Below are 71,611 nucleotides of genomic sequence, written 5' to 3'. Positions count from 1 at the left end.
AATGCCACGTTGGGAGATAGAACGACGTCGTGTGGAGATAGCAGATCCACGTTGGTAAGAATCAGGTCATTTTCATCTAAGGAACAACGTCGTACGGTTTAGGGTTCTTCTTAAACCAGAAAGCAGGGGATTGAATCGAAGATTGAACGTATGAATTTGGGGGAAATTGATTTACGGTATAATGGTTGTGGGTTTATGTTGTATGCTTTAGGGTTCTTCTTAGTTGATCTGAGATGAATTTATCTTCTGGAAGGGGGAGCTCAAGTAGTTCATTTGGGTCCAAAAGTGAAAGAAGGAGAGCTGCTCCATTGTGTAAATGTGGGAGGCACAATGTTGTTTACACCTCCAAGACCAATAGAAACCTTAATAGATCATTTTTTGGGTGCCCCAATATCAAGGTGAGGTTTATTTTTCATGCGTTCTTTTTCTAATTTCAATGTTATTAACTGTTTGGTTTAATTTGGTTTAGGAAAAGAAGCCACACTGTAACTTTTTTAAATGGGTGGATGATGCTACATCTGACACCATGGAGCTAGAAGATTAGAGAATTAACAAGCTGGAGTTGAATGTAGCTGAAATGGAATTCAAGTTGAGCTTTTTGGAGGTGAAGCTCAATGATGAACTGCAGCTGGAGGTGATTGACCATAAAAAGAAGATTAATGAGCACTGTATAACGATTGAAGACATATCAATGAAGATGCAAACACAGTTTGAAAGGGTTGAGAAGGAAATTATGCATGTGTGTAGGTGTGCTAGGGTGTTTGCTGGATCCATTATTGTTGTCTTTGTAATATGTATATATGTTGGTAGTAGGATGGAGTGAAATGTTCATTTTTAATCTGTAATATGCATGCTTCTTTGTAATGAAAGACTAGTGTTGGGATATAATGAGATGTTGTTCATGCATTGTATATAATTTGGCTAATGAACTTGAACTTTAGTTTATTGGGACAAAATGTTGGATTAAGAGCCCTTGAAATGGCAACAAAAAATGCAAACGACTGTATGAACACTAAGAAGAAGGATTGAGGGAATTATACAGAAGGAGGAATGAGCAGTGGGGCTGGTGATAGCTTTTTGTGGCATTGGTGTCACTGTCATGTTTAACAGGGACTAAAAAGGACCCCGATAATTTTGTGAAGGTCCAAAATGGCAAAATGTGGAAAAAAAACAGGGACTGAAAAGTGTCTCGATAAAAATTGTTAAGGACCTGTAAGGGGTATAAAGTAATGATGCGTGCTAAGTTCAGGTATGTTTACATATGACCCCAAAATGACACAGCATTCAAAATTGCTGTAGCAGTATTGACAGAAACAACACAATGTTAGAGGATGAGTACCAAAATGACACAGCAGCCAAAAAATAAGTACCAGTATACACCCAAAATGTGTATCAGTATAAGTTATAATGAGAAGCAATGACAACAATGACTACAAAGAGCTTGTTAGAAGACCAACACAATGTTGTTCCAAAAAATCAACTGAGAAGAAGGATGTATCAGTACAAGTACTAATGACAGAAATGACAAATAGTAATGACAACAAACATATAGTAACAAGACATATTATTTCATCAGATCGTACTTACAATTCCAAAAAAACCAAGTAACATAATACACCATTAAGACCAACACAATAGTCTTCCAAAAAAACAAAGTGTTCCTACTTAATATGGCCATAACCAGAGGCATACCAAAAAAAGCCAACTGACACATTTGAACAGGGCCAAAACCAAAATAACTGGCCTAATTACAATTCCAATGAATTCCTATATCAGAGCCAAGCAAAAAAGGCCTAATGTCAGTGATTACAGAGTATTTCAATCATTTATGTGGGGCTGGCCTAGGTGCCCTGAACCCTGGTGTAGACATGAAGCTCATGAATCTGGCCCTGGTGTCACTGCTAGCTGCAGTTGCTGTCTCACTAGTCACTGCCTCAGCAGGATTGCTGGGAGGGGGGATGCTGGCTCTTGATGCTATTGAACTTAGTTCAGCTGCAATAGTTGCATGCCGGCTGCTTGTCTCTGGTGCAGGGCACCCCTGACTCATGATGATTTCTTCAACTGTCCTTGACTGAACTTCAACATTAACCGGTTTAGTCTTTGACTTTTAACCACCAGCAGGTCCCTTACATGTCTTGGGGTAATGACCAGTCTTACCACACTTAGAGCATTGAACTGTGTAAGTCTTTCTAAGCTTCTTGTTGGTCTTCATAAGCTCTTCAGTGGGATCCTTCTTGCGATGCTTTTTTGGACGTCCAATAGGCCTTTTCAAGCGTGGAGGAAGTGGTTTTGGGGCATCACAAGCAAGCCAATATTGTTGTGAATTGACTGGGTTGAGTGTGTGTTCATAAGTGGCATGCAAAGCATTCACTGTCAGCCATTGGTGCACATGATTTTCCACAGGTTCATTCTTGTGTGCAATGGCAGCAATAGCATGTTCATATGGCAATCCAGTCAGCTGCCAAACATTACAACTACAAGATTGTTGAGTTAAATTTACCCCTACGCGTTGACCCTTTCCAGAAACTTCATACACATCTTGGACCAAGTTTCCAGTCCATGTTGGTGTCCAAGAATTGCTTGCCTCCTTCAACTGGTCCAGCCTCTTTTGTTGTGCAGGTTCAATCTTGCGCCTAAATGTTTGTAGAATCCTCTTGTGTGCTGCCATCCTTCGCATTATGTAGCACCTTAATTCCTCACATAATGTGATTATAGGTTTGGACCTGTAATTCACAATCTTTGCATTCCACACCTCAACCATGTTATTTGTAATATTGTCACATTTAGGCCAGTGACTGTAATATGCTTTAACCCAACATGAAGGATATATATTGTCAAGATACATCCAAGCTGGTTCGTTTAGAGTCTTCAGCCTTTGCATTACCTTCTCAAATTGGGGAACAATGGTGCATCTAACACATTCCCACACAATTCCTCTTGTTTCTTTATCCTTCCATTGCTTGATGAAGTTCTTCCATACATGTTGGACACAAAACCTATGATGTGAACTTGGCATAATTTCCTTCAAAGTTGGGACAAGTCCCTGTATGTGGATATCAAACAGAAAGTTAAAATACAATCCGGACACAACCTAAAGTGAAATAAATAATTGGAAGCATAAGCCATAAATTGATACCTTTTGTTGATCTGATATAAAGTTCCAACCATAAACTCCATGATCCCCTAAGTCTTCCTGTAATAAGGTCAAAAACCACTTCAATTATCCTTTGTCTCACTATCAACCACGGCATAGGCAATCACATAAAATTTCTTGTTTGCATCCTCACTCACAGCACTCAATAATTGACCTCCATAGTAGCCCTTCAAAAAGCAACCATACAACCCAATTAAGGGCCTGCAACTAGCTTTGAAGCCCTTCTTACAAGCATCAAGGCAGATGTACATTCGGTCAAATATTGGAAGTGCTTGTGGAATAGGTTGGTGGGTGACTTGCAATTTGCAAGTGGATCCAGGGTTGCTCCTCAACAGCTCAGCAAGATATTCCCTTAGTCTTCCATATTGTTCCTTTTCACAGCCTTCAATGGTTTCCTTTGCTTTTCTCAAACCCTTGCTTACTTTCTTCATATTCAAATGGACATTGTATTCCTCCTTCATATGCTCAAATGCCTCTGACTTGGAAATCTTGGGCTGTGTTAGTATCCTCTTCTCTAATTTCTTGGCCACCCAATCTCGGGTAGCCCTTTTATTCTGGAAGACTTTGCAGCATGTATGAGTCTCATTAAAAAATTTTATTTAGAATGTTCTTAGCTTGGTGTTCCAAGCACAATAGACCATCCATTCATAGTCTTCTACACTGCATTTGGCCCTTATTCTGACCTTATCATTCTTAACTTAGATGAAGTTCCTCCCAAGTTGATATTATAGTCTTTCACTACACATTTAAATTGGTCCAAATTTAGAAACTCCATACCAAGTTCTAAATAGACATGCCCAAAAGAAGCTTGTTCATTAAACTTTGGCAAGACAGGTCTAACATTCTCATCATCATCACTTGAAGGAGGAGTCCTCAACTCCTCAGACAGATAGGTATATCCTTCTTCTTCAAATGACATTATGTCTTCCTCTTCATCAGCTTCTTCAGATTCAGAGTCTTCAATTGTGGCATCCTTCTTGACTGCCTTCCTCCTTGGGGTCTATTTTGCATGCTTTTTTTTCTGTTCCAATGGTACAGTGAGTTCATCCTCATATTTTGAATGATCCTCTACACCAGGTGGGGGAGGCTTGTATGCCTCATCCTCTGCACTCTCATATGAATCCAAATGTGAGGAAGCAACCTCATCATCTGCATTATCATCTTCGGACCCATTACCACCATCCTCTGCACTTTCTTCTTCATGGTCCGAATTAACCCCATCATCATGTGAATTCAAGCCATCACCACCCTCTGCTTGGTCTTCATTTGAATTGACCCCATCATCACCCTGTGCATTGTCTTCATGTGAATTGACCCCATCATCACACTGTGCATGGTCCTCATTATATGTGGAATTAATCACATTATCCTATGCACTGTCATGTTGAGGTGAACCAAATCGGGTACACCAGGCTTTAGCCATATCATTTTTTTGCATTTTTCATACCCAAATTGCTTAAACAGGGTGTCAAGGTCACATATATTGCAGTAGTCAATGTCCATCTCTGGAAATGAGTCCACCCTCCCATTTATATAGGTCATCACTCCATCTTCATCTCTTTACTAAAATACCACTATGATGATAAACAATCACTATGTATTCTGACATCTGTAAAAACCAAAAAACTGAACCTTTCATTAATCCAACGGCCAGACATGTGGACCTCTTAAACAATGCAAAACAATAAACAAACAGTACAACAACAAAGGTGGATGCTGACTTTTTTTCCCAACAGTATTCCATGGGGTTTTTAATTGTTACTGGATCAACCATGGACCACTTTCTAAAACAGGGACCACACCACCGGGTACCGGAGTTTCTTTAACCTAAACCCTAAAGCGAAACATGGACCACAATGTCCACTTCGCATGCAGAAAATAACATGCATTAAAAAAAGGTGAACAACATGGGGACCACAGACACAAAAATACAAAGAACAATAAAAAATGTTCCAAGATACGAAGACTCTCTTACCTTTTTGTACGGAATGTTCAGCCTCACACAAAACCAAAGCACTTTTCTTCAACCGGTTCCCTCCGATTGTTGAAGAACTTCGTAATCCAAACGCAGGCGAATGTTTACTCCACGGTCGTCTTCCTTTTCAACAATGACAGCAACGAAGTTTCAAGAGATGGAAATGGTAAAGTGACCAACGGTTAGGTGAGGGGCAATTTTGGGTTTATTCAAAAAGGGTCTGAAACATGGATGTGCTCTCTACAAACGATGTCGTTCCATCACCAACGTGGCGTTCAACATGTAACTTAACGTTACACCTCAGCACCGTCAGTGACACCGTGAGTTTTGGTCTAACAGAAGGACTAACATGAGTCCTGTTTGTCTTTGTTGGGGATTATCCAATGAGTTTATTTTTGTGAGGGACTAATTTGGGTACCGAATTTTTTGTCAGGGACCAATTTGGGCATTTACTCTATATTTTAATCTAAAATGATAGTTTTAAATAACTAAGACTAAAATTTTAAATTAATTATTGATAAATTAATTATTTTTAATATAAAATCATTAAGCACAATATAAGTTACTATCCATGTTCTAACTCACTAAGCTTATTTTAAGTCATTAAGCATGTCATAGGTCACTAATCATAACCTGGCCACTAACCATATCCTAACTAACTAACATATCCTAAGTCACTATTCTATCCTAAAGCATTAAATATCTATTACTGTAATTTAAAAACATAAAAAGTAAGTTTTAAGACTTACTTGAGTGACAAAGCTCCAAGAGATTAAAACCATGGAAATTCAGGAGAGAAGTGAGAGAAAATTCTAGAGATAAGTTAAAGAGATGGTGGAATGAGAAAAAATGGAGGGAGGTGTATTTATAAGGAATAACTAGTTGCATATATTTTGGGGTGCAACTGGTCCTCAATTGCACCCTTTTTGTTGCACAACCAGTTGCTCCCAATACGGTGTGCAACTCGTTGCATTACTTTTGTAGATAGTTGGCCAATCACATTAATTTTGTATTTTTTTATTTAAACTATATTTTTTAAATTTTTTTGCTTATAAGAAAATACTTTTTATGGTGTAATTTTTCTAAGAGTTTTCTAATATCTACTTTTTAAAATTTTCTAGAATATATTTTGATAGTTTTTTTTAAAAAAAAATACTTTCATTTGCAAATAATTTTTTTCTTAAAAGAAAATGTTCAACCAAAGTCAACTAGGGTTAATTCAGGTGATATGAATAGAAGTATTAAGCCTAGATTCAATTTTCGTTATGTGCAGTGCTCTTTTGTAAACAATTTATGAAGTATTTTGACAGATTTCTTGAGGAACTTATGATACGTCCTTAATTTAAAATATAATATTGACTTTTATCATAAACTTTTTTTTCTTTTCCAAATCATAAAATTAGATTCTAAGCAAAGGAAAAATATAAAATTGGCGGTGGCGGGAGTAAAACTGTTCCCCGGCGGCCGACCAAAAGAAAATAACATGATATATTTTTAAGGAAAAATTACTCTCATGCTACATAAGATAAGTTTTTTCTCCTACACATTCTTCGATAATTGTGTCACCTTTTTTTTTCTTTTTCAGGTGGTGGAGCCCACAAATTTGTCTCTATGACATGAGATAACTTATCTCCTTTAATATAAGATTAATAAAATCCATATTGTTGTTATTATTATTATTACACTCCAACTTATTTAAATGTCTATTAGCTTTTTTTAAAATCAAATTATCAGTCTATTAAAATATATTTTATAAAATTAGATAATATTTTGAAAAGGTAAGTAATTTTTTTGGGTATAAATTATTCGTCATCTGATCACCAATCAGCATCGATTAATCAAGATTCGAGTCGGGTAAGATTATAAGGACAACAAAATTCTTCTTATTAAGTTTTGACATAATTGGGTACCCAAGACTCAAACATTAGACAACTAATTAAACTGAAATAAGATCCTGCCAATTGATTCCCGTACTTGGTAATTTTGTAAAATGTTTATGAGTGGTTATATATATATATATACAAAATCTACTTTCTTTTTGATAGACATGGTTACCTGTAAATATAAATTAGCAATCTCACCCAATTAATGAAATAATTATTTTAACAGTGGGTAAGGTGGTGGAGAAAGAATTATTTTTTTGTCTTAAAGCATATAGGAATTTTTTGAGAAAATTCCTATATGCTTTTTTGTTTATCCAAAAGAAAAAAACATATAGGAATTTCCATAAAAAATATTGGGTGCTGGATGGAAACTCAGCAATGTGCGTCAAGCCTACTAAGTATTAATTGAGACAGACGCATGTAGGGAGTGTTTCGTAAGGGGATGTTTTTTAGATTCTCGAAAAATTGATATTGGGAATCCTATTTATTCACATTTGGTATAAGGATTGCAAATTTTTTTCCAAAAAAATCAGATTTCTGGAATTCATTTTTATGAAGAAAAATACCAACTCAAAATACTACCAAGTGGGTGGTATTTTGCGAATCCCATTCTATGGGAAAATGAAACACAATTTTCCTGTATTTTCGATTTACCTCTGATTTTCCTCTCATCATCTTTTGCCCTTTCTTCTCCGCAACTATCACGCCCTGCTGGAGCTCCCTCATTGTCGCACATCTAACCTTGGTATCTCTATGAAAAATGTTTGGTTTAGCCTCTTCATGAAGAAACCTATTATAGACCACTTAAGTGGTTCCCACTTCTTATCCTCACTATGTAGAGCATCTCACTCCATCACTCTCCCATAACTTCTTTCTACTACAATTAACCACCCATTAGGTATTGTATTATACCATTAAGTGACCTGCAAACTATCCACTAGCCTTGTCTAGAAGCTCTTCCCCTCCCTCACATCACCCTGTTTTGAGAACGAAATTCGTTACGTGGTGTCACCCGCCTCCAGGATGGTGGAAGCTGAATGTGGATGGATCGGTGAAGAAGAACCTGAGAGAGGCTGCGTGTGGTGGCTTAATCAGAACAGAGCATGGGGAATGGGTCACTGGATTCTCGTATAGAATTGGCAGTTGCTCCCCTCTCAAGGCTGAGCTATGGGCCATTCTAAAGGGGCTGCATATCGCTTGGGATGGAGGAGCGCAACACCTCATTGTAGAAAGCGATTCCGCAATAGCTGTGTTGCGAGGGTGAAGTAGTCCAAACTCACTTAGTGAACAGTATCAGAGATTGGAGAAAGAAAAACTGGAATGTGAGGCTGGAGAAGATCAACAGGAGGAGGAACAGTTGCGCGGACTGGCTTGCAAAGGTAACAATCACCAAGGAGGAAAATTTACGTGTTTATCATGAACCCCCTATGGGGATGAGGCTGTTACTGGCCTCTGAGAATAGAATAGCTGCTAGTTTTGTTTCTTGGGGCTTTGCCCCTCCCTGTACTAAAAAAAAAAATGATTATAATTTATTAAGTTATACTAATTAATTAATTATTAATTTTGAATAATTTATTATCATTAAATTAATAAAATTCAATGATTAAAATTTAATTGCAAAAGATTATAAGAAAAAAATTATAAATGTAATCTCCCGTATAAAAGAAATCAGAAAATGGGAATATGAGTTGTGGAATAATGGCCCACATGGATCGTCTTCCAGCAGGGCCCACGACGACTCAAATGGGGCGCATAATTTGCCAAAATTATAAAATAAATTAGGGAAAAATGTGTATTATTTTAAAAGATGTAAAGTTGTGTCATTTTAAGTGAGAGAAATAGATAGATCATGGAGGAGTAAGAGTGGACAAAAAAATATAAAAGTGTGGATCTCACTTTTTTGTGAGAGTAAAAAAATATAAGTTGTATCATTTAAAAGGATAAACAATTCTTCCAATAATATACCAGTACATAACGGAGAACAACCCGTAATCATGTAATAAACTAATAATAGCTAGGGTTGACTTTGTCAACTCCGTCTCATGATCACTTACCTTTTTACCTTTGTTGTCACTTTTTTCCCTCCATTTTCACCAAAATGAGAGTAAGAATGGAAAATAAAAGAAAAAGAAAGAGAAGATATCAAAGGATAGTTACTCCTTATTCAATTGAATGTTTAGATGAAGAAAGGATGGAGTTAATTTTCTATTTTAGAATTGAAAGTTAAAATAAGAAAAAAGAAATTTATTTTTCTCTTATTTAATTCAAATAAATCTTTTCTCTCAATACGAAATTAAGGGGAACACTTCCCCCACATTAAAAGATTTAAAAAAAAATCTTGATCACTTTTTTCTATTTTTCTTTTCTTTTCTCATTTAAGTATAGCATAACTGTATAACTTGTATCATTAAACAAAGTTAAAATGATTATTAAATGCGTTGTTATTTATAAAACATAAATTGTATGATTAACATAAATAAATGTATTGACAACATAAGTCATTCATACAACTTATTTAATAAGAAATTGTTTAAAAAGTTTAAATAAAAATCATTTGTTATGCATAAATAACGTACTCTACCAACAGTTCAACACATGTATTAAGCATAAAGAACTTATTTTCATGTACTAGAAAAATAATTGAAACGAAAAATTTCAATGTGCCAATGAGTTGTGTACGAGCATTAGGTACTTAGTCAATCAGGTAGCATTTTCATTTTCCATGGGAATCAAATCCTTTGAATGGGAACAATAACAATAGAAATCTCACCTATCAATATCATTAGTAATAGTAACTTAAGACAAGACATCCCAACTTAAGAACCGATATTGTCTGGCGCATAATCATTTCTGTATAGTGTAAACCCAGACAAGATTGTGCCAAAGCCACAGAATGAAAGACAATGTGTCATCTCAAATACTTGTCTTTGCACTGGGATTGTAATTTCAACTAACTGTTCATCAACAGTTTCAAAAGTGCAAGTAGGAATACCATGTACGTAGATTTGCAACTAAATAGTAATGCAAATCGTAACTAACTTGGTCACATTGAAATCTTAGCCTAATTCCAGGCACGGTGTACTTTGTTTTTGGTTCTAGAATGAAACTCAGCTAAACAGAAGATAGGATATCAGTAAAGAGGCAAAGATATGTCTACCAAAATGAAACCCAAAGTTCTTGCATTGCCACAGTTTATGCTTCAACTAACCATAGCGGTTATTGCATTGCCACTCTCAGTCATTTAACAGTATCATTTAAACATATACTTAAGACTACTGTTTGTCTTCGTAAGAACACCAAGAAGATCCCACTAAAATTTAATGGTATGGAAATGAAAATGTGTTTGGATTATGATCATTTGTTTTTCTTAAGAACATAGCAGTGTCATGCCATAAAAAGAGGATTAGATCCCGAGGTAATAAAACAGAGTTCTTAGAACAACCGGTTTAATGTGCCCTCAGCCCAGTGAATGAAAGAATACACCAAAAGAAAAAAAGAAAAAGAAAAGATAGCCTGTCACTGGCAGTAAAAACTAAAAACAAAGAATCTACCGCTATTTCAGACAAGACAAGTTCTATTTCTACATTCTGCAGATAAAAAAACATCAAATTCAACTAAAGGAAATGAGTGGATTAAAAGAAAAAGGAAATAGAAAAAACTCGTTCAAATTTTAACCTGTCACACTTGGTCACATGAGAATGATGATAATGTTATAATGGCAAATGGTTTGACTTATCAGTTGTCGCCAAACCAATGTATAGAAAGAAAGATGATTCGGTTTCCAAAAAAAAGAAAAAGAAAGATGATTCAGTCTTGGGATTTAGAAACAAATTCAACTAAACATCTAAAAGTAGGCCAAATATAGTTTCTCCCACTTGTGTCAACCTAGTTTGGACAACCTGCCCCAGGCCCCACTGAGCTTGATCCTTTTGACTTCCACTTGTCTGACCTCAACCACTCCTAAAATAGCCCGTGAACAATATAAAAAGGCAAATCAAGGTGGATAATAGGCAGTTTTATCCTTGTATTTTTTTGCAATAAAATTGTTTTCCAAACTCAAACCAGTAATCTTTCAATTACAAGGATAATCTTACCGCTATTGCAAGGCTCGTTCTCGTGACCAATATATCTTGCCAAAATCCGGATTGAGAACAATTGTAGGATTCCTAGTTCCCAATCATTTTCTGGAAATTTATAGATTCTAGCTATTTACCCCCACTAAAAATGCTAGTTGCATGTTCCCATGTCTTACATCTCTCCCATATGGAAGTGTGTACGAGAAATAGAATGTAAATGTGTAGAAAATGAAGTGGGACCAACAGTAATCAGACAGTGAAAGTTATGCAGATGTGAGATAAAATGGGTGTAAGTGTGTGTCCGTTGCAGTATTCTTAACTCCTCCGTAGTTCAATTCACTGCAAGGGAATGAGTCCATATTCCGGGTGAAAGCACCCTCCAAAGATTTAAGCAGTTCAACATATCATGTTGAAGAGAAGAGACGGGGGAGCAACATTAAGAAAATGCCGTAAGAGGACCCTGAATACTAGTAAATTCTCCACTATATTAAAGGCGGTCAATCAACAAAGACATCGTTCCTTTCTGTCTTCAAGTTACCTAATCATGAATTTCTGCAACACCAAGGGTTCCACAAGTCAACAAACTGAAGTTCACTTCAATCGTTTTCTATGTTCCCTTCACAAATAAGCCTAGATATCCCATTCAATGATTATCTACTACCATTGACAATCAATATCCAATACATACATATCAACCACTCCCACGCTAAAAATGTTCTTGAATAAACCTTTCTGCATAAGTTGGGTACGTATATCTAATGTATTCCCGAAGGCACTTCCGATAGGAGAAGTCGATCCAGCCACCATCAGTTCTTGCAACAAAAAGACACCTTGAGTTTCCAAATTGGGGATGACGATCAACCTACAAAAAAATAAAGTTACAAAGCCTGCACTTACTGCCCATTTTGGGAAAGAAGGGGTCATTTACAAGAAAATAATAATAGCTGAAGTTCAACAGTCTTAGTGCCAGTCAGGGTAACGTTTTCCAGTGAATGCATTTGAAAGACAAGAAGCTTAAGATTTTTTATTTTTATTTTTTAAATAAAAAGGTGAATGACAGGTCACCAAGAACATCCAATTGGATTATCAGCCATAGCTACAACAATGGAAAAGAAGGACGGGAAAAATGTTCTGCATCACTGAAAATTAAAACAAGAATATTCACATAAAAAATGAAGGGTAAGTGACATTTAATTCTGAAGGGTATTGGTTACGGTCCAACCAAATAAACCAGTAATTAATAATATGTAATAGGGAAAACTAGATCTGAATATTCCATTGGTTCAACCTTCATTTAAGATAATACATCTCAGAAACAGAGACGATTCCAAAAGAAAGGAAATTACACAAGTTCACAAAGAAGAAAAGACTAAGCAGAAACGAAAAGATAATTGTGAGACAATTGTAGAGGTCCCACACTCTCCCAAAGACTCCACACTCCAATCTCCCCTTTTTCCTTCTTCCTCCCACTAGATATAACCAACTTCAAGCCACCTCACACCCCATTCTGTTACGGGGTACTTTGGGAATTCTCCTTTGTCTCATTTGGGCCCTGTTGAGTCTGGTTCCATATTTGCCTAGCCTTATCCCTCCTATACGTCTTGGACTGAATTGCATCAATACTCCCCACCATTTGGAGAACCTTGTCCTCAAGGTTGAAATAAGGGAACTGCTTATTGATGACCTCAAACTCCTCCCACGAATTTTCAAAGGCAGGCAGATAACCATTTGATCAGCACTTGTACTGTGTTCTGAAGGAAACATCTCACATCAACCAAAGCTTCTGGTGCAACTACAAGTTCCCAATTCTCGCTTAATACAGGAGGTAGGGGCTGGACCGTTTTGCTACTTTGATTGCTTTTTTAAGAAGGCTAACATGAAACACTGGATGAACTTTGCAACTGGGTGGCAAGTGCAAACGGTAAGCCGTTTCTCCAATAGGTTCCAGCAATTGATATGGCCCATAGAAGCGTGGGCTAAGCTTCTCATTGATGCGTCTGGCAATGGTTTTAAGGCGATATGGCTGTAATTTAAGGTATACCTAATCTCCCACTGTGAACTGGACATCCCTACGGTGTTGGTCTGCAAAGTGTTTCATCCAATCTTGAGCTTTGAGTAAATGATGTTGTAACTCTTGTAAAATAACATCCCTCTCTGCTAGGGACTGTGAGACAGCATCAACAGTAGCCATAAATGTGCCACACTTGAATAACGTAGGGGGATCTCTGCCATATAAAGCACGAAAGGGGATCATACCTATAACATCCTTGAATGTAATGTTATACCAAAACTCAGCCCAAGGAACCCATTGAGGCCAACATTTGGGTTTAGTGCAGCAAAAACAACATAAGTAAGCCTCAAGACAACGGTTAACGATCTCTGTTTGCCCGTTGGTTTGCGGATGATACGCGGTGCTATAGTGTAACTTCGTGTCTGCACTTTTGAAGATTTCTGTCCAAAAGTTGCTCAGGAACATTCTATCTCTGTCTAAGACAATAGTGACTGGGAACCCATGTAGTCTAACAGCTTCCTTTATGAATAACTCAGCAACATCTTTTGCGGTATAAAGGTGTTTAAGTGGAATAAAGTGAGAATATTTGGCAAAACGGTCAACTACCACCAGTATGGTGTCAACCCCCATAGATTTAGGGAGGCCACCAATGAAATCTAGAGAGATGTCCTCCCAAACCTGAGTATGGATGGGAAGTGGTTGTAGCAATCTAGCTGGGTTCATATTTTGTGACTTACATTGTTGACAAATTGCACACAATTTAAGGCTTCGTTGGTCTGTTTTAATAATGAAATGACAGCCCATGAGGTAGTGTCTCCATTTTCTCACTGCAAAAACTATGGCCATTAACTCTTTTACATACACAGACTTAGCTAGAGCCCGATTGGAAAATCCTTGACTCATAAAAGCAATGGGTTATCTTGGGTCAGGACAACTCCAATCCCCTTTCCAGATGCGTCAGTTACCATGGTAAACGGCTTGCTGAAATTTGGTAGGGCCAACACTGGGACTGAACTCATTATTAACTTCAATTGCTGAAAGCTATCTTCAGCCTCCTTATTCCACTTGAACCCATCTTTTTTCAGTAATTCAGTAAGGGGCTTTGCTATCTTTCCATAATCTTTTACGAACTTTCTATAATAGCCAGTCAACCCGAGGAAACCCCCAAGTCCTTTGACATTCGTGGGATTGGGCCAAGAAACCATAGCCTTAATTTTTTCTGGATCAGCTTTAACTCCCTCAGCAGATACGCAATACCCCAAATACTCAATGTGAGTTTTGCCAAAGCTGCATTTTTTTTTATTAGCCACTAATTGGTGCTGCCTCAATATCTAAAAAACAGCCCTTAGATGGCCAATATGCTCTCCTTTGTTGCGGTTGTAAACTAATATATCATAAAAAAAAACCAGAGCAAACTTCCTTATGAAAGGTCTAAGGATTTAGTTCATAAGTTCCTGGAAGGTTGATGGGGCATTGGTCAGCCCAAAGGGCATCACTATATACTCGTAATGCCTTTCATTCGTTCGGAACGCTGTTTTGGGACTCTTCCCTCATCCTGATTTGGTGATAACCTGCTTTCAAATCCAGTTTGGAATAAATCTGATATTCCCCTAACTCATCCAGGAGTTCATCTACCAAAGGCATTGGGAATTTATCAGGAACGGTAATTTTATTTAGCACCTTGTAATCAACACAGACGCGCCAGATCCCATCTTTTAACTAAAATGACTGGACTCGAGTAAGCGCTGGTACTATGATGGATCATGCCATTGCCAAAAAGCTCAGCCACTAAAGTTTCAGTCTCAGTTTTCTGGTAATGAGGGTACCTGAATGGCGAATGTTTGGCACTTGGCTCCCTGGTTTGAGATGGATGACATGATCAATAGCACGCGTTGGTGGTAACTCCCTAGGTTCCTTAAAGATATCGCCAAATTCTGACAAGAGCTAGTCCATCTCCGTCCACTGCTCCATATCCTCTTGGGCCTCTCCTTCTGCTGATTCCACATAAAATCCTTGGCCCTGGTTCCTCAGTGCCTTAGAAATAGACTTATATGAAGCTTCAGACCTGGATAAGGAAGGATCTCCCTTAATCATTGTTTCCTTCCCTCTCTCCCCGTATCTAAGGGTCATGTCCTTAAAGTTTGCTTTGATTTCCCCCAGTTGAGTGAGCCATTCCAAGCCGAGGACGACATCTGCACTGCCCAATTCGAATAGATACAGATCTTGTTTGATCTGAGTTCCCTGAATGCTTATATCCACTCATCTACATACCCCCTTGCATCCAAATTTATACCCGTTCCCAATTTCCACCTGATAAGAAGGGGTGTCAAATATTTTCAACCCTAGTTCCTCCACCACCTCTTTCTTTACGAAGTTACTCGACGCCTCACAATCAACCATAACCACCACATTCTGACCCTTGATTTCCCCCCATACCTTTAAGGTTTGGCTTGAAGAGAGCCCTAGCAAACTTTGTAGGGAGAGTTGTAACTGTTTGTCCGTCTCGTCCGCCTCTACAACCAGTGTTACCATCCCTTCTTCTCCGTTCCCCTCACCATCCTCCACGTCGTCGTCTTCCACAAGCAGCAAAAGCAGTTGACGAACCTGGCACCTGTAATTTGGGTGCCAGCGCTCGTCACACTTAAAGCATAGCCCCCTTTGCTGTCGATCTCACCATTCCGCCTGCGATAATCGTCGCATCTGACTGCCATCGTTTTCTCCGGTGCGATTTTCGATGGTGTGGGTCGCGGTTTTCGCCAACCCTCCTTTGTTAGGGTTCTCCATATGTCCAGTACGTGAGTTTGGTTGCCCCACGCTTGAGTTGCTAGACCCCGTAAATGATGAAGTTTGAGTAGGTCTGTTACCATTTCCTGGGCCTATACTAGAGGTAGCCCATGCTTTATTTTTAGTTGGGCCTGATCCTCTTTGCTGGCCCACGTGCGCACGGTTCAGCCCTTGTGCCCAGTTCCTTCCCAGTGGACCCAATCCCTCATCTTTCCACGCTACATTCCTTTGTTCTACCTTAATTAACAACTTCATCATGTTCGTCAAACAAAGCGCCGGTGACATAAGCAGCTCCTCTCTGATGCTATTGCGTACTCCATTTAACCACGCTCCTTTGAGTAGATGTCCGTCTTCGAAACGAAAAGCACCCACCATCTTCTCAAATTGAGCACGAAATTCCATCACACTCTCGTTCTGTTTAAGCGTATATAACGCTCTGCAGGGATTATCCAGGGCTTCCGATTGGAAGCGACTGAGCAGCTCCCGCCGGAAAACTCCCCAGTTAACGTTAGGGTGGCTCGCCTCCCACCAATGGAGCGCCTCCCCTTCCAAGACGACCAACACTGTGGCTACCTTCTCTGCCTCGGTTACACCATTCACTGCGAAGTAACATTCCACCTTGCTCAACCATCCGAGAGCATCCTCACCGGAGAACATAGGAACCTCCAAGCGTCTATTCGCCGGAAAATTCAGGTTGATTCTCCTTCCATTCCTTCTTTCGTGTAAACCTGCATCCTCATCCTCAACATCGTTTTCTCCGTCACGAGAATGGCTCCACCTCCTCTCGGCCATTTCGTCTAGCCTCCTGAGTACCTCCGTCATTCCCCGTTCGTTCGCTCCCAACCTATTAAGAATTTCTGCATGTCGAGCTTCATTTTCGTCCAACCTTAGTAGCACCTCTTCATGCCTTGCGCTCCCTCTAAGTAGTCCCTCTTCGATCAAATCCATCCAATGCTCCATTAATCGCGTCACTACCATTCCACAGAGCTCCTAGATCGGAGCTCTGATACCAATTTGTTACGGTTCAACCAAATAAACCAGTAATTAATAATATGTAATAGGGAAAATTACAAAGAAACAGAGACAGATATTCCATTGGTTCAACCTTCATTTAAGATAATACATCTCAGAAACAGAGACAATTCCAAAAGAAAGGAAAATTACACAAGTTCACAAAGAAGAAAAGACTAAGCAGAAACGAAAAGATAATTGTGAGACAATTGTAGAGATCCCACACTCTCCCAAAGACTCCACACTCCAATCTCCCCTTTTTCCTTCTTCCTCCCACTAGATATAACCAACTTCAGGCCACCACACGCCCCATTCTGTTACGGGGTACTTTGGGAATTCTCCTTTGTCTCATTTGGGCCCTGTTGGGTCTGGTTCCATATTTGCTTGGCCTTATCCCTCCTATACGTCTTCGGCTGAATTGCATCAGTCTACATTCCGAATAGTTGGAACTTGGTACAGACTTTAAAGTCTCATCAAAGCAGGGGCATTATCTAGCTCTCGTGTCACGTACCAATTAGCATAAATGTGATTTGATCAATAAACTGTATTGGCAAGGCAACAATGGCAAAGGATATTAAAGTTATATATTTAAGTGAGTGAGAATAACTACAAATTCATAAGCTTCTAGAACAAATACTTTTCAAAACCTAATGTATCTATCAGCAGCATAATATGTAAGTACATTCTATCTGATTGCAGTGGTAACCTAGATGGTAACAGAAGATCACTGCTCCATCAAATGCATTACATAGAAGAAGACAATGCAATTCTTACCGTTTCAGGAAGCAAGAGAGTGAGAAACCAGCGCAAAGTGAGTAATAGATCAATTTATAAGTTTTAAGTTTTAACATTTCAGCTTAATTACATTTTAATTAAGTTAAGTTTTGGTCTACTTTAAATTAAGTTTGATTTTGGTCTCACTTGTTTTAATTGCTACAGTGTCATCTACATGGTTAAATCAAATACCCATCTCATTTGATGGTGAGCTGCACTGTCATTGCTTACATAACAGTCCTTCTTTACGATGTCTCAATCTTTTTTATTGACTTTGCTTACACAAAAAATTAGGTGACATAATGCCACATCAGCATTAAGAGTGTCCATCAATGTAAATATGACAACGGGAACTTAATTTCATCAATTTCTGAAAACTATGGGGATAGCAATGTTGCAATCAAAACCACAAGGACTAACGTAAAATTAAGCCTAAAAGGTTTTTCTAACATTATTTAAATATCATTTTGAAGATTTATCAGAGAGACATATAATGTATAACTATTGAAAGTAAATACTATTGACTCAAACTACAAACATAGACCTATCAACAGAGCAATGACAAAAGGAGCCAACTAGCACTTTGTATATTTGTAGTTCGGGCCTAGTGAAAAGAAGCAAGCAAGAGAGCATCCGTTTAATATGGGTCATCAAATTGTTCTACGTTAAGAAAGTGAACAGTAACTGATTTTACATTGTTGATTATTTAGGAATTATAAACTGTTTCTTGGATTTTCAAATTCATTATTTGTGGTCAACAATTATAAGAGACAGATCTCCAGAAGTATCTCTTTGGGGTTAGCAATAACCAAAAAGTCAAACAAAATCAAATGAATAGCTCAATTATAATTTTAAAGCATTTTATGGAGGTCCGTCTTTTCAAGCAATTAAGCTTCCGTAAACAAACAAACCTGTTAGTCTAATAAAATAGTACAGTCAAAGTTGGACTGTAAGAGGGGTTAGGATACAATGAGTCAGGATTAGGGTTTTCTTGGGTGAATCAATGCTGAAGAATAGGTGAATTGAAGGTTCATTGGGTGTATGTAAGGGTAAGGGATATTTCAAAATCATGGAATGGGTTTAATGAACCAGACTGGTTGCTGTAAACAGTAATATATGAAATTGGGGTTTGGGTTTTGATAGGTTTTTGGGCATATATGGAAGAAAGAATCAAGTAGACTTTTGACTGGGCTAATTTTTTACGTTGTCTGCTGAAAAAGTCTGATATGGGTAGTAGATAAAATTATAAATAATAGGGTACAAAATGACAAGATGAAAAGAAACCAAGCCATCACACAACCAAGAAGAGAGAATTATCCTGTCACAATTCATAATCTCATCTTTTTGAGAAGAAATACAAGAAAATCATTTAATCTCAAGCTCATATCAGCTATTCCGAAGTACAGGGCAAGGGACTATCCTACAAGAATTAGGAATATAATCCCAATCCTTTAAGCAGTGTGACTTTAAACTACTAGCTTCATAAGGGAAACTTGGATGATAAAATAAAACCCATTTAACACCTAACTTAAAGATAAACCCAAGGCCTAAGAGCAGACAATACAAAAATTATTAAAAATGACCTTGGACAGAAAATATAAAATAAAAATAGCAACAGATTAATAATAACAGTGATCTGGTAAGGTTTTGAAATAATACAATCAAGCCCAAATCAAAATTGTACCAAAATACTGATATAATTTGCCTTTAAACTTAGGCTTTCTTGATGCTAGCTCATCCGGCATCAATAGGTAAAGCCAAAACCAGCAGGTGAAGGTTTTAGACAAGGTTAAACGTTATTCTAGTCCTTATAGAAGCAAACCAGATGTCTGCCAGGCAGGTTAGGCCTAGAAACAACCATGATTTTATGCAGCGAGACATTAGCACAGATTTGATGAAATATTGTATTCCAGCAGCATCATTTATTTCATTTGACCCACTGATAACACTGAAAACTCTTATGCTCAAACTAAGCTCTAATAAAGTAGTGGCTTTTTACTTATATATTCCTGTACACATATACAACACAGAAGTGCTGTGAGTCTGATACGTCCCCAACTCTAACGCAAGAGAAAGTGCTGGAGAGTCATGCTGAGACAGCAGAGAGTTTGTTAGAGAAGAATATTTTAGAGTAAGCTAAACAGAAAGTAGTTAGGGAAGTGGTTATTGGAGGGAATTTCACAGAATAAATAGGAGTGCGAAGGGAAAGTTTGGGTATGGAATATCTTGGGAATTTGGGACTAAACTTGGGAGAGATTTCAGAGCCTCTCAAATTGCTCTGAGTCTATGTTACTTTATGTATTTTTTCTTTGCTTTCATTATACCTAAGACCTGATGGAGATGAGACACGATTGGTTACCTCTTCCGATTACCCCAAGCTCTCGCTCCTTCACCTAGCTGATGCATCGGCATTTGAAGATGGGATGATTGAGATGGATATAAAATGTTCCAAGTCAGTCAGTTTCAAGGTTGCAAGCTTGTCACAAAACAAGAAAATATGGATCGACTGAAGAAATTTTTCAGGCGCACTACCCATGTTCATATGAAGGGGTCACCAGCAAGGTTTGGATTTGTAAACATGTTCTTGGGCAAGCTGTTCCATCAAATTTTACCCCAACAATTGAGAAAGGCTTCAAGAAAGTTACTAATGCTCTTGGAATTAAGGACAAGCTGCAAGAGGGTGTATCAGAAGCCATTCAGTCCCTGAGGCAAGTTAGAATCAAGGTCTGGGTTCTTACTCGTGATAAACAAGAGACCACAATATTAATTGGTTTTTCTGCAAACTTCTGAGTGCAGATATTCAGCATATAGTTATAAATGGCAGCTTCTATTCATTACATTTTAAGCAATGGGATCCTGGGAAGACATCAATTCAGCTGTTGATCTTCACCTTGAGGACAAGGTAAAGTTTTGGGTTGGAGTATTGATACGTCCCCAACTCTAACGCAAGAGAAAGTGCTGGAGAATCATGCTAAGTCAGCAGAGAGTTTGTTAGAGAAGAATATTCTAGAGTAGGCTAAACAGAAAGTAGTTAGGGAAGTGGTTACTGGAAGGAATTTCACATAATAAATAGGAGTACGAAGGGAAAGTTTGGGTATGGAATACCTTGGGAATTTGGGACTAAACTTGGGAGAGATTTTAGAGCCTCTCGAATTGCTCTGAGTCAATGTTACTTTCTGTATTTTTTCTTTGCTTTCATTATACCTTTTGTAAGCTTCCATAGCTGATTTCATTTTTGATTAGCTTTCATCAATACAACATACCATATTCGACTTCTGCTATATTTTATCAATTGTTGGATCCTATCAGAGTCTATGACCAACATCCAATTCACTAAATTAGAATTTGCAAATTGTAAGATGTAGTATTTCTTGAATTCAAAGTCATTAGAAAATAGGCCTCATGATCATATAATGTAGCACTATACATTGGAAATACTAATGGAAAATAAGCCAAATATTACATAAACATATCATCATTGGTTTACCAATTTGAGAGCCCAGAATAAAAAGTTATTTAAAATACTAGTCCAGATGGATGTTTAGAAGAAAAGTCCATCATGATGGAAGTATTAAGATATCCCATCAAATATGATACAAGAATTGAAATACAAGTGAAAAAAATGTTAAGATAAGAAGGGTAAGAAATCTATGATATTGTGATTTTCCAAATAACATGGCATGAGCAGACTAAGACAAATAAAAATAAAAAATCGCAATTTTTGGGATTTTTTCACTAGCTACAATATTGTAATGGCGATTCCATTGCTATGCCTTTACAAGCAGTTTCCCGGTTAGAGTTTACATAATTTAGGGCAAAGCAAGGCAAAGCAACCAATACCATGACATTATCACAGCAATAAGGATGTTAATTTCTATTACAGATTACAGAATGATGACCTACACATCAAAGTAAACATATTAATCAAATCCAGCACTTACCATAATGGAATCTACACCACTTCCAATCTTATCTTCAGAATGTGGATGGTAAGCAAGAAGCTTCTCTACAACAACTCTCTCATCCTCGACAGTTAGTTGCTCCCCATCCATGTACCTGGCATAGAAAATCAAAGAGATTAAGATAAATAATCATTAAATGGTACCCCATATATTCAAATAACGCAGCACCAGATATTGAAATGATAATTTATTGATAAAAAAAAAAAAACTATAAATCCAGCATAAAGACTCAAAGGCAATTGAGCACAGTGAACTATTGTTGTTGTGAAGAGAAATTAACAGAAATTAGTTACCTTGGAGAATGGAGAATATCCTTGGTTAGCGTAACGATTGGTTCAATGTCCCTCAGAATCTCCTCTTTTTTATTCTTCCAATCGGGGTCATCCCATCGCTGGTCCCTATTGGAGGTGCGGGTATTGGTCACACAACTTGCTTTCTCGTTTGCTTCTTCCGAAGATGACGTGGCACTGCACCACAGCCGATACCGGTGCGGCGCCGCAACGGCTCCGGCGGTGAACAGTTGGTAGTTATGATACCGAAGGCGATGAAGCAGAAAATGCCTGAGAAGAATAGGAGCGGCCATTGAATCAACTTCAAATTCAATGCTTCATCGTGAAAGAGCAAGCCACAGTGGAACGCTCGGGTTCGATGACACTGCTTCTCGGGGCTCCGAATTCTTGAAGGTCCGAGCCGAAGGCAAGTTATTCAAACCTGATAGAAAATATCTATTATGGTAATAATTCAACATTATGTGACCGAAAATAAATCATAAGCACAGCAATTTTTATATTTTTATTTTACCTATGATACACACAAGTAAAGTGATAACCATCATTATTATCAAAAATAAAAATAAAAATAAAAATGATAAGCATCATGTGATTCAGGTGTGTGCTCAAATATTGCCAGGACTACAATAAAAATTAAAATTAAAATTAAAACCTTGTTTTATAAGTGCGATTTGACTTGGGTGACTGGACTTCGTTATGTAACCAAATTTTTTTATAAGCACGATCTTGCTTGGGTGACTAGATTTTTCTCTTAAACCCTTTTTTTGTTAAGAAAAATCAATGTATTTTTTTGAGGTAAACATAGATACTTGAGAATTGTATTATTTATTTAAATTTTATCGCATAACTACTTAATGATTCAAAGAAAAAGTACTACTCAATAATATTATAGTGTCTCAATAAGTTAATAATTAATTTAGGAATAAAATATTATATCTATTTTTTTATTCTTACTTTATTTACTTATCTCCAATACTATTGGATTATAATCGCAAAAGAAGAGAAAAAAAGTAAAAATTAATTGAGATTCTAATTTAATAACGTGGGAGATAAGTAAATAAGGTAGATATAAAAAAATAGATAAAATATCCTAGTCCTTAATTTAGTTACAAGAATTGATCGCAATGTGCAGAAAAAATAAATAAATAAATAAAATTCAATCCGATTGGGAGCCTCTTAATCACAATAATATCCAAATAGTACACTATTTTTGAACTTTTAAAAAAAAAAAAAATTGGGCTAAATGAAGGTTCAATGCCAAGTTTTAAAAGCTCACATGTAAGGAAAATTATTTGTCCTTTTAAAAGATATAAGTTACATCTTTCTAATTTTTAATACTATGTATTAGGGGTAATATATAATTATAATATAAAAAATTACTTTTTTTCTATCATCAGTCAATTCAGCTAACGTGGAAAGTGAAAAAAGTAACTTCTTATATTACAACTATGAGTTCACTTTTTCTATAATCAATGTAAATAACTTATTTACATTGAACTCAAAATGACGTCATTTTGAGGCAGAAATCAAAGTATTTTTGTAATTATAAATTATTTCAAAGTTATAATAGTTTTTTTTATTATAATTTTTTAATTTTTCAACCAAAACGACATTATTTTTGGGAATGAAAGTAGATTAAAGCCTATAATTATATGGGCAATGCTTTTCTCATGTTACATGAGATAACATTGTCTTATGTAGAGACATAATTAGGTGGGTCCCATAATTAAAAGAAAAGAAAAAGAAATGCTAGCTCGGATTTCGATGTGTGTATAACATGAGATAAGGTTTCTCATCTAACATAAGAAAAATACTTCTTTAACTATATACTACCAATAATACATAGTATAAAAAATTAAAAGAACACAAATTATATCCTTTTAAAGGACCCACACTAAACCCTTTTAACTATATAAGTAAGATATGAGATAAATTATCCCCACTTTCTTTTATGTGTTGTAGGCTTAGGAGTTTCACTCAGTATCATATGTGTAATTTATAAGTATAATTTCTTGCTAACTTTTACGTATTTATAGGATTAGATATTTCATTATTATCCAACATGAAACTTTAAAATTTCCAAAAAATAAAAATGAAATTTTAAAATATTTAAAAAGGATAGGTTATTCTACCTATCATTTTTCTGCCTACCTTTGCCTACCACCCTCCAACACCGTTAGATAAGAATCTCAAGAAGAGAGAGAAAAATAAATGTTAGTTAAGATTATGATCTAATGGTGTTTTAGAGTGGTAGGCAAAGGTAGGCAGAAAAAATAATAGGTAGAATTGTTGGGCTTCCTCCTTTAATGCTAAGCCCAAGCCCATTGAGGGGTTCCCTAAAAATCCTAAACCCTAGATCTTACCTCCTCTATATATTCATTAGTTGTGGGTGGAGGCTAGGTTAGAGAGAGAAAATCATTTGAGAGATTTGAGAGCAAAGCTTTAAGCTTTGTATTTGAGAGATCTCTAGAGAGAGTTTGAGTGAAACATCTCTAAGGTAGTTTGATTATCACCATTGTTGGAGAGGTTGTGTTAACCACCACATTGGTGTATTTTGATTATTTGTATCCATTATTTTCATAGTGGACGTTTGATCTGGACTAGGTCCCGTCGGTTTTTACTTATTCATTGGAGAAGGTTTTCCCACGTTAAAATCTGTTTGTGTTCTCCTTCTCTCTCTCTTTTGTTTATGTTTTTGTTTTTCGCTGTGTTGCCCGACCTGGTGAAGTTCAGGCCGAGGTAAATGCCAAGATCCAAGATCTTGTTGATTGACTTCCGCGCAAAAGGCTGCTTAGCCGAGCTTAAGGGAACTGAGTTCCCAATAGTGGTATCATAGCCCGAGTTCGACGGGTTCTGAGGGAGATGAGATGGAGACCAGTGGCATAACCCATGATGGAGATATGTTCAAGCTGACTGCAGACAACTTCACCTATTGGAGACCTATGATGGAAGATCATCTCTACTGCAAAGATTTACATGAGTCCATTATCCTTGATGAGAGACCGGCTGGCAAGACCGATAAGGAGTGGGAGATTCAAAGTCGTAAGGCGGTAGCTACAATTAGAAAATACATAGACAAGAGCCTCTTTGAGCACCTGTCCGAGTTCACGAATGCGTACGAGTTGTGGACGAAGCTGGAGTCCATGATTCATAAGAAGACTCCCAGGAACAAAGCACACTTGGTTCGTCAACTTGTGAAGCTGGAATACAAGGACGACATGAGCATGATTGAACACCTCAACACCTACAAAGGTATTGTGAATCAGCTGCCAAAGGCTGAGATGAAAATTGATAACGAGATGCAGGTTTTGCTGCTGTTGAGCTCGCTGCCAAAAAGCTGGGATACTCTGGTGGTGACCATGAGTAATTCGACTCCAGATGGAAAATTGAAGATGGATGTCGTAACAGATAGTCTCCTGAATGAAGAAGCCAGGAGAAGAGAACGATTGTTTCAAGCACGTCTGAGGCCAACGTTGCTGAGAATAGAGGGAAATTCGACTCCCGGGGTAGAAGCAAGAGCCGAGGTCGAGATCGTGATAGAAGAGGAAAGTCCAGAGGCCGGTCAAAGCCGAAATATGAGTTGAAGTGCTTCTATTATGGGAAGACAGGACATAAGAAGCCAGACTGCTGGACTCTGCAGAATGATGAAAAGAACGGCTATGTGAATCCAAATCAGATTATTCCCAAGAAAAGGAAAGACAAGAGCACCACTGCGGTGGCTGCCAACTCGGATGTCGACATATTCCTCCTAGGATAATTATTTGAATGTTGCATATGATGATTGCACCTGGATTATTGACTCTGGTGCCTCCTTCCACGTTACTCCACACAAAGGTTTTTTTCTCCTCTTACCGAGGTGGTGATTTTGGAGTCGTGAAGATGGGAAATCAAGTGAGCAGCAAGATTGTTGGTGTCGGTGATGTAACCCTGACCACAGATGTTGGGTGCCGACTTGTGCTGAAAGATGTAAGGCATGTTCTTGACATGCGATTGAACCTAATCTCGGTAGGCAAGCTTGATGATGCCGAATTAATGAACTACTTTGGTAGTGTTAGATGGAAGTTGGCCAAGGGAAACTTGGTCGTGGCCCGAGGTAAGAAGGATGGCTTCTTGTACGTGATGCAAGGAAAGATCAATGGCGGAGAAGCCAATTTTGTCTGAGATGGACCTAGCTTGGAGTTATGGCACAAGCGCCTTGGCCATATGAGTGAGAAAGGGCTCCAAATCCTGAACAAGAAAGGATTATCGACCGGGTTGAAAGGCCAAGCGTTGGAGAGTTGCATGCATTTCCTAGCTGGAAAGTAGCACCGAGTTTCTTTCTTGAGACCGGATTAACCCAGAAGATGCAGGTATATTCTTGACCTCGTCCATACTGATGTTTGCTCCAATTCGGAGAGATCTCTTGGAGGAGCTCAGTATTTTATTTCATTCATTGATGATCATTCCTGCAAAGTGTGGGTATATTTGTTGAAGTATAAAGACCAGATACTCCAATCCTTTAAAGAATTCCATGCTATGGTTGAAAAGGAGACTGGAAAAAAATTGAAGATGGTCCGATCTGACAATGGTGGTGAGTATTGCAACCCTTTTGATGCATATTGCAGAGCGGCCGGGATCCAGCTTGAGAAAATGCCCCCCAAGACTCCACAGTTGAATGGACTTGCTGAGTGGATGAACCGGACTATTGAAGAGAAGGTCCGAAGTATGCTATCCAATGCTGGATTAACGAAATCATTATGGGGAGAAGCCGTCAGAACTGCTATTGATTTAATCAACCTCTCACCATCACGACCACTTGAAGGAGAAATTCCAGAAGAAGTCTGGACAGGTCGGAAAGCGGCCTATAATCAACTGAAGGTGTTTGGATGGTGAGCTTTCGTGCATATCCCTAAAGATGAAAGGGCAAAACTTGATGCGAAGACAAAAAAATGCATTTATCTTGGTTCGCCGAGATTTGAGTTCGGGTTCCGACTTTGGGATCTAATCAATAAGAAGATAGTGAGAAGTCAAGATGTGATCTTTCATGAAGATGAGACCATTCATGACATCTCGAAGCCTAAAGTCTGGGTTACTGTCAGACGTGAAGAATCCATCCCTCTTGTCCGAGCTGAAGCAGGGGGAGAAAATCAAGAGAATGAAGAAATTGATGACCAGCAACAAGCTGATGATGGCCAAGACACTGAGGTCCGAGTTGATGATGAAATTCAGGATGAGAATGATGAACCGAGTTCTCAAGCTGAAGAACAGCCAATATATCCAACTTGAGAAAAAGACCCTCTACAAGGTACCCATCTAATGAATACATTGTTGTTGCTGAAGACGGTGAGCCTCAGAGTTATGATGAGGTTGTGACGAGCTCAGAGAAAGAAGAATGGGAAAAGGCAATGCAAGACGAGATGAAGTCTTTGCACGAGAATCAGACTTATGAGCTGACCGAGTTGCCAAAAGGGAGACGAGCTCTGTAAACCAAATGGGTTTACAAGATTAAGAATGAAGAGAACGGGCAGAAGCCGAGATACAAAGCCCAGATTGTAGTGAAAGGCTGCAATCAGAAGAAATGTGTAGATTTTGAGGAGATTTGTTCTCCTGCGGTGAAAATAACATCGGTTCGAACCGTGTTAGCTATGGCGGCTTCGATGGACCTCGAGGTAGAATAAATGGACGTGAAGACGGCATTTCTTCATGGTGATTTAGAAGAAGAAATATATATGAAACAACCTGAAGGATTCCGAGCTCCAGACCAAGAAGACTTGGTATGTGGATTGAGGAAGAGCCTTTATGGCTTGAAGCAAACACCTCGGCAGTGGTACAAGAAATTTGAATCATTCATGACTGATCACAAGTTTGAGAAGACAAAAGCCGGCCACTGTGTATTTGTGAAGAGGTATAATGCCAGAGATTTTTCGATTTTGTTGTTATATGTTGACAACATGCTTATTGTAGGGAAAGACAAATCGAGGATAGTCGTCCTGAAAAAGGCGTTGAGCTTATCCTTCGCAATGAAGGACCTCGGCCTTGCAAAGCAGATACTCGGAATCAAGATTATCCGAGATAGACAAAAGAAGCTACTGCGGCTAAGTCAAGAGAAGTATATTGAGAAGATTCTGAAGAGATTCAGCATGGACAAAGCCAAAACAGTGAGCATACCCCTAGCTGGACACATAAAGCTGAACCAGAAGCAATGTCCGAGTTCTAATGAAGACAAAGACGAGATGCTGAAGATCCCGTACCAATCCGCTATCGGAAGCTTGATGTATGCAATGGTTTGTACTAGATCCGACTTAGCGTATGCTGTTGGAATAGTAAGCCGGTATTTGTCAAACCCCGGCAAAGAACACTGGGAAGCAGTGAAGTGGATCTTCAAGTACCTCCGAGGTACGACCAACTTATGCCTCCGATTTGGAGAAGGCAAAGCCGAGTTGCAAGGCTACTCGAATACTGATTTAGGGGAGATTTCGACTCGAGGAAATCGACGACGGGATACATGATGAGATTTGTCGGAGGAGCTGTCTCTTGGCAATTGTTAGGTCAAAAGCTGTTGGGTGAAAAATATATTATGATGAAGACGTTCCTCAGTTCACTAAGAAAGAACACAATTGCTCTCTTAGTTTCAACCCAAGTGCGCAAGTGCACGCATCAAGTAATAAATGGGAGTGTTAATGCCCAGATTATCGTTCCCACGAGGATGAAACTCTAATTAGTGCCTTATACTATTTTACAAAGAATGAAAATGAAAAGAAAAGTTAGTAATTGACCCATCTGGTCAAACGTTCCCTACTGTCTTGACAACGTTCCTTAAGAACAGTAGGTTCAATTTGACAGCAAACAGTTCATCGCTTCGTTATGTATGATGCCCTTCTTGTTGAGAGAAGGAAAAACAATATTCATGGGAGAGTTATAGATACAAGATCGAACAAATAATAGAAAAATAACAATAGTAATAACAGTAATTAAGAGACAACAGGATGGTGTAAAACAATTTAACAGAAGGAACGAATCCGCTGTTCCGTTCTTAAATAAATATTTTCTCTACTTAAGTTTTAACACTTTTGTCTTTGTTTCAGTCTCTTAACTGTCAACGTCTGATTCCTCAGCTTATGGACTGGATGACTCACAAGTTTCCATATTCCTATGGCTCCCTTGACTCCAACAGGTACTTGGTACAGGACCTTAAAATGAACGAGGTGGCCCCTTATTCCTAAGGCAACCAGCAGTGTTGTTTCCACAACACTGCCTTCATCCTCTGGTTAAGCTGTCTGAAATCCCTTCCTTATGGAAGTTCCTTTCTCAGTATGTGTTCAATTTCCATTGATACACAATGAATATAGCTCACTTAACTAGAGAAATCCAAAAGCTTAAATACAAAAGTTTTGAAAATAAGTTTTTAAGAACTTTGCAGTTTTTTCGTTCCACAGATAGGTTAGCCCATGGCTACTAGTTTAAACATAATTATTCCAAATTGAAATCTCATAGACCCGAGATTCAGTTCAGAGATAACGAATGGAAAGGAGAGAAATAACACTTGTATTTAAATGAAAATAACTTGATTACAACAAAATGAAAAGTGGAGAATATGGTTGTTGCTCGTGAGGAGTCTCAAGTGGGTGATACAGAATGAAGAAGAAGTGTTGTCACTTAACTAAAGTTAAAATTGTACAAAAAATACAAAGAAAACTATAAACTAAACTAAGTGATATCTTCTTAAGGAATTCGATTGTTGTCTTCTTGCTGGAACGTCCTATTTATAGGTAGAAGAGTGAACGGCAAAGTGGGTAATTCTCTTGGAGTTGTTTTCTTCACTGCATGGAAGAGGCAGTGTGAACAGTACTTTGAGGGGCGCAAGTGGCTGGATGGGACAGTTATTGTTGAGATTTGTCTTTCCTTCTGATCGTCCAATGCCTTGCTTTCCTCCTTAGCCAATAGGAACCGTTTATTTTCTGTTGCGCACGTTTCATCTTGCTTGATTGCTGCATCGCTTATGCTTTATGGAAACTTCTTTCCAACGTTTCCTGTAAAGTGGTCAGAAATATTAAATGAGTGGAGCAGGTGTATTTAATGTTTCAAATCAATTTCCCTTTTTATATATTTTCCAAAGACTTACGTCACCATCCGTTCCCCACTGTGTTTTTGTCAAAAAAATATTCAACATATGCTTTTAGTGCTAAAGTTACTCATCAGGTGATGGAACGGATGGCATTTTGCCATCAAAATGGGCTTAGATGGGCAGAGACTTTTGTCCCATCAGCAATCAAGACTTCAGAAATGTGTTACACTATCAACAACTGAGGCTGACTACATTGCCGCGACTAAGGCAAGTAAAGAGATGTTGTGGATGAAGAAGTTCCTCATGGAACTCGGCCATGATCAAGACAAGTACGAGCTGGGTTGTGACAATCAAAGCGCAATCCATATTGCGAAGAATTTGACCTATCACTCCGCACTAAGCACATTGATGTGAGGTATCACTGGATCCGGGATGTGGTGGAAGGAGGAGAGCTTGAACTCGTGAAAGTGCACACTGACCAAAATTGGTCCGACATGATGACGAAGCCGGTTCCAGCAAGAAAATTTGAAGACTGCTGTGAAGGAGCCGGGTTGATGCTGAAGTCGACGCATTGAAGTCGGAGGGGGAGATTTGTTGGGCTTCCTCCTTCAATGCTAAGCCCAAGCCCATTTAAGGGTTTCCTAAAAACCCTAGATCTCACCTCCTCTATATATTCATTAGTTGTGGGTGGAGGTTAGGTTAGAGAGAGAGAATAGATTTGAGAGAAAATCATTTGAGAGATTTGAGAGCATAGCTTTAAGCTTTGTATTTGAGAGATCTCTAGGGTAGTTTGATCATCACCATTGTTGGAGAGGTTGTGTTAACCACCACATTGGTGTATTTTGATTCTTTGTATCCATTATTTTCATAGTGGACGTTTGATCTGGACTAGGTCCCGTGGGCTTTTACTTCTTCATTGGAGAAGGTTTTCTCACATTAAAATCTGTTTGTGTTCTCCTTCTCTCTCCTGTTTGTGTTTTTGTTTTCCGCTACGTTGCCCGATCTGGTGAAGTTCAGGCCGAGGTAATTACCGAGATCCGAGATCCAAGATCTTGTTGATTGACTTTCACGAAAAGGCTATTTAGCCGAGCTTGAGGAAACTGAGTTCCCAACAAGAATAACCTATCCCTATTTAAAAATACATAACAAAAAAACCTTTTTTTATTAGTTATGATTAATATCTCAAGCTATATAGTATAGTATTCCATCGAGCATGTGAAATATCATGTGTAATTCCATTTGAAATTTTTGCGATAGAGATTGCAGGATCAACAAACTTGAGCACTAATTATTAAATAAATAAAAAACTAATGTCACCAATCATCACCAAAATATAAAATAATGTATAAATTGGAAAAATATTTAAAATTTAATTACTTCAAATTTGTTTAATGAAGAGGGCGAATTAGAATAGTGCAAAAAATGTTTCATCGTGATTAAAGATCACAAATTTAAAATCAAGAAAAAGATTCTTTGTAACATGCATAGTAAGACTGTATATACTGCCATCACTCCTATGGAATTGATTGGTTGGTGGGGACTGCGGAGAATGGTTTTGCGAAAAATTGGTTGTTACAGGGTGGAATTAATTATGAGGAAATTGTTACAGAGGAAGGAAGAAGAAGGAAATGACGTGGCTGTAGTATCTGATAAAGTTGACAAGCAAAGTGAAGTTGCTGATGTGGATAGAAAGGGTGCAGTTGCTGACGTGTATTATGCAGCTACAAATCATGACAAATAGGAAATAATTGATTTTAGTTAGATTTTTGTTAGATTTGTATTTTCCCGCTTTTATTCTTTATTTAGTTAGCTGGTTAGGATCCGGTTATTGTATACATACATATATATAAAGGACCAATTGTATATTGATTGATCATTATTCAATGAAATCATGAGCCAAGCTCCTTTCCCTCGTTTTTGCATTCTCAATATGGTATCAGAGCTCACATAGAGTTTTAGTACTCATCTTTCGTTTGTTTTCTTTCAATTCTTCTTTGATTTCTACAATGGATCCTGAAAATTCTGATATGGATTTCAACACAAATCCATCAAATCCTCTGTTTCTTCATCCAAGTGAAAATCCATCGTTAATTCTGGTGAATCAACCATTAACAGGAAGCAACTATCATACTTGGGCGCGTTCACTAACTGTAGCGCTTTTGTCCAAAAATAAAGTTGGATTCATCGATGGAAGCATTATTACTCCACCACCTAATGATCCAAGTTTCTCTCAATGGCAACGATGTAATACCATGGTGATAACCTGGATACATCGCTCCATATCAGAGTCTATTTCAAAATCGATAATCTAGATCGAGAAAGCTCGTGATGTGTGGCTGGATTTGCAAGAACGCTTTTCTCAGTCTGATGTATTCAGAATCTCAGATCTACCACAGGAAATTTACAAACTGCATCAAGGTGATCGTAGCGTGTCAGAATTTTATACAGAACTCAAGACTATGTGGGATGAACTTGAGAACTTGAAGCCACTACCTGCATGTACTTGTTTTCCTCCATGTACGCGTGGTGCTTTCAGCAGAATGCGAGCTTATCGTGACAGAGATCACATGATCCGTTTCCTAAAAGGACTAAACGATCAATATGCTGTTGTTCGCTCTCAGATTATGTTAAGCGATCCATTATCGAATGTTAATCGTGCTTTCTCCATGGTCTCACAACAGGAGAGACAATTTGGTGCTGATAATGGAGGTAACAATGGAAGCAGTTCATAACCATATGTTGTATTCAATAATAGCAACAATGCTACTGGAAGTGATGGTTGTAGCAATAATAATAACAATTTCACTGGAAATGATGTTCGTAGAGGTTTTAATAGTCCAGGAGGCAGATATGGCAGAGGACGTGGTAGATATGGAGGAAGAGGAAATCTTTTGTGCACTCACTGTGGTAGGATCAACCACACTACTGAAACCTGCTATCAACTCCACAACTATCCACCTGGATACCATACGAGAAATGCTCAATCTAGTGCCAATAATGTTGCTCAGGATAATGCTACCATGACTACCAGAAATGAGATGAATCTTAGTACTTTTTCACAAGAACAGTACCAACACTTGGTTTCTCTTCTGCATAATTCTCATAATCCCAATGCAGTAGCTCAAACTGCTCCTAATACTCTCAATGCTTCTAATCATGCTGTGAACATTACACAGATTTCAAACATACACACGGATGCTTCAGGTAGTCTCAATACAAAGTGGGTAGTAGATACTGGTGCAACTGACCATATATCTCATGAGCCTTTATTCTTTTGTTCTCTCCATAAAATTGAACCCATATATGTCATGCTTCCTAATGCAACATATATAGTATGCCATTTTTCTGGTACTGTTCATTTGCTACCTAACCTCACATTAACAGATGTTTTATTTGTTCCATAATTTCATGTGAATTTAGTATCAGTTTCAAAACTAATTCACACTCTTAAGTGCCATCTGATTTTTCGTGATTCTTTGTGTTTCATTTCACAGAATCCCTCCCAGGAGATGATTGGTATTGCTAGACAGCAGAAAAGCCTCTATGTGATAGTAAATGAGGATAACACCTTGAAGAATAAGGACTCATAGCCTGAAACAGTGTCCCATTGCAATAATAATACATCTAATGTATCAGATTCTTCTCTTAATGAATCTGTTTTATGGCATAGAAGACTAGGCCATGTGTCAGATAATATTTTACAAGCAATGTCATCCCAATTTCCCTTGGTTTCTTGTTCTCAATATACACAACCTTGTGATTCGTGTCATTTAGCCAAACAAAAAGATTACCTTTCGTTTCCAGCACCTCAGTCACTAATTAAGTTTTTGAACTTTTGCATGCTGAAATACGGGAGCCATTTCATATTCCATCCATTCATGGGCACAAATATTTTTTAACTTTGGTAGATGACTTCTCACGATTCACTTGGATTGTCTTAATGAAACATAAAAGTGAGACACGAAGCCATATTCATCATTTTCATTCACTAGTTGCAAACCAATTTGGATCTTCCATTAAAATACTGAGGAGTGATAATGGAAAGGAATTTTTAATGCCTGAGTTCTTCAGTTCAAAGGGCATAATACATCAAACTAGCTGTGTTGAGACACCACAGCAAAATGCTGTTGTGAAACGTAAGCATCAACATTTGCTCAATGTGGCACGTGCTTTAATGTTTCAAGCTCCTCTTCCTCTCAGCTTGTGGTCATATGCTGTTAATCATGTTGTTCATCTTATTAACCGTGTGTGCACTCCATTGCTTTGCAACATGACTCCATATGAGAAACTCTATGGAAGACCTCCTATCTTAGTTCACTTACGAGTTTTTGGATGCTTATGTTATGCTTCCACCAACTCATCCCAACGCATAAAATTCTCTCCACGAGCTAGGAAAGGAGTTTTTGTTGGATATAAGGATGGGACTAAAGGATATTTGGTATATGATTTGACCTCCCATGCACTTTTGGCTTCGCGGAATGTTGTATTCTATGAGCATAATTTTCCTTTTAAACCAATCCCACAAACTCATGTTCCAGTCACACCACCTGTGTCACCTGATTTAAATAGTTTTCCTGATACTTATGATCTGGTTTTTCCCATAACCACTCCAAACACTGATCCTCCAAACCTTAATCCATCTCCAACCAATTCAAACAATACACCCAGTCCTACTCCTACCTTTACTGAGTCAGAAGTCAACATTCCACCCTCACATACAGTTCTTCCTCGTTCTTCTCGAGTTCATGGTCCTCCTCGCTACCTCATTGACTATCATTATGGGCTTTCTGCTATAAAAAATACAGTCATCTCCAGGTACTCCTCTTTACCCTTTATCTGATGTAATTTCATATGATTCATGTTGCTCACCTTACAAACTTTTTTGTCTGAACTCTTGTACCTAACTTGAACCCCACATTTATTCTCAAGTTGTTCCACATAAAGAGTGGAAGGAAGCAATGCAGATTGAACTCAATGCTTTAGAACATAACAAAACATGGTCTCTTGTTGAGTTATCTCCCACTAAACAACCCATAGGTTGTAAGTGGGTCTACAAAATTAAGTATCACTCAAATGGCACAATTGAGCGATATAAGGCGAGGCTTGTGGCCAAGGGATTCACGCAGCAAGAGGGGGTTGATTACTTTGACATGTTCTCCCCTGTTGCAAAGCTTAACTCAGTTAGAACACTCCTAGATGTTGCTGCAGTAAAAGGATGGCAACTTACTCAACTTGACGTAAATAATCCATTCCTCCGTCCTATTGCGGCAAATGCTTGTCAAAAGGCGTTTGTAACTAATCGTGTGGGGGATTTTGGTTTATTATTAGGAATTTTAGGTCTTTATTGGATAACGGGTAGTTTGGAATTTCAAGATTTGTTTCAAATATTCAAAAATTTGATTTCGTCTCTCAGTGTCAGTGTCGGCCCAGCAGAGTGCTTTCGCCGTTGGTGTTCTTTCCGATCTCTACGCATTTCACCGCTCCACCGGAAATTCCCTCTGCCCCTACCGTACTCCAGCTTGATAGTTTCCACCGCTTGTCCAGGGTTGAGCCCTGGGATTTGACGGCGAACTTAAAAAGCCACCTACAGACACTTTACGCCCAATCATTCCGGATAACGCTTGCATCCTCTGTCTTACCGCGGCTGCTGGCATAGAGTTAGCCGATGCTTATTGATCTTAATGAGGAGGTTTATATGCAAATTCCTCCTGGCTTACAAACCTCTCACCCTAACCTTGTTTTTAAACTTCACAAGTCTCTGTATGGCTTAAAGCAGGCAAGTCGCCAGTGGTATGTCTAGCTTTCATCAGCTTTGGTTTTGTTGGGTTATACACAAACCAATTCTGATCATTCCAAGTTTGTTCGACACACTTCTTCAAGCTTCACAGTACTTTTGATATATGTTGATGATATAGTAATTTTGGGAGATTGTCTTGAAGAGATTAACCGAGTGAAATCTTATCTTGATAATAGATTCAAGATAAAGGATTCGGGAAACCTAAGGTACTTCTTAGGCTTGGAGGTAGCTAGATCCAAGTCAGGAATCATTGTTAATCAACGAAAATACACCCTTGAGCTTATCTCAGATGCTAGGCTATTGGATGCAAAGTCAGTATCTACCCTAATGGATTCATTGTGCAAATTATCTTGTACGCAAGGAACCATTCTGAATAATGCAGCTACATATAGACGCTTAATTGGTCGTTTACTTTATTTGACCACAACGCGTCCTAACATATCTTTTACAGTCCAGCAATTATCGCAGTTTGTTTCGTGCCCTTCTGATATTCATATGGCAGCTGCAGTTCGGGTTTTGAAATATTTAAAAGGAAGCCCAACAACTGGGTTGTTCTTTTCAGCAAATACCAACCTCCATGTAAGTGGGTTTGCAGATGTAGACTGGGCATGTTGCCCAGATACGAGAAAGTCAATCTCAGGGTATTGTGCTTTCATTGGATCATCCCTAGTGGCATGGAAAGCCAAGAAACAGAGCACCATTTCGCGTTCTTCCTCAGAAGCTGAGTACCGAGCCTTGGCAAGCCTTTCATGTGAGTTACAGTGGTTGCAATACTTATTCACAGATTTGCGTATTCCCTGGAACAAACCAGTGTTAGTCTTTTGTGATAATAGATCAGCAATTTATCTTGCTCACAATCCAGCATTTCATGAGCGTTCTAAGCATATCGAAATCGATTTCCATGTAAAGCGTGAGAAGATACTTTCTAGCTTGATCAGGTTACTTCCAGTAAGTTCTGTATCACAACTCGCTGATGTGTTTACTAAACCTTTAGCTTGTGCTCATTTCAATTTCATCATGTTCAAGATTAGTCTTATCAACATTATGCGTCCATCTTGTGGGGGGTGTTACAAAAGAAGGAAGAAGAAGGAAATGATGTGGTTGTAGTATCTGATAAAGTTGACAAGCAAAGTGAAGTTGCTAACGTGGATAGAAAGGGTGCAGTTGCTGACGTGTATTAAGCAGCTACATATCATGACAGATAGGAAATAAATTATTTTAGTTAGATTTCTGTTAGATTTGTATTTTCCCGCTTTTATTCTTTATTCTGTTAGCTGGTTAGGATCAAGTTATTGTATACATATATATAAAGGACCAATTGTATATTGATTGATCATTATTCAATGAAATCATGAGCCAAGCTCCTTTCCCTCATTTTTGCATTCTCAATGAAATCATTTGCTAGGGACTAAAGCGGGCATCGTAAAATTTGCTTAGGACCAAAAAAGGTATTTACTCAATTTTTTATTCATAAACATAATTAATTCAAAATTAATTTCAACACTTATAAGCTAGATGGATTTAAATTCCAAAAAGTAATTGTATTATCATTTTCAGCATTACGATATGTTGTTAGCTAGCTTGCAAGGTTTCTTTCACGTGTTTTCATACCATTTTAAGATAAGACTAAATTGTGTTCGGGCATCTAATGACATGGTCCTCGCTACGAGTGATTCACGTCAAACTCCTGTAAATTACAAGTTCATCTATATAAAACACATATTGGTAAATGTCACTGAATCTTGCGTCGTGGTTATCTTGGTAATGAAAACTTCATGTTACCGAATATTTTTATGCTATAGTTTAATTTGTTTTAATATTTAACTTGATTAAATTGAATATTTATGGGTCTTAAGATTACCTTTTTATTGATATGGGAATCGAGTTTTATATTTGAACTTAATACTTTGAATTTTAAGGAAGTCTGTATGCATTGAGAAGGATGAACAACTGATTCCAAATCATGCTTACTAAAGGACGATCTCATAGGACATGAATAGTGGTCTCCTGATTACTATGAAGGAGACCGTAGTTAGGATCAACAATGCTCCATTTTTGGTTCTTTTAGGCTTACTAGGATTATTATTGAAACTCCCGTGAACCACAAGCCAAAGAAAGTAACTATCTTTTATGAGGCTTGAATCTTCCACTCATTATCCCTTCCAGTGTATATTTTGTGCTATAACTTATTTTTAACGCAAAAAATTTATCTGTTTCTTATAATTTATTTTATTTTCCCTTTAAGCTGACAATGTGAAAAGGTGTAAAAAATCAATTCAACTCAAAAGTTTAAGTTTTTTGGATGAGGACCTTTTTAATGGTTTATATTATTCTTTAACATATCTTTTCACGCAGATCTTTGGGCTTGAAGTGTGTATGTTGCACATGTCTAATTTTTGATTTTATCTTGTACTTATTTAATTCCACTAGAAAGTAAGGAGCAATGAGGATCGAACTCGTAATCTTATGGTCACCAAAGCTTTGGTACCATGTAAAGAACTAATTCAACTTAAAAGCTTAAGTGCTTATTTGGATCCTCTTTTTTTTAAGCTAGAAGCTACTTATAAGCAGAAGCTAGGCCAAACAAGTTTTCAAAAAAACTCTTATAATGAAAAGCTCTTTTTTTATAATGAAGAAAAAAGTTAAAAGCCAAAAGCTCCTAAGAGGAGCTTCTTTTAAGCTCTTATTAACTTTTCTTAAATTGTGTGCTTTTTTTAAATGAAGAACTATAAAGAGAGAGAGTTTTCTTGAAATATGTGCTTTTAAGTAACTTTTAAACTAAATTTTTTTATGTAATCACTAAATAACTTTTAGCTTTTTTTAAGCTCTTTTTTTAGCTTTAACTTATAAGTAGCTTCTAACTTAAAAAAAGAGGATTCAAACAGATTCTAAATCAACATATGCCAAAGTAGGAGTAACACATGCATAGAGTTTGAATTCGCCACGACCATTGGAGGAGATGAAGAATTTTGACTATGATAAGGCATGAGGTACCCAAGAAAGATATTTATGGAGCTAAATGTTGACAGAAAAAGAATAACATGAATGATTTTTGTGTGATCATAGAATCCATCATAGGCTAAAAGGAAATTGTAAATGTGGAGCTAAATGTTGACCAACAAGAAAAGCATGAACATGAAATGAGAGTAGTGGAAATGAAAATGTTAAAGTGGATGTGTGATCATGCAAGGATTTATAAGATAAGAAATAAAGGCATTTAGAAAAAAGTTTAGTAATAATAATAGAAGAAAATATGAGGGAACATAAATTGAGATTATTTGAATGAATTCTTCAAAAGCCCTTACATGCTCCAGTAAGAAAAAAACTTTGTTACAAAGAGTATAACATAAAGAAAAGAAGTGGCCAACCAAAATTTATTTGGGAGAAAGTGATAAAATACAAATTAATGGAGTTAGAAATAAAATGATGTGAGGCTTATCTTAGAATCTAATGGAGAAAAGTTATTAAAACTGTAGAAGGGTAGATTTGTGCTATTAGCTTTTTTTTTCCCTCTCTCTTTGAAAAATAATAATAATTTAATTTCTCAATTTTTTTATTTGGTTTTTATTCTGTATAAATTTTGTTTTCTTGTTTATTAGTTATTTATTTTAATGTGTAATCTATTGTGGAACCAATTAATTTGGGATAAAATGATACTGCTGTTATATATTTTATAAAATAAATAAATAACGACCAAGAATGAAAGTTGAATGACTTGGATATTCCTAGCCCATTTGATATTATTGAAAATGAAATAAGTGCCTTTAGGCCATGACAGATATGCATGAAGTCCATTTATATAGAGACAAAGGAAATAAGCCTTTACAATTACAAATACCATCAAAATTGACTTTCTTGTTCTACTTAATTCCAACATGAACAACCCTGCAGATAAAAGGGACCAGTGTCAGAAGATGAGAAAATTTACAAGCTGTGAAGCCTCTTCCTTTTCAAGGAGAAAATTATGCAGCAACAAAAGTGAAGTCTCTTCCACACTGAAGCTTTACGACGACCAGTGGATGATTAAGAAGACACTTACTTATAGTGATCTTGGAATGTCGAGCAGACTCTTGTTAGGTTCATATTCGGACATAAAATAGATTTTGACTATATTGGATGTTGATCATGCAAGAGCCGCAGAAACTGAGAAAGGAACACTAGTTAGAGTTTGGGACATAAACACCAAATCCATGCACCAACTCTTTCTAAAGCTGTAGTCTTCATCTAAGAGCTATTTTCTCATGAGATATTTCTCATCGAAAAGTGGAAACAAGATTTTGTAAGAAGAAGAAAGCTCAACAAAGGGGATGATATTGGATTCCAATGGGATCCATATAAGCATTTTCAATTTCTATGTTCTTAAACGGGTTATGCCAGTAACTCAATCAAAGTGTTAAAACACGAAGTCCTATATATGCTATAGCTTATTAATTTGGTATCACTACACAAAAATGTGTTATTTATGGAGGTTATTTATAGGAGGTCGTTAGAACCTCCAAAAAAATACATAGATTGTGACATTTCTAGGGAACGTGATATTATGTTTGTGTGATTGTAACGGGAATGAGTGTATCTCAATAACCAATCCATATAGCAGTGTCCTTATTTTAATTCCTTATTTGTAGTAGTGTTTTCTGTTGTAACAACCCTCATAGGTATAAGTAGCTGTGTGGCTGTTAAGAAAAGATATCAGAAAAATGTTGGAAATCCTCATCTCTCTCGTGACTCTTTCTCCTTCATTTCTTTCTTCTCCTCCTCTTACCCTTTATGCATTTTCTTCTTCTTCTGTAGCATCCGCTACAATGGTGTTTCAGATATGCTCAACAGAATCCTGTGTCCATTGCCTCCACAAGATACCAGTTTGATTCCAAAGATAGCATATTTAACTACCAAAGCTTGTGATATTTCAGCTACTAGACTTAGAGAGGAGAAAACAATTAAATTTCATACTGGTAATGCTTCTGTTATTTATGTGGACCATGAACTTGGTGTTGATTTTGTGTTTCTTGCAAAAACATGTGCAATTATTGGACAACATTTGTGCATGTTATTCTCTGGTATTGTTGGGTTCAAGTTAACTAACAAGTGCTGCAGTAGGGTGTCAACAACTGACTTGGTTTTAACTATGACCCAAGTGATTAGGAAACATGGTGTTCTTGGAAAATTTGTTGAATTTTATGGTAATGGTAAGGGTAAATTTTACGATGTGCACCGTAATTACTTGCAAAATTTTCAGGGGTGTTAATCTCTAGGCGTACAATTGGTGTAACACCCCATCTACAGCCGGTTAGTTAACATACATATGGTACAATAACTCGTCTTAAATTATGAATTAAGCGGAAGACTTAATACAAGTATTACCTTTAATTATTGTAAAAAGGCGGATAAATTTTTTCTTTCATCTTAATACTACTATGATTACGTTACTTTAAAAAATTAACGCATTTACTATCATTCTTCGCATTGCCACGTACAAAACCTAATTCCAATTGTGATAATATGTATAGTCTCATACCTGTACAAACTTCTTGAACAATCTACTTATGTCCGTTCTATTCATTTTTGTACTTAACAAATATATTCCATTCAAACATGATCATAGAGACCATTTTGAACAGAAACCTACGGACAGAATAACGACTGTAATTTGGATAAAATCTGAATTCCTATAATACAGGAAAATCTAGAAAAAACATAAATAAATATTATCTGACTTATAATTCATCCATGAATTCACACATAATATGGCTCAGTGCCAGTCCTGAACACAATTAAACCTACGAATCTTAAATTTACAGCAGATAACACACAAATCTGAAATACCTTGTACACTGAATAATGGCTTAATGCCAATACACAAATACATACTGAAATTTATAACTTCAAAAATAATCAAAACAAAGGCTAAACATGTCTTTCAAAATGATAACAGCTATCAACATGCATGATACTACACATGCCTCAAAATAAGTATATACAATATATACACAAGACTCAAAATACATAATCCAGCTCCAACACTTGCCACTCTATACAGTCTTCTTGCCCTGAGATGACTGATCAACAACTGTAAGAATACCTGAAATATATCCCCACAACACATGGTGAGAAATAAATCTCGTAAACTCAGGGTTTATGGAGAAGTCTCCACCCACGAGTTCACTTCCTGCATGAAAGGTCAGATACATAGTATAACATACATCATACAAGCACAAAATAATATCAGACCACTTGTCTGTACAGATAACTCTGAGACCTGAGTCCCAAGAGCAACCAAAGCCAACCAATCCAGCAGCACTCATGGCATATCTGATATGTTCATTGTACAAGAACCAATATAGCACAACTCATTTCACATCAAATCATATTATCACCTATATGAATGCAACTACACTATATTTCTGACTACCACAAAACACAAACATACAGATATACCTCCAAGATCATGAAATCCTGGTAGAACAAACAAAGAGGAAAAATCCTCGTAAACCAAGAGCTTAACTCTTGTAACTCCTAGCAAGTTTACTTGTACACAAGTAACTAAGTCAAATCCTCCGAACACTGATAATAAATCACTATATCTCCTGATTCACACCTGTACCCAGATATATATCAAACTCGACATACACACAACAACTTGTAACACAAGATTCACATCTTGTCAATTCCACATTAAACTCTTAATAATTCACTTTCAACAATTCATGATCATACCACAAGTCAGACTTACCCTTAAAACTTGACATTTGTTCACACACAAAAAGCACATTTTGTCTAGGACTCAATATTCCACGTTATTTTCTCTATGGGATTGAGATTATACTAACTTTTCATACAAATATAAGTTACACTCTTTTTAATATATATTTAATATATATTATGTTCTTATTTAAAAGATTATGTTTTCTTAAAAAATAAAAATATATTTACATTTTAGCATATCTCAACGTGAATAATTTTTTTTGCGACAGTAAAGAAAGTCTCTTAAAATTAACTTTTTATCAGCTATTAATTTTAATTATTTTATTAATGAATTCAAATTTTCAAAAGATATAACCAAGTTTTGAATATTATTATTATCGATTTTCAGATCTTATTCAAAAAAATTCATTTGATATTTAAAAATATTAAAGTTAATAATAAAAAAATTAAATTGACCTTGCTATAACCGATTTTAGTAGATGTTGTTGGTCACCCCACATCGATAAGGTCCCAAAATGGTTTATAACTTTATATAATATCACTGTGTGTAACACCTCATTCATGACTGGTTTGTTATCATTACGTATGATAACAAGCGTAAATACAATCACAACAGTTGAATAAAAATACGGTTGAACTTTTTCCTTTTCTTTTAAGAAATTTTTTTCTATTAAAAACTCTTTTCGTATTTAAAATAATTCAAAACTGTAATTATAACTCATACATTGTGCGGAATAATTAAACTATGCTTAAACATATCATACATCACTTCTACATAATTTCCAAGTGGTCCCATAAATCAACAAGGCTTAAATCCCATTTTATTCATGCTTAATTTGAACAATCTTCACGTTTTATCCTACTGGGAATAAATCACATAACCTTTAATTCCAAGCTTTTAGTATGTTATACTAGACTTCTTTTGCTTTTCGAAAAAGTATATTATTAACCATTTGGTTAAGTAAAGTCTGAGTTTTGAACCTCACAAGATAGCTCTTGCATTCAAACTTTCTAAAACAAAGCATCAACTTCATATTTAAACTAGGAATAATTCACTTACCCAAAAGTTCTAAGACTTAGTAGTATTGTAGCCCTATGTGTTATCTTCACATAGTTCAAACCAGTGTTTTAAAACTCGAACCGGTCATCGAACCAGTTGAGGTACTGGGTCACTGGTTCAACCAGGTTGAACCGAATTTACTGTTCACATATTAAAAGTATAAAAATATTACTTATATTATTAAAAATTCACATAAGAAAACTATCAATGAGCTTCAAAAAATAAATTGATTTTCAACGATAGCAAATATTATATACTTCTAAGCTTCTAGCTCTAGATCATATTCTAATACTGGATTAAAATTGCAATATAAGTTAAATGCACTTTTGTGCTTGACATGATACAGATAAATTAAATCATGATAACAAATAGTATGCATGAAATATACACTAAAAAAAAGTATCCACCGTTGAGATGAGATCATGAGACCATTAGTGTTTATCACCACTTAACTTCATGAGATCATTATAAGATGCAACTAAATTACATAAACGAACTGCACTAATTTAAAATACCTTATTATTTTCACCTTACTTTTAATCATATTCATCATAAAATATGAATATGATTTAATTCAAGAGTTCTTATCAATAAAAAAAAAAAATTACCAAAAAGAAAAAGAAAAAGGAATAATCGGTCTAACCCGGGTTTCGGCCGGGTCAACCGGTCTAATCCGGGTTGACTGCAGAAGTGGTTCAACTACCTGCTCGGACCGAGGAACCCACCGGGTCACCGAGTCCCGGGTCGACCCGGCCGGTCCGAGCTGGGTTTTAAAACTCTGGTTCAAACCGCGTTCTATTTGGAGTTCTTTAACTCAAGTTATGATTATTTTTCCAAACAATGCTGAAAACCATGAGACGAGTTCTCTGCTATTTTCTGACGCTAGTAGCTCCAACCTAGCACCAAAAGTTCCAGAAAACTCAATTGCCTCTGTTTTATGGCGCTAAGAGCGCCTTTACGGTGCGAGTAGCACTGCGAAACAATGACTGAAACCTACTTTGGTGTTTCAGCCATAACTATAGTTATACTTATCCAATCGATACAATCTTGGTCTCCTTGAAAAGCAAAGAAAAATATCTTCATCTTCCATGAAGACCAAGAGATCCAAATATATCACATAGGATATGAAAAATGGACAAAAAAGATGGGGTTTATTATGTTTGGATTGGTTTCCAAACCAATTTTCACATATCACCTAATATTCCAAACTCAAATATCTCATACATGATTCATTTATCTTTCTTCTCATTTCTTTCATATAATCTCCTATACATGCCTCAACATCATAGTTCATTTCTCCACTTTTAAATGCCATAAGAGAGTACCTTCAAGTTTGGTGTCTCAACATGGTTATTTCTCTTATTACCATTACTTATTATGGTAAAACTCCATACCTCATTGACGTATACTCACAAACACATTATCCATCAACATATTCACCTAAGCATCATCAATCTATATAGCCTCATTGGCATAGGGTTTCATGATGTTTCCAACATAAGTACAACTAAAACTCATTAGGTTACCTAGCCTCATTGGCATAGGATTTATCAAATATCACTTGCATCACAAGCAAGCACCAAAAATACATCTCAAATACACATTATATAAATTAAGGATTACATATGTTCTTATAAACATATGCAATGTCCATAAGTCTCACATCATTACTAACTTGGAACTTAGCTTTACATACTCATGATCAATATTCTATACAACATCATATATCATGAATGATACAAAAAGAACTATGTTTATAATTTACGTTCCTTTCTAATCTCAAAATACATGTTCTCCTCAAAATATGATTGCAAGCATATAAGTATCAAAAGTAATCAACAACAACAACATGCTATATCATGACATCTACATTGGTCTCTGGGATGATCCCTTTCCTGCTATAGCAGTACCCGAAATGATATCCCCAAAACGTGGGGTGAGATAAAATCTCAGTAAACCAAGGGTCCTTAGAGGATTACTCCACCCTTAGGTTCGCTTCCTGTGCATACATAATAACAATAGTAAAGCATAACATACATCATTTCAAACATCACATGGAACTTCCAAGAGAGATCTGCAAGGATTGTTTCTCTTAGCTTCTTACCACAAGGAGATCCACATAGGGCTGTTTCCAAGAAAAATCCATAATATCACACATTCCTTAAACAATCTACGGAACTTCCAAGAGAGATCCGCAACAAGTTGTTTCTCTTAGGTTTTTACCACTTGGAGATCCGTATAGGGCTGTTTCTAAGAGAAGTCCATAATCTCACTCTAGGAACCGCCAAGATAGATCAGCAATACATTGTTTCTCTTAGGTTTTTACCACTTGGAGATCCGCATAGGGATATTTCCAAAGGAAGTCCCTACCAATCATTATTTCACACAACACAAGGAACTTCCAAGAGAGATCCGCAAAAGGGTTGTTTCTCTTAGGTTCTTACCACAAGGAGATCCGCATAGGATTGTTTCCAAGGATAAGATAAACCATCTAGAGATCTGCAGGGGCTATTTCCATAAGAAGTCCTCACTAATATGGTACGGGATCCTCAAGGGTTATTCCCCTGTATTAACCACAGGGAGTTCTCTAAAGAGCTAGCTCCAAGGAAAGGCCACACGCCTTAACATACATATATACGTGCATTCTAATGGTCAAAAAACCATCCAATCCTTTAGTGTTTATCATTCATTACCTTATTCATCCTTTATCAGTCATCAACTTATGGTATAACATTTTGTCAACTTATTCAACAACAGTTTTTTAAAGTACAAACTGGTTTGGTTATAGTTCAGTTTGGAAAATTTGAATACCCTTATAATAAAATAAAAAATATTTGTTCCTACCAACTTATGGAATAACTTTTTGTCATACCACAAAGCATAAAGAATTTGAATATAAGAATTGAATTTCAGAATAAAAGAAGATAAAATTTTGTTAGGAAAATTAATTCTGGAAAGAATTTTAAAAATTATAAAAAAAACTACTTGCTAAATATATATTAAGAATATGTTTTTAAAGTAAAAAAATAAATTCACTTGATTGATGTACCTAAATTTTTTTATGTATTTAGCGAGAAGTTCTGGATTTAAGGGAGCATGTTTAGAAAGTCTCACTACTTTCTGCCGAAAAGAAGAGGTTAAATTTGAGTTCGTATTACCCTCATTTACCCTGTGGCAGCCGTTGCCGGATTTTCGCTGAGAATTAAATGTAAATTGTCCTTTACTCTGTATTCTTAAATATTTGTGTGTCAAGAAATGCCTAATCCCTTCTACCTCTGATATCGAAAAGTATCTGGGGATCCCAATGGCCCATGGTAGGATTAACCATGCTACGTTCTAGCATATCATTGGAAGGATGGACCAGCGTTTAGCTTCCTGGAAGAGAACCTCCCTTTCTCTAGCGGGAAGAACAACGTTGGCCTAATCGGTCATGATCGCTCTGCCTCTGTACACTATGATGTCTTGCCCTCTCCCTGTAAGAACTTGTAAGGAGATCGACAAGAGGGTTCAGGATTTTATATGGGGATCCACTGTAGATAACCGTAAAATTCATGCTATAGCTTGGGATAAAGTTTGCAGGCACAAAGAGGAGGGAGGACTTAGCATCCGACAAGCCCAGAGAATGAACCAAGCGACTATGATGAAACTGGGGCATGGGATGCTTACCAAGCAGAATGATCTCTGGGTAAGGGTCCTAAAGAATAAGTACAACGTTGGAAATGATCTTATCCCTCAGATTAAACCTAAGCAGACTTCCTCATTCTTATGGAAAGGGATTGTCAAAGTGTGGCCCAAAGTTGTGGAAGGCTCCAACTGCCAATTTGGCAACGACAGAGGGACGAAATTTTGGTTAGACAAATGGGCCCCTGGGGGTGTTACGTTTCTGAGTCACATTACTGCCCCTATCCCTTCTGATCACTGCTCTTGGACGGTGGATAAGTTCACCAATACGGATGGCTCTTGGAATTGGACCCTTCTTAAATCTCATATGGATGATGAGGCTTGTGCAAGAGTGGCAGCCATCGTGCCCCCTAATTCGTCCTAAGGAGAAGACATCGTGTTGTGGGATCATTTCCATGATAGAGCTTTCTCCCTCAAAACTGCCTATTCCGCACTAATGGACGACCCACAGATTAATGCTAACAGCAATTGGAAGGGTGTGTGGAAATGGGATGGGTCCCAACGGCTAAGGTCCTTTCTCTGGCTCCTCATGGGCAGTAACCTCCTAACCAATGCTACCCGAACCTACCGTCACCTCTCTCCAAGCGCTGCTTGCCCTAGATGTGACAATATCTACGAAGATTTCCTCCATGTCATGAGAGACTGCCGGAACAGTAAAGTAATCTGGGAGAGGATGGTTCCGGACAAGCTGCGTCTGAGGTTCTTTACATCAGACTTCCCAATCTAGTTTGACGAGAATATCAGCACAAAGGAGAAGTCGGGAACTCAGGATATTCAATGGAATATTCTTTTTGGGATTGTTTGCTGGCACATTTGGCAAGGACGCAACAAATTAATCTTTGAGGGAGAGTTGTTCCAGCCTACTGCCATTATTATGAGGGCTGTGGATTATGCTAGAAATTGGGAGAAGGCTAAGGCTACACTATTAAAGAGTGGATTGATCAGGGAAGAACGAAGGGAGAGAATTATCTCGTGGAAAGCTCCTCCGGTTGGCTGGGTGAAACTGAACGCGGACGGCTCTAGCTCGAACGGAGGAGCGATATCCAGCTGCGGAGGAGTGATCAGGAATGAAGCTGGTACTTGGTTAATGGGATTCCACAGGAATACTGGCAACGGTTCTGCCCTTAGGGATGAACTTTGGGGTCTGCTTCATGGTATAGAGATTGCATGGAGTGCTGGATTGAAACAGGTGTGGGTGGAGAGTGACTCCCTTGTTGCTGTCCAACTCATTATGGATGATTGTTCTGTTGGCCACCCTCTGGCCCCCCTCATATCCAGGATTAGGAATTGCCTATCTGGTGCGTGGCTGACTTACGTATCCCATACCCTCAGAGAAGGGAACATAGTAGCGGATTGGCTTGCAGGTTTTAGCCATGACCACGTAGACTGGAATTTATGTATCTTAGATCAACCCCCTACGGGTTGCTTGCCCCTCCTTCGCAGGGATGAAGTTGGGCTAGGCAGCTTAAGAATGTGTAGTTCATTTGACTAGTGTCTCTTTGTATTTCCCGTATTTTCAAAAAGAAAAAAGAAATGCCTAAAAATAAAGGTATGTTTAAATCTAGAGTAAATACTCGTTTTAGTCCTCAGCAAATTTCACGATGCCCGCTTTAGTCGTTAGCAAATAAAAAGGTTATTCGTGGTCCTTAAGAAATTCAAAATGGATCCATTTAGTTGAAATTGTGGTCCCTCATAAATTTAAAAAAGATCCACATTAGTCCCTCGAAAGGACTAAAATGGGTCTATTTTAAATTTCTTAGGGACCACGACCTTTTTATTTGCTAGGGACTAAAGCGGGTATCGTGAAATTTATTGAGGACTGAAAAAAGTATTTACTCTTAAACCTACTTTGTAGAGCTACTCGCACCATTATGTAAATATTTCTGATTTGAAGAAAATTGCTTGCGTGAAAAATACTTGATTTATTCAATTTTTTTTTTAAATATTTGTAGTTTTTAAGCTCATATTTTGTATTTAAGATTTGAGAGAACTATTTATTTTCGTCAAATTAACTGTTATTATTTATTAGGTCATATTTATTAATTAATTATTGATTTTTAATAAGTTACAACTGTTAAATTGATAAAAATCAACGGTAAAATTTGATAGTAATTTTAAGATTTAATATTCTTTCAATAATAACCCGTCAGGCCGCCTCCGTCCGCATGCTTGGTGACATTGACACGTGCTACAAGAGTGGGTGAGGAGAGCCCATGATAATTCCGGTGAGGTCGTCCATACCGTATGTATACAATGGGAAATGGAAATGAAATGACGAGTCGTGATAATACCGTTTTTAAAAAATTGTCCACTTTTTCATGAAACGCCAAACAAGGCGCAGAAAAGTGGAGTGAATATTATTTCATGTCCACCACCGAACTCTGAACCCAACCCATTTGAACGGAAAATGAAGAAGAACAAGCTACACAGTTACTCAGTGGCTTCTCTGAGGAAGCGTCTAGTGTATTAAGGGTGAGTCCTCTTCATCTCAACCGTCCATTGTTGCATCACTTCTCACATCATCGCCGTGGATGGGCCAGGCAGCTTCAACGGCCTCCGTCGCTTGCCGCCGCGAAAGCGTCCAAGCCCAACGCTCCACCGACACCTCCTCCAAGACCAGATCCACCGCATCGGTCTCTCCGATGCTTGCATCCGCCGCCGCCGAAGACTACCTCGACGATAACCGTCGCGGCGATGAAGTTATCGGTGAAATCCGTGACTACACCTCGGATCTCCCCAACGAGTGCTTGGCTTCTGTGTTCCAGTCGCTCAGCTCCGCCGATCGCAACCGCTGCTCCCTCGTTTGCCGGCGGTGGCTCCAGATCGAAGGACAGAGTCGTCACCGTCTCTCCCTCAACGCTCAATCGGATCTCCTTCCGGTAATCCCTTCCCTCTTCTCTCGCTTTGATTCGGTCACGAAACTCGCGCTCAAATGTGATCGCAGATCCGTGAGCATCAGGGACGAAGCGCTCGTTCTTATCTCTGAGCGGTGCCCTAACCTCACGCGCCTCAAGCTCCGCGCGTGCAGGGAGCTCACAGATGCCGGAATGGAAGCCTTCTCGAAGAACTGCAAGGGTTTGAAGAAGCTCTCGTGCGGATCTTGCACCTTCGGATCCAAAGGCATGAACGCGGTGCTCGATAATTGCGCCGCGCTAGAAGAACTCTCCGTCAAGCGCCTCCGTGGAATCTCCGATGCGGCTGCGGCGGAGCCGATTGGGCCTGGCGTTGCGGCCGCGTCGCTCAAAACCGTTTGCCTTAAGGAGCTTTACAACGGACAGTGTTTCGGCTCATTGATTCTCGGCGCGACGAATCTGAGGACGTTGAAGCTTTTCCGGTGCTCCGGTGATTGGGACAAGCTCTTTCAACTCTTGGCAGATCGAGCTATGAGCGCGAGCATGGTTGAGGTCCACCTCGAGAGGCTCCAGATTAGTGATGTTGGCTTGCAAGCTATAGCCAATTATTCGAACCTAGAAATTTTGCATCTTGTTAAGACCCCAGAATGCACGGATTTTGGACTAATTGCAATTGCGGAACGATGCAAGCTCCTAAGGAAGCTTCACGTTGATGGGTGGAAGGCAAATCGTATTGGTGATAAAGGGTTAATAGCAGTTGCCAAGTGCTGCCCTAATCTACAGGAACTAGTGCTTATGGGTGTTAACCCCACTAAAGCGAGTTTGGAAATGTTGGCATCTAATTGCCAGAATCTAGAGCGGTTGGCTTTATGTGGAAGTGATACGGTTGGTGATCCTGAGATATCGTGCATTGCGGCAAAGTGTATAGCTTTGAAGAAACTCTGCATTAAGAGTTGTCCTGTTTCTGATCATGGGATGGAAGCTCTGGCAAGTGGGTGTCCGAATTTGGTGAAAGTGAAGGTGAAGAAGTGTAAGGGTGTTACCTCTGAAGGTGGGGATTGGTTGAGGCTGACTAGGGGTTCAATTGCTGTTAATTTAGATACTGGTGAAACAGAACAACAAGATGCAAGTGCCAGTGATGGTGGAGCACAAGACAATGGTCTAGAATTTCCTTCAATGCCTAGCCAAACGGCAGCATCAGCATCAGCATCCGCATCAGCCAGTATTGCATCAAGCAGTACTGGTCGATCTAGTTCATTCAAGTCAAGGTTAGGGCTTTTGTCTGGGAGGAGTTTAGTGGCTAGCACTTGGAGAAGATGGTCAGGTGGGAGCACTAGTGGCCGCCATGGTTAGAGAGACAAAGCAAAATCAAACCGGAGTCTTTGATCATTTTTCATTATTTTGTGTTGTATTACTTTGATTTCCTATTTCTTGTACTTAAATTTGAAATTTATGCCGTGTGATGTTTATTGATTGCCTTTTGAATTGAATCTTCACGGTTGAAGTACAATGACTCGTTTTTTTTTTTGGTTTCTCTTCGATTGTTGTTAGTGCTTTACTTTGTTTGATGAACTCACTTCTCACTCATCCTTATCATTTATATACAGGGTAAATACAACATATTAGAAAAGTAGAAATATAAAAACTCACATAGGGTCACATGCGATTGCATTGTTTGGTTTGTATCTATTTAACATTTTTTTTCCCGTTACTTTTTGTTTCTCTGATTCATACTCATGTTAGCCTATCCTACTGCACAATATTATGTCCACTCAGTCTCGATTCATAGATGTGGTGATGGATTGGAAACTGCAGCACGTATAATTTCACGGAGGTTGAGCATGACTGGCTTTTGTATTATTTATGATTTATGATTTATGATTGGTGTATCAATGTTTCGAACTGAAAACATTGTGTTAGATGTTTGATAGTGAATGGCAGAAGATATTTTTCGTTTTCTGTATATATCTTGGGAGATTAAAACGGTTTCTAACGTGTATGAACATGATTCGTGAAAAAAATGATCTCTTAAAATTGCAGCTGCTCCTCAATTTTTAAATTTTTTTTTTTTTTGAAGGGTTTATTTTGGTTTCTTCAGTTTTGCCTATGATATTTGTTTGGCTCTTAGACGGTGCAACTGAGATATCCACGCTGATCAATATATTAAGACTTTTATATGAGTGTGACCTGATTTGATTTCTTTGGCAGCAAGCAAGTGGCATTTTATTAGAATATACAACCTTCTGTTTTGTTGATTTAAAAAAAGTATTACTGAACTGTTATTATTGTTTGATTTATCCTGTCTTTCTCTGAGTTTGTCCGGTTAATTGCATAGCTCGTTTACAGCAAAATAAAATCCACGCGGTTTGAGATTAAAAATCTTGAAGGACACACCGTCTAATGCCAACATAAAAATGGATCTTTGGGCACATATTTGTCGCAGGATTCTTTTTTGTATGAAGAGTTTTTGGGTTTTTCATGACGATTAAACTGCCAAAGTCACATGTTGAAAAAATGTTGATTTATTTCACTTACCCTAAGCATTATTTTGCCATTCTTCTCTATCCAAAATTTCCTCCCTTATGTCCCTGGGATTTGAATCCCCTACGGTTGGTGCAGTTCGAAAAAGAGCATGGAGGCTCACATTCCTTTCCCTCTACTGCAGTTGAACTGATCCGAATTTTTATCACTAAATTTTCATCAAGGTGTCGGAGATACAATATTATACGGCGGTAGCAAATGTGTCTCTGATCCCCCTTTCATCCTAGCCAGAGTTCAATGTCGCACTTTAGCATGTCCTTCAGGTGAACCGCTGGATCATATTTTCATGCCTTGATACAAGGTCGTGTAGATGATTTATTTTTGCTGTCTATTGAACATGATTCAGAATAGTTTACTTTTCTCTTTAAGAGAACATTATCATGTTTTAAAAATGAGAATAATCTAAAGTTCTATTCAACACATTTTCTCATTTTATTTTTATAATTCTCATATTTCTTCTATATTTAAAATAAAAATTTTATTCCTTCTATTTCGATGTACACATGTTCTTCGGAACATTGACTCGACATAGATTTCCACTTGTATTAAAGTCGAAACTGAACGTATGGAGATGTGAAAGGGCATCCAAGGCATGGTTTTGATGGTCCTAAGTTGTTCTGGGTGTGTTCGCTGCCATGAGCCAAAACCAAAAGCACTTTGTTCTATTATACTGTTAACTCATCAAGAACACACTTCAGTTACTAAAGTGATGCATCCCCCAGGAATAACAAGCTTTGACCGAGTAACAAATCAAGCACAAAAAAGATAAAATGCGTGCGCTAACTGCACTCATGACAGAAGCCAGTAATGCAAACTGCGATTTGGCACATGCAGTTTGGTATGGCGACAGAGGACCTCATCAGCCAAGTGCATATACCTTACAAGTACGGGAGAACGTGAAATAGTATGAAATTTCTAGGCAAAATATCTGTACAGCGTACATATTAAGACCAGGATTAGAAACTACCGTGAGTTCTTATTTTTACTCATCATTTTATGATTTAAAAAATAAATAAAAAGTTAGAACTAAGCCTTACAATCATGATGTGGAAGAGATTCTTACAAAGAACCTGCAGGCATCCTTCATATTCTAGCTTGATAGACAAAGGCAAAATAATTAACCGTAAGAGTCTCAGGTTCCAAAATAAAAACGGTAAGTTTCACATGTTACATATGCACTTTTGGCTACCTTAAAATGGTCCACACATCAGCAGTTGAAACTTGAAATAATGTAATGCTCAATGAGTCGATTCAAGACTGATAAAATTCTGAGTAAGGCCTGTATGCAGCAGCACCTGTTGAGAGTTGAACAGGATGAAGAGATATCCACAACCTGGTATAGGTCTACTATTTCATTTTCTTCTCTTTCCCAGCCCGAGGTTTTTGGTACATCACAATCTGACTTAAGAGGGTAAAATTTGTAGCGACACCAATTGCATAGCCCAATAGAACTTCAAACGAATTAAGGAAACAGACACAATTATATAAAATAAATAAGAAATAAATATACTACGGAAGACACATGCAAGACATGATTTTCAAAAAGATTCAGTTAGTTAACTAATGAGGCCTGAGCAGACACATCCACAATTATTGTTTCATGTAGTACAAAAAAACTTGGTTCAATTTCATACACAAAATAATTCAAACAGTACGAAGGTGGCTTTCAATAATAACAACCTACTTAGAAAGGAAACTGCTGAAAAGTCACCATTTTCTTATCATACATTAGGACTTTACATCACAGAACAACATTTACACAAATATATACAAGCTTTAAGAAACAGTAAATTTGCATCTTCTGCACCTTAAGGCGTAAGAAAAGTGAATCTATAGAGTGCTTGAGTTCTCAAGAGCTCAACCCTCTTATTCATTAGATCATCGAAGAGATCTGTATATTTACTATATGACTTCATAAAATATTTTGTTTCGCATATCTGTGATATAATGTACAAGAGGTAGAGCTCTCCATAGACAAGTCCTTAAGAAAATGAATGTCCTTTTTTTGTAGAGAGAAACACGCAAATTCCCTCCCCCCCCTTTCCCTTTTCTCTCTCTTTTTTTCTCTTTCTCCAATTTCTTGTGCAATCATAAATCTTGCAATATAATTGTTAGTCTTTCACTCTTTGAAAATAACAAAGTCATTTTCTAAGAAAAAGAAGAGGATCCAAATCCTAACACTCAATACAATGTGTTTAACCTTTAGCCTTTAGCTAAAAAAAAAAAAAAAACAGTGATATGGTAGTTTTTGTCTATTAATTTTCCAAAGCAAATTTAAGAATAGTTTCTGATAGGTACCAATCAGAAAAGAGAGGAATATGAACAGAACAAAGGAAATTTGGTATTGATACTGAAGCTTAGTTTCAATACAATGTCACAGAATAGTAAAAGGTGTGGATACAATGATGGAAATTCAAGAAAATACAAGAAGAAAACAGAAAGGTAAATTAGTTCTAGAGCACTTAGAGAGGCTCTAGTCTCTCCCAATCCCAACCTGGGCCTAAGATTCCAGATGATTCTCATGCTCCTTGCCCTCCACTATTTATTCAGCTTTTCCCTCCATTTCTTGCTAACCGTTTTCTGTTTTAATCACACCTAACAACCCATTTACTAACTCACTCAATGGCTTTTCTTAAAGTGCCCTCAAGGGTGGTATCGTATGAGTTTCACAGAGGGGGGAAAAATGTGCACGGGAAAATAGTTTTTAGACCTATTTTTTGTATAAAAAAAAACACACACAAAACGTTTAAAAACTTGTTCCAATGTAAACCACATAACTGCATCTACCATCTTTCTATATCATCAATATCAAAGCATGAAAACTACCCCCCAAAAAAAGTTTGAAACATGAAAATCATACTATTGTTCTTCCTCCTGAGCCAACCAAAACACCCTTCGGCCAACATTTATGGCCTCACTTAACTCCGACACTTAAACTAGAACCTAATACAACAGGAAAAAGAACCCAGTATCTTCAGGATTTCCCCAGCTTATTCACTAAATAACATTCATATAAAAAAGGTTCCAGACTTCTTTGATTCAAGAAGGAAGACATGGATCGAGTAATTAAGTTTAATAAGGAAAGGTTATTTAAAAAGAAGGGACCCACTTAGGGAAGATGGCTATTCAGTTTATGAAAGCAATACCAGAGACTGAGAATCAAAGATGAGGCAATAGGGAAAAATAGCTATTCAGTTCTATCTGTCAGTGCATGTCTGACTCAGACCATAGACAGAAAAAGGTAAGAGCAGGGGATGCTTGCTAAATTTCCAATGAAGCCATTGAAGAGGAATGTTTACAGTAAATAGTGAGATTGCAAAAACTGATTTTATCTGATTACAAGATTGCTACTTTGAAATAATATTGTTTCAAAAACACTATTTTGAAAGTATCTTCAAATTGTTTTTCATTTTTCCTGTCATCAAAATTGAGATAGAGACATCTTGCACACATGTTTTGGTTTTTAGAACAAAAATGTTTCTAAAGAAAGTAATTGAACAGGTCCTAACCTTCTTAAAACACACAGCACTATTATTAACACCAAAAACTGATTTCATATTCATTTATGATGATGAAAACAAATTAAGAAGCAAGGATACCACTTTTTGGTGCATTTTCTTGGATGCTGGTGAATACTCTAACTGCAACAAATATAAACAAAAACATTAGTATGCAATCAAACACAAATTGTAACCCAAATTTTATTACAGTCATACTGGCTTACCCATTGAACCTCCAAAATTCATAAAAGAAGTCAAGAAGCTGAGCTCCCCTGTGCTTTTGTTCTGCTCAACCATAGTAAGATACCAATGAGTGAATGAGGAATAAGAATAGTGAAACAAAGTGTCACCATACTTCATTAATTGAAATTTTTTGGACAGAAAAATAACTATAATGAATGCAGAGGCATAAAATGAAAAATTCAGCATAACCACATCAACAGAGTTGAAAGCAAGCCTTTTCATTACAAACGAGCAGCACAAGCTCCTAGTTTTCCTAAAAATTCATTTAGGATGGCAATATAGCATTCTCAGAAACCAAATTCCTCTTATGTAATTAGCTTCAAATATATCATCATGCATTGCACAATGAAAGAACTCATTTACTTGTTACCAAAGAGGAAATAAGTAGCCATTCTTACTGTAGAGAATCAATATCATTTATACATGTAAGTACTAAAAATAAGTTTATAAATGTCATGAAAACTAGGTATTTTTCTCCAATATAGAAGGAATACAAAACAGGTATTTATGTTTCCACTTACAGAGAAGTTTTGCCATATTTGTGGAATCCTGGCAAAGAGAAAGATTGCATGCTGGGATGCCTACAAAAGATCATATCCACATAAGGAAATATTGGACACGGAGAACCTTATAACCCACATAATTATTAAAAAAAAAAAGGGCTGAATTCTCAACATCCATTAATTGACAGAGGTAATACAAAAAGTTTAATTGGAGAAAAATTTCAGCAGCATAAGTAAATGCATGTTGAGCATAGTTGTTACTCACATACAGAGCCTCGAAGAGGAGAGGATCGATTTGACCAGCTAAGATAGTGGGTGCTAAAGCACAATATCTGAAAACCAATATATCAAGGAAATGGTCGAGAATATTCAATTATATTGCAGAATGCAAGAATAAAAACTCAGTGCTTCAGCACACAAGCAGGATACAGCAATGCCCTGATCCATGTTGTCGTACCCACAGGTCGAGAAAAGTAGTAAATTATGGCAATCAATACTAAAGCTGTAACAGAAAAAAAGTGGTAAAACCATGTCAGATTACTTCAAGAAAATGGAAGCAAAAGATAGATATTCCTAACAAAAGATACAGCCGTACAAGTTGCATGATCTAAAGCTTATGACACTTGTGCAAGTACTAATACATCAAATATCAGTATGTAAAATTAATCAAAATCATTAACAAAATGATGGAGGACAAAAAGTCTAGATAGGACTCTACCAAGCAATAGAGAAGGTTTGAGAGAAGAAAGATTCAAACACAACCAATAGGCTGGTTCTTCTAATGTTCAAAAAAAAGATCTCCATACAAAGGCTGAGGTTTATCTTTTATAGTGCAAGCTAAGACCTCTCAGATTACATGACCTTCCAGCCTACATCTCTTAGGAATTCCAACTTAAAATTATCAAACTACAACTTTCTAGGCACATCTTACAAGAATGTAAGTCAACAAGAAAACAACTCCCAAAATATAATCCTTGACAATTGACATTCACTACTGACCCAAGCCCGTTAAGAAACTTTTGGCCTTACAAGTAAGACATTACAACTCGTACTTAACATAGATCAAGCCTAAAATACTACCCATAACCAGAACTGCAAAATAAAAGGAAGTGTCTGTTAGTAGCAGGCCCCCAATCAGGAAGGTGTATGTGAAGAGAAATAAGGATGGACCCAACGTTTTGGTTGGGCTGAGCCCTATCAGTTAACAGTAATTAGAGTTAATTGATATTGTTAGATAGTGGCTAGAGTTAATTGATATCGGAGGATATTCCTCTAACAGAATTGTCAGAAGTAGTTTATAAGGAGAAAGGAGGAGAGAGGAGAGGGTATTTGGTTATAACATTTGAATGAGAGGGAGAGATCAGGCTCTCGAATACATGAGGAATAGCAGCTCTGTAATCATAATCGGATAGAGCTCAGTGGCCTTTCTCAGCCAAGCCTTATCAGATAGAGCTCAGATGAAGTCCGTTTATGAAAGGGAATTCATGGCAATAGTGACGACAGTTCAGAAGTGGCATCATTAGCTCTTACGGAGGCATTTCATCATTCATACTGACCAGCGCAGCCTACAGTTCCAGAATGATCAAAGACTAATCAGTGAAGAACAGTTCAATGGGCTTCCAAATTAATAGGATTTGATTTTGACATAAAGTACAAACTGGCGAGTGAAAATGGAGTGGCAGATGCACTGTCCAAACACATGCAATATGTTGCGGTATCAATGATCCAATTCAATGATTTAGAAAAGTGGGTGGAGGAGGTTCAGTTTTCAGTCATCATGCATGATCTTATTGGTGATCCAAATGCACACCCTAGCTATTCCTTTCAAGGTAATAAGTTGATGTATAAAGGGAAGCTGGTTCTCCCTAAGAAATCAGCAAGAATTCCACTGATTTTAGCTAAGGTTAACTTTGCTACTGGTATCCACTTGGGGTTCTTCCGTACTTACAAGAGGATTTCTGGATTGGTGTATTGAGAAAGTATAAAGAAGGACATCCAACAATACGTATCTACTTGCAATGTTCATAGAGGTATAATGATAACCCTGCTACTAATTATTTCTTTTCTGCAGCTACTGCATCACAAAATGAGGGTAATTTAGATATTCGTACCCTGTCGAAGTAAGGAACCACGGTATATATGTTAGGAATAGATTCCATTTTGTAGCACAGGACACGTGGAATCCCGGGTGAATCAGCAAGGACCACCTGTTTGTTTATCCCAAGTCCATATCCTGTTAGACTCAAAATAGTGAAACTTACACAGGTGCTGACTTATGAGTATCAAATATCAACCTTATGCAGTGAAGATGTAAGTGGGAGTACGGTCCAAAAAAATACTAGTCCACAAAAGCAAACTCAATGGACAGCCTATTGACATTGGTTATTTTACTTTAACTTGCTAAAATAATGAATTAATAAGTTATATCACTGTTAAGCTCATATCCAAAGCTTTACAGTTTTTGGGCTTCATGAAAGAAGAAGATATTTTCTGCTAACGGATCTTCTACTTACTGTGGCAACCATGCATGACTCAATCGGTGTAATAACAACAACAAAAGTCTTTTTCCCAAAAGGTGGAGACGGTTACATGGATCAAATGATGCCATTCTGCCATATGAAAAACCAAATTTTCAGAAAGGTCAATTAAATCAAGGTCTTTGTTTCTCAAGTTTCCTTGGTCTTCCTCTACCTTTGATATTGAACTATCCTGCATATGATCAACTATTCTTTCTGCGATCTCTATTGGTCTTCTCACATGACTAAACCATCATAGGTGAGAATCTGTCATTTTTTCCATTAATACGTGCTACGCACACTCTCATTTTCTCAGTAATACATTCATTCCTATCTTATCTTTTCTTGTATGTCTACTCATCCACTGCAGCACTCTCATCTCCTCAACACGCAGCTAACACTCTTGTTGGCACTTTACTTCCCAACAACTAAAACAGCATAACATCCTGATAGACCCGTAGTGACAAGGTTCTATACCACAATCAGCTTAGTGGCTGATGTGGACAAGCATGGAAAGTGAGGGAGAGGAGGTTGGAGGGTAAGTTTGTTAGGAATAGTGAGTATATTAGGAGGCAAAGGGAAAAGGGGAGTCAAGTAGTGTGTGAGTGAATTGTGGGCACCTTTGGGTGAATTTGGGAGATTGTCTGTCGTCTCAAAGTGTCAGTGTTATTTTCTTTTCAGTTTATACTTTTATACTGTAACCAGAATCTGGAATTTCCAGAAACATAATCAATACAAATACATTTTTTGCATATTCTGTAGCCCTGTATTTCTGGTATCTATGAATTGGTATCAAAGCTTCCACAATATCTCCCAAGTGCAATCGAGCGGCACAACTGGTGACGTTGGCATTGCAGTGTTTGCCCAGGGCCAGTAAAAAAAGAAAACTAGAGCCAAACCAAGCAGCGTGGGTGCCAGGGTTGTGGAGCATGGTGAGATGTTTTGATCCAATTACAAGATATAGGACTTGGAGTCCCACATCGGAAACACAAGGTTCTGTATGGGATTTATATAGACTTTGGGCTCTCCTACCTTACAAGCTAGCTTTTGGTGTGAGGCTCTCTCAAGGTTCGTATCACATCTCAATAATAACATCCCAACCTGCCTTTATCTTGGTTTTTAGATTTTATTTGTTTATTCCTCTTTCAACCAATTCTTTAATTACACCATATTAAGGAGGGTGAATTTGATTGGAATTCTGAAGTAAAGCACCATAAAAGGTATGTACCACATCCACATGATAGAGTAGAGTACAACAAAATATCTTATCCTAGCATTTAGAAGGATTCAGTTTTAACATATCTCATTTTAGTCTATAATTATGTTTATCTTTTATCTTATCATTTATCTCTTGTAACTACTTCATCTATTTTATAAATGCCTTGGTCGACTCTTATTGAGCTCATCCGACCTTTATTCAAAATGTTTTCACCTCTGTTTTTATACAATCAAGGTATGTTAAATTCTTTTTGGTATACCAACATCTTTCAATTTTCTCTTTCTTATTTCAAACTTGGACAGATGATTTCATTAAGAAGCCAAGGTTCACGGATGATCAACCAAATAAAAAATAAAACAAGTTCATCAGGGGAAAAAATAAACAAAATTCATAATTTAACCTACTTTAAAAGCAGAATTAGAATAGTGAGCCGGAAAGCTTGATACAGATTTTAATCAGGCAACTATTCAATTGTTTTACACTTTGGCTCCCAATAATAAAATACTAATCCGACCCCGACCTCAAGCCAGTTTATAAGAGTATGATATATTATAACGGTTGAATGGAAGAATAACGAAGAATTCATACAAAACAAAAAATTTAAAGCAAAAAATAAAATAAAATATACAAACTTTTAGTGCACCTTGGACCAAAAGGAACGATAATTCTCCATAAGCCGAAAACGGAAGGCCTTTGTGAAGACAGTAAGCCAGTGATATGGTATAGCCAATAACTTCAAGCTCGAAGGATATCATGCTAAGGCCTCTGACACTTCGATGCTTCAGAATCTTTAAAATCTGCGCTTCAGAAGATTAACAGGAACATGATAACGTCATTGACATTTCACAACTCGGAAATTAAGCATGCTTTAAAGCAACATTTATAGAAAGAAAGAAAAAATCGATGACATCAACACATTTTTTAGATACAGCATATAAAACCAAAGTTGTCACGATTGCAGAAACAACCAATGGTTAGTTTAGGGATTTTGGAAATTGTGAATTGAAGTGGAAAAGAGAGAGGTGGTGCCTGTGGGAGCTTGACGGTGGTGGAAGCTGCGACGATGGCGTAGCCGAGGAGCTTGGAAATGAGAGGGAGCAAACACTCCTTGTCAGGGAAGTTTCGATGGCGGAGAGAATCCACCGCACAGCTCACATCAATCCCTAGATATTCCATGGCTCTCCACCGATTTTCGTCGCCCTCTGATCTGAATCCAATTTTTCAACCAACTTTTTTTTTGGTTTTGCTATGAATTAGATTCAATGCTTCAAGTACCCTTTCTGTATTTTCAGGTACGCGGGTGCGAAGCAATCTGCTTAATCTGATTTATCTTATTTTTCTTTTTTTCGTTTTTTTTTCGTTGACTTGTATATTTTTGCTGGCTAAAATGTAAATATTCAGAAAAAAAATCTTTTAAAATGATTTTTTCTCTAAAAATAAGTAAATAAGACTGTATTTATTTTAAATTTTAATCAATTAAGATTATAATGAAATTTTAAATTTAAGGGATGTATTGGATTAGGATTTTGAAGACTTTTTTTGAGATAAAAAATTCTATAGATTATAAAAGACTATTTAGAATTGGACGGAATTTAAAGACTTTTTTAAAAGGCATTTTTTACAATCAAGATTTCATAAGATTGAATTTTAATAAAATTTATAAGATTTAAAAGAACATTATGGATTTATAAAATTCTAAAAAATCTTCTGAATTTTTAACAAACATTCAAAATTACAAGAGTCAATAAAAAAATAAAGAAATACAATGATATTAATAAAAAAAGTAAAACCTAATATAATTTTCTCAATCAATAAAACATAATATAATTTTTAACAAACATTTAAAATTACTTAGCAACAACTCTTCACATATCTAAAATTATACTAGTCCTCCATGCATTAGCATTTTCTTGTTCATGCTCTTAGGTTTGATGAATGAGTTAAAAATTATCTTCTTCATTTGGTATCAAAGTTATGCATATATTATTATAAGACCCAATTTTTATTTATTTATTAAAATAATTCTAAATTTACATATAGAACCTAAAGTTCATGATAAAATTTCATTTGGAATTTCTTGCAATTGATCTTTGAAACTTTGGAGTTTTTGTTCTACGTGATGTGAGTTTTCTAACCATATATCATATGCATTTTTCTAACCATATATCATATGCATGTTTTCATTGAGTATTCTAAGAAAATTTCAAATTTAAATTTCTGGGTTTTATTACATATAAGTTTAAAAAATTTCTCAAATTATTTTCAATCGATACATTAAAACTTGAATTTCTGAGTATTCATTAAATTTTTTTGGGGCTTTTGAAAAACAAGTTTTTAGTTATCTATTGATACAAAAATTGTTTGAAATCGTTTTCTATAGTGACGGAATTTCGTTCATGAATGTATTGTTACAAAATATAGGGTTTATATTATGAAATTTTCAATCTTTCTTTAAATTGATCTTGTTTCATTGGTGTAAAACAAAAATTGGTTTGTGAGTTTTATGATATTTTTAATACAAAAATCATACATTTTTGTGCCAAGAAAAATCGCGACCCATAGCTTGAAAATTAATTTTTTAAACTTCCAAAAGCTCTAAAAAATATGTTGTTTTTGAGATGGATTGTATTAGAATCTTGTTGGTTTGTTTTTTCTGGGTTATTTTGTGACAAAAAACGCTCAAAAATTTGGTATTTTTGAGCTTTGACGAAGCTCCCACGGCGGAACTTGGTTTTGAGCGGGTCAACCATCAAAGCAATAAAGAAATCTTAAGTGTTAGGATGATATTGTGAGAGAGGCATCCTATTTATATTTCTCACTAAAAAGTCTCACGAAATCCACACAAATAAAAAATCCATTAAAATCGTTAGATTTTTGAATACCACGAGATTATTTTTCCTTTGTTTAAAATCCTGATTTAATACCAACAGATTTGGATGGACTCTAAAATAATATTTTAAAATCATAATCAAATACCACGTGACTTTTTTTAAGTCCTTTAAAATCCTAATCGAATACCAATGGATTTTTTTATCCGCAAACAATCCATTAAAATCTTTTAAAATCCCAATCCAATACACCCATAAATGAAGTTTGAATATATCCTTATTCACTTACTCTTGGATAAATTTATTTTTATATGAGTTTTACTTATTATTATGTATTTTTATCATTTAATTATAATTGAGTTTATTTTATTTTCCACGCACATAATCCAGCCATGTAACCACATAATTAAATACGAGAGATGTATGAACCAATATATGATTAACATTTTTCTTTTATTTTTGCAATTTTGAGATAAAATATCTTAAATGTAAAAGTAAAATCGCGCGAAAACATTCTATAGAAACGAAGACAACAACACATAAAAAATTTATTTGGTTCAGAATCTCAATATTGCTATCAAGACTCTTACATTCAAGGGCCAAAGCGGTACAGAGTCTTGGGTAAGACATGCTCAAAACATCCCTTTTTAATAGGGTAATTGTTGTGCAATTTGTAATCAATTAAATTTTTCACACAAATACGCAAGTGCACGTGTCACAAGTAATAAGGGAATGTGTGAGTTCAAGTATCGTTCCCACAGAGATAAGTATAAAGTATGAGCTACTCAAGTAAAGAAAATAGGAAAAAGGATTGATTATGATGATTAGATTTATAAAATAAAAGACAATTAAAAGTAAGAAAACAGTAAATTAAAATTAAAGGTATTAAGATGATGGATGAAATATAGGTCAGGTTCAACTTCCCTGATACAGCAATACTGAAATAATGCTTTAACGATGATATATCAATGCTTAATTAGTAACCGAACACTAAGGTATACTGGGGCTTTTGGCCAACCTAACATGTATACCCAATAACTAATTCCCACATCTCTATGGCCAAACTAATTACCGAATTGTTAAAGTCCAAGTTCAAAGGCTATGTGGTGTAAATGATCTCTCTACCCACAACTTAATCAAGTTAACTTTAACCTAATTAATCCACACAATTCAATAAGGGTCTGGATTCGGAAACCTCTCGGCCCTAACCTCCTCAATATCACATATGTATCTCTCGACATACATACATGAATAAGAATAAGCAAACTTGTTGAAAAACTAATTAAACATTAATAAAAACAAAATTTAGGCATACATCTCAATGATACAGCATAGGTACTTTATCACCTAACCTATAGAGCAAATTGCTCATAATGGAATTAAACAAAACAGAGAAGAGGAAGAAAGAACTAATTGGAAAACAGAAAAGAAGATGAAAACGAATGTTGTTGTAAAATTCTGTCACAATCTTGCTCCAGCAGCTCTTCCTCCTCCAAGAATCTTACTTTCTCTCTCTAAAACGTCCCTTCTGTGTTTCTCTGACTTCTTTGTAACTTCGTCTAACCTTGAACCTCTGAAAGACTCTCCAAAACTCCTTGAATCCGTGGGGGACTTCTCCTTAAATAGATAAAATGGTTGGATTATCAGGTCTTAGAGTTGGGAGTGAGATTCCTTGAATCGTGTTGTTGTAGCCTTATCTTATTCCTAATTTCTTGGGCTGTTGGCACTTGATTGGATAAGATCTTGATCTTCTTGATTTTCTTGTGCCAATATTGTTGTGGATTAGGTACGAGTTTGTTGTCCTTGTTTCTTGCGATTTTAGGATAAAAATTAATCTTGAAAACGTCCTTGATCCTTGCTTGCAGGTGTCTTATCCAATTGTTGGGGAATAACTAACTTTTGAATTTTGAAAATTTAGTTGTTCCCTTGTCCATGCTATCATGCTATATCATTGCTTCGTCAGCTTCTGTAATGTCCCACATCGGTTGGAGAGGGGAACGAAGCATGCCTTAAATAAGGGTGTGGATACCTTTCCTTGTAGGAGGCCTTTTGGGGTAACCCGAAACGTAAAACCGTGAGCTCGACGGTGCTTGTGCGCGGGGCAAAGCGGACAATATCCTGCTACAGGGTTTGGGGCTGTTACAGCTTCTCTGCTACAACATTCTAGCGTCAATTTTTCCTGCAAAGACAAATACTCAACAAGTCATTTTTTCTTACACAAAATCAAGGAATATTGTCTCATTTTCCATACTTAGTTATCTCAAAGCACTTAATCATAAATATACAACAATTAACTTAATATCATGCAATTAAGACACTTTATATGGAATTTATGAAGCAAATTCATCATAAAAATATCAAATTAACTCTCATTTGGGAGAGTTCACACACTCCAAACTCAAAACATTGCTCGTCCTCTAGTAACAAAGAAGAAACTGATTAATTGGTCTGCATAAATTCAGTAGCATAATTGCAGCAATGACTATTACTGAAATGAGCAGTTCTGATGTAGCATTCCAACAGCAATGTACACATGAGAGTTGCTTTTCAACCATGGCTTATACTTTCACTTTTGGACTCTTTGTTGGCTTAACTTTTCTTGGCTTCTTGCTTCTGGAACCTTGAGTGTGTGTGTGAAGAACTTCCTTGTTGGCTTGATCCATACTTTTCCAAACTTGAATCAAAACCTATGTGTAGAGAATTGAAGGAACGGGTGTCCACCTTGCTTGCTTTTCTTTTGACTTGGCTCCCTTTTTATTTTTGTGAGCTTTGCTCATGTGCATTGGCACTTATTTTATTTTTTTACTTTTGACTTGATTTTTCTTTTTGTGAGGGGCTTTCTTGTTCACTTGTGCTTTTGCACTTGACTTGGCTCGGCTTCTTCCACCCTTATAGCCTTCAAAACTTACTCATATGGTAAGATTCAAATTCATCAAACCTTGAATCCTAAGTCCTCATCCTCAATTAACTCTTTTGGCTTCTCTTGCTTTCAAGTTCATTCCTTGTGCTTGGATGTTCAATAATTTCAGTTGCTCTCTGCCTTGATCAATTTAGCCTCCAAATCATACCTACATTTCTTTGCAAGTTCAAGTTGAAGAGCACTGATTCTCACTCAACGTAACTACTGTCATCCTGCTACAGCAAAAGGATCATAACAACATAGATAAAGATGCAATCTGTTTTACCTTATTGACGCAACATTATTTTCCAACTTCTTGTTACTCTTTATTTAGACTTTTTCCAACTCTTTTTCTTATTTTCATGCTGTAATGTATAACCTAACTTCTTTATTCAAACAAAACTGAAAAATAAATTTACCGAATTTAAAATCTAACTAACTATCAAACATGTTCCTCTTTTTCATTAATTTTCTAAGTGATGTAGGGGATTACACATAGCAAAAAGAAAAATAAAAGAGCAATACAACCTAGATGTTTCCTTCTTCTAAATCAAAACTATTACAAGTTATGATCTAGTCTTCATCTTGCTCTTCTTCGTCTGAGGGGTTTTCTTCCATGTTATCATCTTTTTGTTCGACCTCCTCTTCCATTTCTTCTTCTTGTTCCCATTCTTCATCACTTCCTTGCTGCATTGGCATTGCTGCATCAGAGGCTTGAGATGCAAAATTGAGAAATCCCATCTGACTCAAAACAAATTTGTCCATTTCTTTTAACTTGTTCATCACAAGTTTCCTTGTCTTCAATTGGTCTTTCTCTATCTTCTGCAGCCTCTTATCAATTTTCTCCCAAATTTCAGCATCTTCAGCAGGTGGTGCTCTGTCATCATTTTTCTGGGGAGTTGCAATAGCACTGCTTTGTGCTAACTCTTCAGCCTTATTCCATATCCTCTTTGCAACATCAGGGGAGATTTCTTCATTCATTTTAATTTTCTCCTCTTCATCTCCAATTGGTACCTTGGCTTCCTTGCACAAACGAGTTATTAAACCTGGAAACTACAAGTAACCACTGTCAGTCTTGGCACAAGCCAAGATTTCAGAATGTATAATTCGGCCTACATCAATAGGATTTCCATCCAACAAACAACAGAACAAGACTGCTCTATCCTTTGAAACTGTCCCAGTGTGAGACATGGGCATCAGTCTGTTTTTCAGAAAATGATACCACACTCTAGCCTCAAGCTTGAGTGTGGTTCTTGAAAAAGACATATGTTGTTGGGGTGTCACGATCCATTCAGTCCCAGGCCTACAACATTCGTCCAGCACTTCTTGCAACTTTACTTGATCAGAGGAGTCCTTCCACTCATAAAACTCGTCTACCACCTTGGGTAAGTCATAAATCTTTCGAATAGAGGCAACGCTGAATGATACAGCTTTACCTCTTACTTCTACCTTTGAAGGTCTTCCTTGGGGAATATTGGCATAGAACTCTCAGACAATGGGAAGTACACCATCTTGCTCATGTAAACAGAAGGTTCTCCATTGGTGAGCCTCGATGATGACTAAAATGTAAGATGGGTAGGCATTGGAGTCAAGGGGGTCTTTAACAAAACCCTTGTCTAGTGATGGTGTCCGCTTGAGTATGATCTCATGCCTCTGCATTGCTCTTTCGGTAGAAAAGGAAGGGGTTGATTCTGATTGAGAGCTTCTCCCACTGGTTCTTGCCCTAATTTTGCCACTTCGAGTGCTTGGGGACTCCATTGTTCCACTCCAAACTCAGTTTGGTTGCCTCGTGTGAAAGAAAGAAAGAAATATAGTTGGAGGACTCCAAACTCAAGCCTTTGATGTGGCTTGAGTTCTTGCAAGAAGGTTCTTGAAATTGGAATTAGAGAAGAGATAATTTTTTTCTTTTTCCTTTTTTTTACTCAGAAAATCAGTACAAACACGATAATGAAGGTAGAAAATATAGAACCTGACTTTTATAGTAGGGTGAATGTGCACATGGGTCACAACGGTTCACTGTTTGTTGCTGGGTTAATTGGACGGTGCTGCATGATGTGCATACAAGTTTGACAGCTGTGTCATTTCATCCATTCCTTGCATTTTTAACCGTTGCATTGTTACAGCTTCAGCGATGATGTGGCAGCCTAAAAAAAAATCTTACCATTGGGCCTACTGTACATCATAGTGACTTTAATTGCTGCATCTGAATTGGGCCCAAAGCTTGTTTGGCATGATTCTTTTATTCCAACCCAATTGTTATGGGTTTTGCCTTATTTTTCATGACCTCGTGCTGCAGTCTAGTTCCTATAATTTTTTTATTTTTAATAGGTATCAACACCCTTTTTCTCCCTGCAAAACATCTCAAATAAAATTAAAAAGGAAACACGAATAATAACTTATCCTAATCTTAATAATTGAAAATACGAAAATTAAAAATTGCAAGAAATTAAAATACTGAAATTAAAATGTATAAAATCAAAAACTTCCTAATTAACTTTGGGTTGCCTCCCAAAAGCGCTTGTGTTATAGTCTTCAGCCTGACTTCTTCCTAATCAGATTTCAACTTTGCTCAATCAAGGAGATAATGGTTGTCTCCTTGATATTTTGATCTCCCCATAATGCTTCAGCCTTTGTCCATTAACCTTAAATGTGCTCCCATCTTTTTCATTCATAATTTCAATAGCTCCATAGAACATGTGCAACCTTAAAGGGTCCTGTCCACCTTGATTTGAGCTTGCCTGGAAAGAGCTTGAGCCTTAAGTCGAATAGAAGAACTTGTTGACCTTGCTCAAATACCCTTGGCAGGATCTTATTATCATGCCATTTTTTTTCATATTTTCCTTGTAAAGCTTGACATTTTCATATGCATTCATCCTGAACTCATCCAGTTCATTTAGCTATAGCATTCTCTTCTGTCCAGCTGCTTGTTCATCCATATTCAGCTTTGATATAGCCCAGTATGCTTTATGCTCTAACTCAACAAGTAAGTGACATGTTTTTCCATAGACAATTCTGTACGGAGATGCACCTAATGTTGTCTTGTAAGCAGTCTTATATGCCCATAGTGAGTCATCCAATCTGAATGACCAATCCTTCCTTGAGGAATTTACCACCTTCTCTAAGATCCTCTTGATTTTTCTATTGGACACTTCAACTTGTCCACTGGTCTGAGGGTGGTATGCTGTAGCAATCCTGTGCTTCACTCCATATTTTGCCAAAAGATGTTCAAATTGCTTGCTGCAAAAATGACTTCCTTCATCACTTATGATTACTCTTGGTGTGCCAAACCTTGTGAAGATGTTCTTTTTGAGGAACTTCCAAACCACTTTGGAGTCATTGGTGTGTAATGCTGCTGCTTCTACCCATTTGGAAACATAGTCCACTGCCACCAAAATATATTGATTTCCAAACGAAGGTGGGAATGGTCCCATGAAATCCAGCCCCCAAACATCGAATAGTTCAACTTCCAAGATAGGATTGAGAGGCATTTCATGTCTCCTTGATATCTTTCCGGTTCTTTGGCACCTATCAAAACTTGAAACAAAAATATATGAGTCTTTAAATAAAGAGGGCCACTAAAAACCTGATTGCAGCACCTTTGCTGCTATTCTTACTCCAGCATAGTGGCCACCATAGGGAGATGAGTGACAATGTTCAAGTATAGATTGTATTTCCTCTTCCGACACACATCTTCTTAAAATCTGATATGGGCATCTCTTAAATAAGTATGGTTAATCCCAAAGATAGTTATTACAGTCATGGATGAACCTCTTTCTTTGCTGTGAGTTCTTATGATTTGACATTATTCCACTTACCAGAAAGTTTGCTATATCAGCGTACCATGGTGCTATAGCATAGTCAATAGCAAACAGTTGCTCGTATGTGAGTTCATCCTTCACTGGTTCTTCATCAACTTCTGACCTTCCATCATCTAGCTTTGATAGGTGGTCTGCAACTTGGTTCTCTGTGCGTTTTTTATCTTTAATCTCCAAGTCAAACTCTTGAAGTAAAAGAATCCACCTTATCAATCTTGGCTTTGAGTCCTTTTTGTCCACCAAGTATTTGATGGCTGCATGGTCAGTAAAAAAGTCACTTTAGCACCAAATAAATAAGATCTAAATTTTTTCAAATGCAAAAACAACAGATAAAAGTTCTTTTTCAGTGACTGTATAATTAAATTGTGCCCCTGTAAGCGTTTTGCTAGCATAATAGATAGGATGGAATATCCTATTCTTTCTTTGACCAAGTACTGCACCAATGGCACAGTCACTATCGTCACATATGATTTCAAATGGTGAAGTCCAATCGGGTGCAACAATAATGGGTGCTGTAACAAGCTTCTGCTGCAATTCTTCAAATGTTGCCTTGCATTGATCATCAATAACAAATGGGATATTCTGCTCCAGCAATCTGCATAAAGGTCTGAGAATTTTTTAGAAGTCCTTGATGAACCTCCTATAGAATCTAGCATGCTCCAAAAAGCTTCTGATTCCTTTTACATTAATGGGTATGGGCAGCTTCCCAATCACTGATATCTTTGCTCTATCAACTTCTAGTCCATCTTTTGATACTTTGTGACCCAAGACTATACCTTCTTTGACCAATAGCATTTCTGGACAATTCAGCACTAGGTTAGTCTCTTCACATCTCTTGAGTACTTTTGATAAATTTTCAAGACAAGACTTAAATGATTCTCCAAAAACTGAGAAATCATCCATGAATATTTCCACAAAATTCTCTACCATATCTGTGAATATTGCCATCATACACCTTTGGAAGGTGGCTGGTGTATTGCATAATCCAAATGGCATCCTTCTAAAGGCAAAGGTTCCATACGGGCAAGTAAATGTGGTCTTATCTTCATCTTCTAGTGCTACAACAATCTGGTTGTAACACGAATATCATATAAAAAGCAATAGAATTGCTTCCCTACAAGTCTATCCAACATTTGGTCAATGAATGGCAAGGGGAAGTGGTCCTTTCTTATAGCATCATTAAGCTTCCTATAATCCTTGCATATTCTCCATCTGGTCACAGTTCTTGTTGGTATAAGCTCATTTTTGTCATTCTTCACAACTGCGATTCCTCCTTTCTTTGGTACACATTGCACAGGACTTATCCATTGGCTATCTGAAATGGGGTATATTACTCCTGCATCAAGCCATTTAATCACTTCTTTCTTGACAACTTCCTTCATCATAGGATTCAGCCTTTTTTGAGGCTGAACAGTGCTGCTGTAGCCTTCCTGCAGCAATATTTTATGTGTGCAGAATGTAGGGCTGATTCCTTTTATGTCTGCAATGCTC

At 37.1% G+C, this 71,611-nt stretch overlaps 6 protein-coding genes and 1 pseudogene across 6 annotated transcripts; 5 read left to right on the top strand and 2 right to left on the bottom strand.

The window, feature by feature from the left end:
- Positions 1-11,516: 11,516 nt before the first annotated feature.
- LOC133298676 (protein DCL, chloroplastic-like) lies at positions 11,517-22,352 on the bottom strand. The gene is made up of 3 exons (XM_061498005.1): positions 21,924-22,352; positions 21,610-21,724; positions 11,517-11,950 (listed from the first exon to the last, which is right to left on the bottom strand). Exons 1-3 carry the CDS (start codon positions 22,211-22,213, stop codon positions 11,795-11,797), a joined length of 561 nt encoding a protein of 186 aa, XP_061353989.1. The 5' UTR covers positions 22,214-22,352; the 3' UTR covers positions 11,517-11,794.
- A 9,618-nt stretch (positions 22,353-31,970) lies between these two features.
- LOC133298667 (uncharacterized) lies at positions 31,971-33,554 on the top strand. Its single transcript, XM_061497998.1, has 4 exons — positions 31,971-32,219; positions 32,277-32,673; positions 32,791-33,188; positions 33,459-33,554. The coding sequence occupies exons 1-4, from the start codon at positions 31,971-31,973 to the stop codon at positions 33,552-33,554; spliced, it is 1,140 nt and encodes a 379-aa protein (XP_061353982.1).
- Positions 33,555-34,922: 1,368 nt separating this feature from the next.
- LOC133298666 (uncharacterized mitochondrial protein AtMg00820-like) lies at positions 34,923-35,487 on the top strand. Its single transcript, XM_061497997.1, has 2 exons — positions 34,923-35,280; positions 35,378-35,487. The coding sequence occupies exons 1-2, from the start codon at positions 34,923-34,925 to the stop codon at positions 35,485-35,487; spliced, it is 468 nt and encodes a 155-aa protein (XP_061353981.1).
- A 142-nt stretch (positions 35,488-35,629) lies between these two features.
- Positions 35,630-36,942, top strand: LOC133298665 (uncharacterized mitochondrial protein AtMg00810-like). The gene is made up of 3 exons (XM_061497996.1): positions 35,630-35,754; positions 35,845-36,709; positions 36,793-36,942. Exons 1-3 carry the CDS (start codon positions 35,630-35,632, stop codon positions 36,940-36,942), a joined length of 1,140 nt encoding a protein of 379 aa, XP_061353980.1.
- A 2,647-nt stretch (positions 36,943-39,589) lies between these two features.
- Positions 39,590-41,006, top strand: LOC133298664 (uncharacterized; annotated as a pseudogene).
- An 8,490-nt stretch (positions 41,007-49,496) lies between these two features.
- LOC133298662 (F-box protein At1g47056-like) lies at positions 49,497-51,586 on the top strand. The gene has a single exon (XM_061497994.1). The coding sequence runs from the start codon at positions 49,736-49,738 to the stop codon at positions 51,407-51,409; it is 1,674 nt and encodes a 557-aa protein (XP_061353978.1). The 5' UTR covers positions 49,497-49,735; the 3' UTR covers positions 51,410-51,586.
- Positions 51,587-53,536: 1,950 nt separating this feature from the next.
- On the bottom strand, positions 53,537-61,865 carry LOC133298674 (mannose-P-dolichol utilization defect 1 protein homolog 2). Its single transcript, XM_061498003.1, has 8 exons — positions 61,608-61,865; positions 61,222-61,375; positions 57,273-57,345; positions 57,109-57,175; positions 56,862-56,921; positions 56,322-56,382; positions 56,197-56,238; positions 53,537-54,048 (listed from the first exon to the last, which is right to left on the bottom strand). The coding sequence occupies exons 1-8, from the start codon at positions 61,752-61,754 to the stop codon at positions 53,945-53,947; spliced, it is 708 nt and encodes a 235-aa protein (XP_061353987.1). The 5' UTR covers positions 61,755-61,865; the 3' UTR covers positions 53,537-53,944.
- Between the last annotated feature and the right edge of the window lie 9,746 nt (positions 61,866-71,611).

The sequence above is a fragment of the Gastrolobium bilobum genome, unplaced genomic scaffold (assembly GCF_033153095.1).
Source record: "Gastrolobium bilobum isolate Gb01-03AN ecotype WA unplaced genomic scaffold, APGP_CSIRO_Gbil_v1 utg4434, whole genome shotgun sequence".
Lineage (NCBI taxonomy): Eukaryota > Viridiplantae > Streptophyta > Magnoliopsida > Fabales > Fabaceae > Gastrolobium > Gastrolobium bilobum.
The sequence above is the reverse complement of the archived record's forward strand: the minus strand, read 5'-3'. Positions and strand labels throughout refer to the sequence as shown.

What these genes read in the sequence shown, in the direction of transcription:
- LOC133298676 (XM_061498005.1), bottom strand. Translation starts at nt 22,213, where the DNA reads ATGGCCGCTCCTATTCTTCTCAGGCATTTTCTGCTTCATCGCCTTCGG. An exon ending in GATATTCTCCATTCTCCAAG is followed by an intron (nt 21,725 to 21,923) that starts GTAACTAATTTC and finishes TTTCTATGCCAG; the next exon opens with GTACATGGATGGGGAGCAAC. An exon ending in GTGGTGTAGATTCCATTATG is followed by an intron (nt 11,951 to 21,609) that starts GTAAGTGCTGGA and finishes ATTTTTTTGTAG; the next exon opens with GTTGATCGTCATCCCCAATT.
- LOC133298667 (XM_061497998.1), top strand. Translation starts at nt 31,971, where the DNA reads ATGGATCCTGAAAATTCTGATATGGATTTCAACACAAATCCATCAAAT. An exon ending in ATTTGGTGCTGATAATGGAG is followed by an intron (nt 32,674 to 32,790) that starts GTAACAATGGAA and finishes ATGTTCGTAGAG; the next exon opens with GTTTTAATAGTCCAGGAGGC. An exon ending in GTAGTCTCAATACAAAGTGG is followed by an intron (nt 33,189 to 33,458) that starts GTAGTAGATACT and finishes TTCATTTCACAG; the next exon opens with AATCCCTCCCAGGAGATGAT.
- LOC133298666 (XM_061497997.1), top strand. Translation starts at nt 34,923, where the DNA reads ATGCAGATTGAACTCAATGCTTTAGAACATAACAAAACATGGTCTCTT. An exon ending in TAATCGTGTGGGGGATTTTG is followed by an intron (nt 35,281 to 35,377) that starts GTTTATTATTAG and finishes TTCGTCTCTCAG; the next exon opens with TGTCAGTGTCGGCCCAGCAG.
- LOC133298665 (XM_061497996.1), top strand. Translation starts at nt 35,630, where the DNA reads ATGCTTATTGATCTTAATGAGGAGGTTTATATGCAAATTCCTCCTGGC. An exon ending in AAGCAGGCAAGTCGCCAGTG is followed by an intron (nt 35,755 to 35,844) that starts GTATGTCTAGCT and finishes CACTTCTTCAAG; the next exon opens with CTTCACAGTACTTTTGATAT. An exon ending in GCTTGATCAGGTTACTTCCA is followed by an intron (nt 36,710 to 36,792) that starts GTAAGTTCTGTA and finishes GTTCAAGATTAG; the next exon opens with TCTTATCAACATTATGCGTC.
- LOC133298662 (XM_061497994.1), top strand. Translation starts at nt 49,736, where the DNA reads ATGGGCCAGGCAGCTTCAACGGCCTCCGTCGCTTGCCGCCGCGAAAGC.
- LOC133298674 (XM_061498003.1), bottom strand. Translation starts at nt 61,754, where the DNA reads ATGGAATATCTAGGGATTGATGTGAGCTGTGCGGTGGATTCTCTCCGC. An exon ending in AAATATGGCAAAACTTCTCT is followed by an intron (nt 56,383 to 56,861) that starts GTAAGTGGAAAC and finishes ATGGTTGAGCAG; the next exon opens with AACAAAAGCACAGGGGAGCT. An exon ending in GAATTTTGGAGGTTCAATGG is followed by an intron (nt 56,239 to 56,321) that starts GTAAGCCAGTAT and finishes TATTTGTTGCAG; the next exon opens with TTAGAGTATTCACCAGCATC.